Source organism: Cricetulus griseus (genome assembly GCF_003668045.3).
Source record: "Cricetulus griseus strain 17A/GY chromosome 1 unlocalized genomic scaffold, alternate assembly CriGri-PICRH-1.0 chr1_1, whole genome shotgun sequence".
In the NCBI taxonomy this organism is placed as follows: Eukaryota; Metazoa; Chordata; class Mammalia; order Rodentia; family Cricetidae; genus Cricetulus; species Cricetulus griseus.
In genome coordinates this window covers 3,382,387-3,454,475 of record NW_023276807.1, presented here as the reverse complement: position 1 = coordinate 3,454,475, position 72,089 = coordinate 3,382,387, and the positions used below count along the sequence as shown (strand labels likewise).

The following is a 72,089-nucleotide window of genomic DNA, read 5'->3' as shown; positions in this document are numbered from 1 at the left end:
TTGCTATGTTGCCGAGTATGTGGTCGATTTTAGAAAAGGTTCCATGTGGTGCTAAAAAGAAGGTATCTTATTTTTTATTTGGATAGAATGTTCTATAGATGTCTGTTAATTCCAATTGGGTCATAATTTCTGTTAGCTCCTTTGTCTCTCTGATAATTTTCTGTCTGGTGGTCCTGTCCAGCGGTGAGAGTGGGGTGCTGAAGTCTCCCACTATGTGAGGTCTTATTTGTGATTTGATTTTGAATTTCTTTTACAAATGTTGGTGTCTTTATTTGGGGCATAGATGTTTCAATTTGAGTACTTTTTCCTGATAGATTTTTCCCATGATAAATATGAAATGACCTCATTCATCTCTTTTGACTGATTATAGCTTGAAGTATAATATGTTAGATACTAGGATAGCAACCCCAGCTTGTTTCTTGGGTCCATTTGATTGGACTAACTTATCCCAACCCTTTACTCTGAGGTAATGTCTGTCTTTGAAGTTGAAATGTGTTTCTTGTATGTAACCCCATCCAAAAAACATCTAAGTAACAAAGAAAAAAAAAGAGAGAGATGGAATTATTGAAGTTCTTGCAAAAAAATTCATCGCTAGTGCATGTACTGGCTCTTTGGAGCCCATTCCCTATGGAGGGATAATATGCTCAGTCTAGATACAAGGGTGTGGCTCCTCTGTCCTGCATCAAATATTGTGACAGACTTTGATGATCCCCCATGAAACACACAGGTCACCCTGTCTGAGGAGTGAATGGGGGTGGTATTTGGAAATAGTGGGAGGGTGAGAGGACTGGCAGGAGAGGGAACTGGGATTCATATGTAAAATAAGATTTCTTTAATTAAAATAATTTAATGAAAAATTTTAAAGAGCTGTACCTCTGTAATACTTTTAGACTGCTTCACTCTTGCATAGCCCAGCATGGCCTTGGACTAACAGATATCCATCTGCCTCTGTGTCCTGAGTTCTGGGATTAAATGTGTGTACCATCACGGCCTGACCTCTATGGCAAGGAAGTGGGGCTCTCTCTACACTCTGATTCTCGGGCAACCTTTCTTAAATCATAAACCATATATCACCACAATTTATTAAGTTATAAACCATTTATACTTACATGCCTTTAGTGAGTTTCATTCCTGAGTTTGGCAAGCAAGGAAGTCTATATCAAGCTAGTCTTCAATTCCTGAGAAGGAATTAAAACTAAAATTCTGGGCTGTCAACTCTATTTAAAACTACTAGAACTCCAAAAAGTATCCCATTCAATGTCTGCTATCAACTCAATTCTCCTCATTCCCAAATTCAGAGTGTGCCTGATCTGAAATAATGCTGGCTCTGTTTTCCCTTTCTGGCCAGGAGTGATGTTAGTCATTGTCAGCAGAGGGCGCAGGAGAGACACCACAGAAGGAAGGTGCTTTGCTTTGCTCAGATGTTCTGCTGCATAGCTGATCTCCACTATGGACAGGTGCCCTGTGAACCTCTGGGGACACTCCTGGATCACCAGTGTCAGCAGCTGCTCTTTAGGAACCCAGCAATACCCAGCTTCTCCCATCTCAACTTCCAGGTTAGTGGCACCTCCTATATTTCTTTGGGGTTTTTCTCTGACCAGCCAAACCCTTGCTGCTCCAACTTGTTAATGATTTTTCCTGTTTAAATTTTGCTGCTCAAAAAATCTAGAATTTCCACCCCTAATATTATGTGAGCATTTCAAATATTATAATTATTAGAGTTTTGTTGTCAAATTTTAACATCAGTTTGGTGATATTTTCTTTGAGGTGAAATTGAAAATGAAACCAATGTATTTCCATAGTTTCTTATTAAAATTGTTCACTCTGCATATTGACTGTACTTTATAACGTGCTACATTGTCATTGCCACACATGTTCACCCCCATAATCCTTTACCCCCAATTGATTTTGTTCCCCTAGACAGGGTCATTTCTATTTTCTTGTGATATAGATGCATGACACATATGATTTATGTGTCTGCATTGTATTCAAGAGCTAAAAATTACAGAAAACATACAACATCTGTCTTTCTGAGCCTGGATTAATATATTTAATAATACTGCATCCCTGTGCTGGCTGATTTTATATCAACTTGACAGAGGCTAGAATCATCTGAGATGAGAAAAATCCTCAATTGAGAAACTGTCTGGATAAGACAGGGCTGGAGATCATTATCTTAATTAGTAATTGATGTGGGAGGTCCCAGTCCATTGTGGGTGGTGCCATCGCTGGGTTCATGGTCTTGGAGTCTAAGAATCAGGTTAGGCATGCAATGGGGATCAAGACAGTAAGCAGCAACCCTTCCACGGCCTCTGCATCAGCTCCTCCCTCCAGGTTCCTTTCCTGTTTGAGTTCTTGTCCTCACAGCTTTTGATGATGAACTGTAAGTGAAATAAAACCTATCTTTCCAAGATGCTTTTGGTCATGGTATTTCCTAACAGCAATAGTTATCCTAACTAAGACAACACCATTACATCTAGTTTCCTACAAATGACAAAGTGCATTTTTCTTTATGAATGGAAACTTCCATTGTGTATGTATATTATTTCTTTACATGGTCTCCTGCTGTTGGACACATGACTTGGTCCCATATGAATCCATGGTGAGCAGTACTGCAGTAAACATGTGCAATCATCTTGGAGTCCTTTGGATACATACTAAGGTGTGGTATGGTTGAGTCATATTGTACATCTCTTTTTTTTTATTTTTTGGTGAACCTCCATGTTAAGTTACATAATGGATGGACTAATTTACATCCCCAAGAGCAGTTTATAAGGAATGCCCTTTGCCCCCATCCTCGCCAGTGTTTGTCATTGTTTTCATAATGTCTACCATGTTGACTTGGGTGAGAGGGGACCATGATATAGCTTTAATTTGAATTTTCTTATACCTGTTGTGGTTAAACATTTTAATGTGTTTACTAACAAGTGATATTTCATCTTTTTCCAAATTTATTAGATTTTATTTATTTCTTTCTATAGTATTGGGAATAATGTGTTTGTCATGTTGTGAACTGTGAAGTTCAGAGAACAACTTGCAGAAATTGATTTTCTCCCTTCCACCATGTAGTTGTCAGCACGGCAGCAAGTGAGTTTACCTACTGAGGCGTCTTCTGAGCTCACAAACCAGGCTGTAGTGGGAAGTGTGCTGGGGCAGGGTGCAGAGTGTCACACATCCTCCAATTACAACAGACAAGTTATGTTATTACGTGTGTGTGTGTGTGTGTGTGTGTGTGTGTGTGTGTGTGTGTATGTGTGTATGCACTTTTTCATATGTGAGGCTTATGATTTAGGGAAGGTTTACCCAGCAGGGTCTGAAACATAGCTGAGTGTGATCCCTTGTGGTTGTGGATGAAGGAATGTCCAGTAGAACCTGAATGCTAGCATTTCATTTGATATTATGTCCTTAGCTGTAGCTAGGACTACTGTGCAGGACCTGACACCTATCTATGCATGTGTATATGTAGCTTTGGCTGTGATTGGAGAGAGAAATAGCAGAAATTGACACTTGCCTTCTGTGAATACTGGGTATAGCTTTAGGGGAGGAGACTTGTATGTATATGGTGGATTTTCACGATAAGATAAAGGGCACCTAGCAGGGTCTGAGAATTAAAGTGTGGTTGGCACTTTCTCCATAAAGCAGAGGAAGCCTCACTTGTCCTATAATCTCTCTCTCTCTCTCTCTCTCTCTCTCTCTCTCTCTCTCTCTCTCTCTCTCTCTCTCTCTGTGTGTGTGTGTGTGTGTGTGTGTGTGTGCATCTCTGGTACATCACTATAGGGATGAGGGTATGTTTCTTGACCTGACACATTACCAGTGGCATGCCTGTTTTTTCCTAAAAAGACTTTACACCTAACCATGGATAAGTATGTAGGCTTTGTCTATAGGTAAGGGGCTAATATGCAGTACCTGCCACCTAGTAGCACGTGTGTGTGTGTGTGTGTGTGTGTGTGTGTGTGTGTGTGTGTGTATTTTGGCCATTCAAAAATGTAAACTCAGCAGGCTCTAACACTTTACCCTTGGTGTTGGATTTGGCCATATGGGAGAGGATACCTCATGTAACCTGACCCCTAACTATGTATGTGTTTGGAAGTTTTGTCTGGAAGTAGGGAAAAGGCAGGACCACACATATAGTCCTGTGCATGTGCATGTCTGTGTGTTTCTGTCAGTTTGGGATGAAACGTACGGAACAGCTAGCATGACCTAATATGAACAGATAGCATGACTGTCCCCATGGCTAACTTTGTATTTCAGAACATTGAAAGTTGCTGTCACATTATTATTTGGTTGCTAGAGTCATAGGGATGACACAATGTCTTCACAGGTATAGCCAATGCTGCACATTGTCTCTAGGACCCTGGGAAGGATTTCTTTTTTTTTTTTTTTTAGTTTTACAAAATTATAATTTCACATGTCAATCCTTTCTCTGTCTTCCCCCTCCCACCAGTCACCCCAAGTCCCCTCCCTCCTTCGCCCTCTGCTCCTCATAGAGTGTAGGGCCCTCCATGGAGCTCCACAAATTCCACAACATCTTCCTGGGTTGGGCTTAGGCCTTCCACCATGTGTCCAGGCAAAGAGAGCATCATCCCTTCATGTTGGATGGGCTCCCAAAGTCCCTTCCTACACCAGGAAAAAATACTGATCCACCACCAGAGGCCCCTTATCACGCTGAGGCCTCCTGGTTGACATCCATTTTCTGGGGTCTAGATCATTCCCATACGTGATAGCCTCCCAGACAGCACACTGGAGGCCATGGGCTCCCCTTGTTCAGGCCAGCTGTTTCTGAGGGATTCACCAGCCGGGTCTCAACAACCTTGATTTTCAGTTTTCCCTCTCTGCAACTGGGCTCCAGAGTTCAGTTCAGTGTACAGCTGTGGGTGTCTGCCTCTGCTTCCATCAACCACTGAATGAGGCCTCTAGGATGGCATACAAAGTAGTCATCAGTCCCATTATAGGGGACGGGCATTTGGGATAGCCTCTCCACCATTGCCTAGATTGTAAGTTGTCATCCTTGTAGATCTCTGGAAATCTCCCTAGTACCAGACCTCTCCTCGGACCTATAATGGCTCCCTCTGTTATGATATCTCTCATCCTGCTTTCCTCCACTCCTCCCCAACTCAACCTTTCTGCTCCTCCATTTCCTCTTCTCCCCTCATCTTCTTCTCCTCACATTCTGCTAGCTCCCTCTCCCCTACCCTCATGCCCCAAATTAGTTTAGGAGATCCTGGTCTTTATCATTCTCTGGGGACCATGCATTTTTCTCTCAGAGTCCTTCTTATTTCCTAGTTCCTTTGGTGAAGAGGATTAAAGGCTGGCAATCTTTTGTTCTATTTCTAAAAATCATATATGAGTGAGTACATGCTATGTTTGTCTTTTTGTAATGGGGTTACCTCACTCAGGATGGTTTCCTCTATTCCATCCATTTGCCTGTGAATTTCAAGATTCCATTGCTTTTTTTCTTCTGAGCAGTACTCTATTGTATAAATGTACCTCGTTTTCTCTGTCCATTCTTCAGTTGAGGGACATATAGGTTCCTTCCAGTTTCTGGCTATTATGAACAAAGTTGCTATGAACATGGTTGAAACATATGTCCTTTTTGTATGAAGGGGCAGTATGGGTATATGCCCAAGAGAGGAATTGGTGGATCTGGAGGTAGAATGATTCCCAGTTTCCTGAGCAACCTCCATACTGATTTCCAGAATGGTCTTACTAGTTTGCACTCCCACCAGCAATAGAGGAGTGTTCCTTTTTCTCCATGTCCTCTCCAGCATAGATTGTCTTGATGTTTTTGATTTTAGCCATTCTGGCAGGTGTAAGATGGTATCTGAGTTGTTTTGAGTTGCATTTCTTTGATGGCTAAGGAATTTGAGCACTTTCTTAAATGTCTTTCAACCATTATAGATTCTTCTGTTGAGAATTCTCTATTTAGTTCTGTGCCCCACTTTTTAATTTCATTGATTGGTGTTTTGGTGGCTAGCTTCTTGAGTTCATTGTATACTTTTTAAATCAGCTCTCTGTCAGATATGGGGCTTGGTGAAGATCTTTTCCCATTCTGTAGGTTGGCATTTTGTCTTACTGACTGTGTCCTTTGCCTTACAGAAGCTTCTCAGTTTCAGGAGGTCCTATTTATTAATTGTAGATCTCAATGTCTATGCTACTGGTGTAATGTTCAGGAAATAGTCTCCTGAACCAATACGTACAAGGGTATCTCCCAATTTCTCTTCTAGAAGGTTCAGTGTGGCTGGATTTATGTTGAGATCTTTGATCCATTTGGACTAAAGTTTTGTGCATGGTGACAGATATGGATCTATCTGCAGTCCTCTGCATATCTGAATCCAGTTGTGCCAGCACCATTTGTTGAAGATGGTATCTTTTTTCCATTGTATAGATTTAGCATCTTTGTTGAAAATCAGGTGTTCATAGGTGTGTGGGTTAATATTAGGATTTTCAATTCGATTCAATTGGTGTGTCTGTCTATTTTTGTGTCAATACCAAGCTATTTTCTGGACTATGACTCTATAAAAGGACTTAAAGTCAGGGATGATGATGCTTCCTGAGGTTCCTTTATTGTACAGGGTTATTTTCGCTATCCTGGGTTTTTTGTTTTTCCATATAAAGTTGAGTATTGTTCTTTCAAGGTCTATGAAGAATTTTGTTGGGATTTTGATGGGGATTGGGTTGAATCTATAGATTGCTTTTGGCAAGATTGCCATTTTTACTAGGTTGATTCTACCTATCCAAGAAAATGGGAGCTCTTTCCATTTTCTAGTACCTTCTTTAATTTCTCTTTTAAAGGCTCAAAGTTCTTGCTAAAGAGGTCTTTCACTTTTTTGGTTAGTATTACCCCAAGATATTTTATGTTGTTTTTGGATATCGTGAAGGTGATATTTCTCTGATTTCTTTCTCATTCGGTTTATCATCTGTGTATAGTAGGTCTTCTGATTTTTTGAGTTAATTTTGTTTTAAATGACACAAAGCAGGTCCACAAACAGAAATCAGACATCTTTTGTGTTGTCTAGGTCATGAGGACACAGGAACCTGAGCTTTTGCCAAAGTCACAGTACCATTCAAAAAAGATATGCTGGAAGAATGAAATAGTGCAGGAGAATATCATCAAAGAACAGTAAGGCATGCATGGAAATGGTGTAATCAAATTGGGCATGTGTGATATATACTTAAATAGGCTATAATATAGGAAAAAGAAACCAAGAAGAAGTAAGAGACTTAATTTCCAAAACTGAATATTAGATAACAATTAATGAAGATAGAGAGTACACAGGAAAAAAATTAGCCCTAGAAGAAACCAAGCATTGTAAATATGAACAAGAAATACCAACCATAAATCCCAGGAAGTAAAAACAAAAAACTGGAAAATAAACTCTCGATGTTGAGGTTCAGTTGATTAGAGAACTCCAACTCTGTCAGGTTCATTGTTACCTCATTACTGCTGTGTAGGCTTCGAACAGTCACTCCAATATTGAAGCACAAGTCAGAGCTGTAGGCTGTGTACAAATGGACTAATATCTAGAATTATTCATAATGCCTCCTTAAAATTTCCCAAGCACCAAACAACCATTCAGGGATTTGTAAGTATTGACAGTGTCTTTTTGTGTTTTGGTTTTTTTGTTTTCTTTGATCTTGGTCATGGTGTTCTGTTTTGCTTTCTCAGCTTCAGTACCCTAATAGTGCCCTGACCATTTTGATTGTGACTGTGATCAAGTCCCAATTCAGAATCAATTCTAAGGAGGAAGGGTTTATATGCACTCAGATATCCAACACACTCACAATCCATGTGGGTGGGGACATCCTGTTCCTTTTAGAACTAGGTGATTAGGTGGCCATTGACATTGCATAGAAGTTCTCTGTCTGCCAATGACTTGCTTCCTAGAAAGCTTCACCTCCATGATTTCCTCAGCTTTCCAAGAAGCAGTAGCTAATGTAAATCAAGTGCTCACAATGCCTGAGATAATGAGAACTAAAACACTGTTCTAGTTTGAATGAGAAGTGTCCTTAGATTCTTGTGCATTGAGCATGACTTTTTGTCCAAAGTGGGGAAATTCATGTGGCAAAACCTTGAGGACTGTGTGAGTCAGAGTTCTCTAAGCAACAGAGTATCATATACAATAATTTAATCACCCCTCTTTGTGGAATGTATTGGAATGACTTACAGGCTGATGTCAAATATCCAGGAGTTTCTCTGTCCACAAGGCTGGATCTCTTGGCTGATCTTCACTATATGCTGGAACACCAACAAAATAGACTCTAATCCCAGTGAAGGAATAGACTTGCTAACCAGGCTAGGGCAAGCAGCAAATGAGCAAAAGCCGCCTTCATCCATGTCCTTATGTTGTCATTCATCAGAAGGCGTGACCAAAATAAACCTGTGTCTTCTTGCATCAAGATCTGGATTAAAGATGTGTCTTCACACAGCATCATCCTCAGAGAAGAGATGTTTCCCTCCTCATGATTCACAGCAAATCCATGAAAGATAATCTCCCTCAGGTCTATCCTTAATGTCCACTTGGAGTTCATTAGAGCTGTAGTCAAGGTTACAACAAAAGAATTGCCATTATTACAATGGCAGAAGTCCATCCCTGGACTTGACCTTAGAGCAAGTAGTCTAGCCTGTTTCATTCCCTCTCTCTGAATCCTAATTTAATTTGTAGATATGAGACTTTCATTTCCTCTCAGACCTTAATGACATTGAAAACTGCAGTGTGTCACAAAGTATATTATTCTGTCCAATGAGATGACTTACAAATATTCAATGGAATTAGTCTTCATTGGTCTGGTTCTTGGTTTCTTTTCTATTTACTTTCATGCAGTTTTTTTTTTTTTGGTTTTTTCGAGACAGGGTTTCTCTGTGGCTTTGGAGGCTGTCCTGGAACTTGCTCTTGTAGACCAGGCTGATCTCAAACTCACAGAGATCCTCCATCCTCTGACTCCGGTGTGTTGGGATTAAACACATGTGCCACAAACGCCCAGCTTGACAGCTATTCTTCTGTGTATCAGCTCTAGTAGCTTATCATGGAGTTCCATTTGTCAATTCATTTGTCTTGAACTCCCAGAGTTGTGGCTGCCTCTGCCTTGAGAATGCTGGGATTAAAGGCATGAGACACTACCAGTTAACAGTTTATTTTTTCCCTATTTTTTGTCTGTTCATTTGTTTTGTTTACTTTTGTTTCTCTGCTTGTATGTTTGCTTTGATTTTGCTTGTGTTTCTGTTTTTTTTTTTTTTCACACAGGGTGTCTCTGTATTGTTTTGGAGCCCATGCTAGAACTTGCTCTATAGACCAGGGGAGGCTCCAACTCAAAGAAATCTGCATGCCTCTACCTCCAGAGTATTGGGATTAAAAGTGTGAGCCAAGAAGGTGAGACTGAAAATCTGTTTTCTTTGGGAACATAAATACTAGATTCCCGTGGAATTTATTTGGGATATCTTGCTGTTGCCCAGGGTCAAGGTGATCACGTGGTTAGTCAGGTCTTGGAGGGCTTGTGGAATGAATACTAGTAAGAATGAGAACTACAGACCAATATCCCTCATGAACATTGATGCAAAAATACTCAAAAAAATACTGGTAAATCTAATCTAAGAACACATCAGAGAAATCATACACCATGATCAAATAGGCTTCACCCCAGGGATGAAGGGTGGTTCAACATACAAAAATCCATCAATGTAAATGACCATATAAATGATCTGAAAAAGAAAAACCACATGATCATCTCACTAGATGCTGAATAAGCCTTTGACAAAATTCAACATCCCTTCAGGATAAAGGTCTTGGAGACATCGGTGATAACAGAAACATACCTAAACATAATAACAGCAATAAACAGGAAACCAACCGGCAACATCAAACTAAATGGAGAGAAACTTAAGGTGACACCTCTAAAATCAGGAACAAGACAAGGTTGTCCACTCTCTCCATACCTCTTCAATATTGTACTTGATGTTCTTGCTAGAGCAATGAGACAACAAAAGGAGATCAAAGGGATAGAAATGGAAAAGAAAGAAGTCAAATTTTGCAGATGTGATCTACATCTACATAAGTGATCTGAAGAATTCTACCAGGTAACTCCAACACCTGATCAACACTTTCAGCAAAGTGGCTGGATACAAGATTAACTGAAAAAAATTATTAGCCCTACTATATAAAGACAATAAATAAGAAAGAAATCAGAGATACAACACAGTTTACAATAACCAGAAACAACACAAAATACCTTGGGGTAATGCTAACAAGACAGGTGAAAAACCTGTGTGACACGAACTTTGAGTCATTAAGAAAAGAAATTAAAGGATATCAGAAAATGGAAAGATCTCCCATGGCCTTCGATAGGTAGGTTCAACATAGTAAAAACCACAATCTTACCAAAAGCAATTTAGAGATCCAAAGGAATCCCTTTCTAAATCCCAGCACAAATCTTCACAGACCTTGAAAGGATAATTCTCAACTTTATATGGAAAAACAAAAGACCCAGAATAGGAAAAAAAAAAACCTGTACAATAAAGGAACCTCAGGAGTACCACCATCCCTGACTTAAATCTCTACTATAGAGCTATAGTAATGAAAACAGCTTGGTTTTGGCAGAAGAACAGACACATTGACCAATGGAATTGAATTGAAGACCCTGATATTAACCCACACACCTTTGAGGACCTGAACTTGGACAAAGATGCTAAAACTATACATTGGAAAAAAGAAAGCTGTGACTCCAAGCACAAGGACTAAGTCAAATGGAACCTCCACTTGGATGCATGCCTCGACTAAGTCTGAGTATCGGGCAAAAGACTTGACATTTAACTAAAAGCAGAGCTGCCTGTCTGCTTGTGCTATGTGCATCTGTGGTTTTTACAGGGAGAAAGCAGCCTTATATACAGAATTACAGCAGAGTGGAAAAATCACAGGTCTAAGAGCTCCTGTTCTTGATGCTATTGTAACAAGGCCCAGGCTGTAATCTAGAACTAGAAAGCAGGTTGCATCTGTGGTTATCAACTCATGGAGACTCCATGGGGGATGGGGCACAATACCTCTTCCAACAAGCACTCTCAATGAATGCTGCTGGCATAAATGGATCCTTACAAGTAGAGGACTGCAGATAGATTAGTATCTCTCACATGTACAAAAATTAACTCTAAATGGATCAAAAACCTCATCATAAATCTAGCCACACGAAACTTCTTAGATAAGAAAGTGCACAATAGCCTTCAAAGAATTGATACAGGAAAGTATTTCCTGAACATAACACCATTAGCACAGACTCAGAGATCCACAATTAATAAATTAGCCTCCTGAAACTGAGAGGCTTTTGTAAGGCAAAGGACATAGTCAACAAGAGAAAACAACAGTCCATAAAATGGGAAAAGGTATTCACCAACCACACATCTAACAAGGGCTGTTCTCCAAAATCTACGATGAACTAAAGAAGCTAGTCTCTAAAACACCAAATAATTCAATTAAAAAGTAATTAAAAAATAATTCAATTAACTAGACCATTCTCAATAGAGGAATCTAAAATGGCTGAAAGACACATAAGAAACTGTTCAACATCCTTAGACATCAGGGAAATGCAAATCAAAACAACTCTGGGATAGGATCTTACACCTGTCAGAATGGCTAAAGTAAAAAAAAAAAAATGAAAGTTTTTGCTGGACACGATGTGCAGAAAGGGCAACACTCCTCCACAGCTGGTGTGAATGCCAACTCATACAGCCACTTTGGAAATCAGTATGGCGACTCATCAAGAAAATGGGAATGAGTCTACCACAAGATCCAGCAAGTCCTTGAGATTAAGGAGTCTAGCCTGCTTCACTCCATCACTCTGCATCCTGAATAAATGTGAAGATGTGAGACTTTCACAGTACTTTTGACTCTGGAAAACTGCATTGTGTCACAGAGTATATTATTCTCTCCAATGAATTTTACATGCCATTTTTCAATGCAATTAATCATTAGACTGTTTCCTGTTTTCTGTTTGGTTTCTTTCCATTTTTTTTCTCTCTGTTTTTATGGTTTTGTTGTTGTTGTTTGTTTGTTTTTTGTTTTTTGAGAAATGTTTTCTGTTTATTAGCTTTGCTTATCCTGGAGCTCTATTTGAAATTCAAATAGACCTTGAACTCACAGAGATCTGGGTGCCTCTTCCTCAAGAATTCTGGGATTGAAGGCATGAGCCACCACTACTCCACAGTTTTGTTTTGAACAGAAATACTAGAGGATCACTGGAATTTATTTGGGATATCTTGCTGTTGCCCAGAGTCAGGGTGACCTTGTGGCTAGTCAGGTCTTGGAGGGGTTATGGAATGTTGCATGTGAGTTCCAGGCTGCCACCCACCTATCTTTCCATGCTGATGTCCTCTCCAAGACTTGCCCGCCTCTACCTCTATGCTTGTAGCATGAAGGAAGCACCACTGTCCCAATCCACCCCAACTCCACATACCACACCTAATGAGTCTCCAGCAGGGCAAGCAATGCTGATTGAAGCCACAACAAATCCAAGCCAGGGGCAAGCAGGTGGTCCTGGGAAATGCACTATTTACATTGGACATCTTGTTCCTTGGGACTAGCTCCTCCATGTGTTCCAGCAGCTTATAGATGGAGTAGTTGTGGGGCAGATGGATTCAAATCACTGCATCTGTACCCTGACTCCACCTGAGTTGCTCAGTATGATTGGGGCTTCCATTAATCATGCAGGGCTGCAGAACAATTCTTTAGGTGGTTACCACTCATTTATGCTTCCTCTTTTGAAAATTCTCAGCGGGGCAGTGGTGACACAAGCCTTTAATCCCAGCACTCCAGAGGAAGGCAGATCACTGTGAGTTGGAGACCAGGCTGCTCTTCAAGAGTTAGTTCCAGGACAGCCTCCAAAGCTACAGAGAAACCCTGTCTCAAAAAACAAAAAAACAAAAAACATAAAACAAAAAACAAACAAGCAAAAAAAGAATAGTGTGGTCGGGTATTAGTGGAGTATTTCTTTAATCCTAGCACTCCAGAGGCAGAGGCAAGGAGATCTCTGTGAGTTCGAGTCCAGCATGATCTCCAGAGGGAGTGCTAGGATAGGCTCCAAAGATACACAGAGAAACCCTGTCTCGAAATATCAAACACACACACACACACACACACACACACACACACACACACACACACATAAATAAATAAATAAATAGAAAATAAAACCACAGTTTAGGTTCTTCAACAGATTTTAGGAGGGATATAGGAATTTATTTGAAATCTAGTCATTGAATTCTTTATATATTGTGAATATTATCCTTCTGCTGGATGTGTAGTTAGTGAAAATCTTGTTCCAATCAGTAGACTTCCACTTTGTGGAAATGACAGTATCCTTTGCAGTATAGAAGCTATTCAGTTTCATGAGGTCCAATTTATTAATTGTTGATCTAGGTATGAGTGCTAACAGTATTGTGTTCAGAAAACTTTCCTGTGTCAGTGAGTTCTAGGTTACCATGGACCAGGCAGGGTATTGTTGTGAGAGGTCAGATCATGGTTTTGTCTGAAGGAATAAGGACCTTGGGACTATGGATTAGAAAAGCAGGTGAAAACTTTTAAGTGCTGCTTAATGGGCCATACTAGTAAATTAAAGGAAGACAGTGGTGCTGAGTTTGTTTGAACTGTGTGGTGACTATATCAAAAGGGATCAGAGGACAAGAATATTAATATGTGGCTTATATATAATTGTGGTGATATTTGGTGAAAAATGTGGCTTCCCTTGTCTGAATAGTATGCCTGAGGCTACAATGAGGAGATTTGGGTTAATCCCTTTGGCAGAAGAAATCACAAAACAGCCTAGTATAGACTATATCGTGCCAATATTAGTGGTAACCCTAATGAGGATTTATAATAAAAAGGAGCAAACTGAGCAAGAAAAATACACACTGTAGAAGAATTTTAGTAGATCAGGAGAACAATTAAGTGGGTTGGAGTTACACTCTGTGTTTAAGGAGATAAACAGTTTAAGACATGGATCAAGGGAGTGGTGGCCTTACTACAAGATCCCACCCAGTTAAATTTCCCTTGAAGTCTAGGTGGGTAAGGATAGGGCGATGACAAACAGAAACAAACATTTAGGCAGTTTGAATTGGAGTGTATTTTGCAGCTCTCCAGCAAGGTTTTTTAATACAGTTTTTATTTCCTCAGGGGATGTTTTTGTGAAGCAAAAACTAACAGCTGACATTATTGTTACTTGGTACAGTAATGCAAAAACCCAAACCATAAAATCATCGTGTGTTAACCAAAACACAGAAGCATCATTGGTTAATAAAAACATAGGATCAATCAAGGCTGAGTATTTCTTAAATCAAATTAATAAATTTTTTCGGGTTAGGTATTGTTTAACATCTATTACCCAGTTCTTGCGAGTTTTTGAAATATTGAGCTATTTTAACTTTCTTATAAAAGCTATTTTAACTTTCTTTACCAAACACTAAAGCCCACTCTTGGTGACACAAACACAGACATGTTAAAATTTATTGTTGGGAAAGTTTTTACTATTGTGCTTATGTGAATGACATGAATGATTTGGAAAGCACCCCTTTTTTGCAGAGATGGGGTCATGGCTAGTAAGCCCATCTCAGGGCATGCTTTTTTATCTATAGCTCTTGCTTGACATGTCAACGTAGGAACATTTCGCTAATTCAAAAAAGGAATAGAAGAACAAACTGAAATTACCATAAGAATGAAAGTCTAATATTTTTCTCTGGCCAAAGAGTTTCACCACCAGTTCCAGAAGATTGCCTTCTTTTGAAGTCATCCCCTCAGTCTGTGGAACTTGTCACACGGAATCTACTGGATTTGGTGTTGATAGACTGCAATGTCCACAGTGGCATTGGTGATGACATTAGCCATCGGGACGCCTCCTTCTGGGATGAATTCGCCTGATCTGGATATCAGTTCCATGCAGTCCGATTTGTTGATCATGATATAGCTTCGGCTTCTTTCTTCTTCCTTCCATATCCACCTCCTGAAAGTCACCGTTTCCAGCTTCTCTAAAAGTTGGAAAGGCTGGTTCACTGGCTCTTCTCTTCAAGGGGAGAAGAACACGAACAGTGCTGCTGATTAACCAGGGCTTCTCATTTTGATGATGACTGTCCTCACAGGTCAACTTGTGTTTTAGAATATTGTATGTTGCTCTTACTTTATTATTTGGTTGCCTGTGTCTTAAGGACGACACAATCTCTTCACAGCTATAGCCTATGGTGCACATAGTCTCTACAACCCTGAGATGGATTTCTTTACTTGCAGGTTCTCCATGCTCTTCAATGTGACCCAGCCATCTTCTTTCCAGGAGCTGACAGATTGTTACCCTGTGTTGGCTGGGGACCGTGAGTAACTGTTCAATGGTGATGAGACAGGGTTGTGATAGGTGGTAGGGAGTGGGATAATTTGTAGTAGTGATGAGACTGGACAAAGCAGGACATGTGGTTTCTTCATATGGAAATTTTCCAGTGACTAGTACATATAGGACAACTCCCAAGCTCCACATGTCAACTGCCAGCCCATCATAGGGTTCCCCTGCCAACATCTCTGGAGCCATATAGAGCAAGGTGCCACAGACCTTCGTCAACATCTCCCCCTCTGTGAGCCGAGTGGCCATTCCAAAGTCACAAAGCTTGATGTTTCCAGCTCCATCAATAAGGATATTCTCCAGTTTTATATCACGATGAGCAATGAGTCTTTCATGGAGAAAGTGTACTGCTGTCACAACCTGTTGGAATATTAGTCTAGCTTCCTCCTCCTGTAGATAGTCAATGTCCCTAATGAACATCTCCAAATTCTGTCCTTCTACATACTCCATGACCACATAAGTTATTTGCAGTGTGTCAATGGAGTGAAAAAATCGAACTATATTTCTGTGTTCCAAAGACTGAAGGATCTCTACTTCAGGGACATTGTGAGCCAGACCATTTTGCTTTTTTGCAATCAACTTGACAGCAACCTGTGTATGTGTAGGAGGATGGCAGGCAAGCCTCACTTCTCCAAATGAACCACAGCCGAGAGATTTTAAGATTCTGAAATCATTTTCCAGTATGTAGTCTTCCAAGGGGCTGGCCATGATGTTTGCCTCAATTTCAACCACTTTTCTCTTGTTGGCAATTTCATGGGACATAATGCTAGAAACAAAAATTAAAGCAATTTTAGGATGGAGGTTTAGGACTATCTCTGTCATGAAATCTCAGACAACTCAAACAACCTAATGAAGCACTTCAATGGCATCCAATTACTGGAATACCTGATTTCCCAGGACTTGATTAAAAATCACTCAAAAGATCAAAGATAGCATACTTGAAGTGTACATGGAATGAAATACCAGGATATCAAAAACAATGATGAGGTTATTTTTAAGGTGATATTTATTTATTATGTATGCAGTGTTTTGCCTTCGTGTATGCCTGCAGGGCAAAGGAGGGCACCACATCTTGCTATAGATGGCTGTGAAACACCCTGTGATTGCTGGGAATTGAACTCAGGTCCTCTGGAGCAGCAACCAGTGCTCTTAAACTCTGTGCCATTTCTCCAGAACAGATGAGGTTATTTTCAAGAATGTATCAGAATGAAAAACCCTGCCCAAAACTGATCAGGAAACATAAGATACAAATTAAATAATAGGTAAAGAAAGGTGAAGTCCTAACTAAATTATAAACCAGGGAATCTTTCCAGGATGGTTCAACTTTTATACCGTAGGAAATTTGAAAATATGAAAGGAATTCCTAGACTTGTGTGAGTATTGAAATCAGATAAAAGAAAAAAAAAAACACTGAAACATGAGAGTTACAAGCATGGCTGATGGGGAATGTCCTACTGTGTAGTTTTTCTTATTGATTGTTAAATAAAATACTGTACGGGTAATGAGAGAGCAAGTTAGACGGGACTAGAAGTCAAAGAGGATTCTGGGAAATGTTGTAGAGAAGTGCTGATCTAGGCAGGAAGTGACATAGCAAGGAGACTCATATTTAAGCGAAGGAGAAACAGGAAGAGCCCCTTTTCCCCTCTGCCCTGCTCCAGTGGCACAATGTGATCCACCAGCAAGGAGGGACGCCAATAAGGCATCGGATAAGATAAGTCTTATAAAATATATAGATTTATGATAATTAAGACTGAGCTAACAGATGAGGAATCCTAGTCATTGGCCAAGCAGCTTTTAACCTAATACAAGTTTCTGTGTGTTCATTTGGGCCTAACACGAGCGGGCTGCTTGGGTAAAGCTCACACGATGGGTGGGGCTCAGGCGGTTTTGGCAGACAGATTTATCGTAACATGTGGCTGGTAACAAAAATGGCTGCAAAGCAGGTAGAGCCCAAGCCTCTTGGATTCCCTGAATCTATTAATACTTTGGAGAAGGATGAACACTGTAATGGAGGCATTTGTTTGCCATCCTAACACAAGCTAGTGTCAGAGAGGAATGGACTTCAGTTGAGGAAATGCCTCCATGAGATACAGATGTTAGGCATTTTACCAATTAGTCATCAATGTGGGAAGGCCCATTCCATTGTGATTGGCTCTGTCCTTGGATTTGGGGGCTGGGATTCTGTATCAAAACAGACTGATCAAGCCAGTAAGCATCACCCTTCCATGAATTCTGCATCATCTCCTGCCTCAAGGAACCTGCTTTGTTTGAGTTCCCATTCTGACTGTCTTTAGAGGAGAACAGTGACTGTGGAAGTGTAAGCTGAATAAACCCGTTCCTTATGAACTTTCTTTTTGTTTCGTTGCAACATAGAAACCCTAAGACAAACATGAAGGTTATAAAAAATACTTCTTGAAAGAGAAAGGAATGTCTCCAAACTCATCCCTCTGCCAATATTACCCTGAGCCCCCAAGGAAATTATCACATAAATAAAGTATAAACTCCTTTCTGCAATCAATAGAGATGAGAAAATCATTCATACTTCAGAACCAACCTAGCAACACACTACATATCCCTTCATTCACAATCAAATAGCCCTGCCCTAGGACAAGAGTATACTTCAGAGTAAAAAATAAAATTGAACATTAAGATCATATATAAGGAGTCTCTGGAAGAGACCACATTAAGCACAGTGACTATTGAACCTCTTTGTTATTATGAAATTAACTAGAGCCAGATATAGTTTTCATGACACAAAGCAGGTCCACAAGCAGAAACCAGACATATTTTGTATTCTCTAGGTCATGAGGAAGGAGGAAACTGAGCTTTTCTAAACTCATCCCATCAATCACAAAGCTATGCTGGAAGGAGTGAAATAGTGCAGGAGAACATGATCAAATAGTGTGATCACATTGGGCATGGGTGATGTCTAGTTCAATCTGTTTAATACAGCAAGAAGAAATGATGTAGAAACATTTGATTAGAAAAGGAGCTCCAGTAAGGGGACTAGAGTTAAATAGTGTGTCTAAGGCAATAAACAGGTTAAGATATGGAATAAAGGGATTGGTGACCTCCCTGCAAGATACCACACAGTTAAGCTTCCAACTTGAAAAAAGAATTAAACAAAAGCTTAGAGCCACCTGTAGTGTGAATGCCACTAATTGCAACTTCTAGTAAGACAATGGCAGGTGGATCTCTGAGTTTTAGGCAAGTCCTGTCTACATAGCCAATTCCAGAACAGCGAAGTACAGCCTTTGAAGGAAACCATGAGGAAGAGAAAGCGGCCAACCAGAGAACTTGCATGGGACTGACATAGGCCCTTATGCACATATGTTACTATTGTGTAGCTTGATCTTCTTGTGGGACTCCTAACAGTGGGAGGTCTGACTCTGTTGCTTGCTTTTTGGACCCATTTCTCCTACTGCATTGCCTTGCCAAGCCTAATAAGAGAGGAGGTGCCTAAACATACTGTTACTAGGTATGCTGTGGCTGGCTGATATTCCTGGGAGGCTGACACTTTTCTCAAGAGAAAGGAGAAAGAATGGAAGTGAATGGTAGAGAGGGAAAATTAGGGTGAGTTACTGGGATGAGAGAATGGGAGAGGAGAAACTGTCATCTGTGATGGGGTTGAGAAAATTTTTAATTAATTAATAGAAAATAAATTTGATCGAGCAAACCGAAAAAAAAGAAAGCTGGTTAAGATGCAATTAAACAAGAGGGCTATGTTCCAGCCTCAGCAAACAGCTGAACATGGAATCTTGAGCTACATGGTTCTGACTTCAGAGTAAATGGTAGAAGAAAGGCATTATGGAATCTGCCTCCCCAACTGAGGAGGGTATGTCAGGGGTGTCCCTGGATGGAGGCATATACAGGACATTGCATGAAACTGTGTATGTGAAGCCTGGATGCCCTAGTATACCCTGAGGTGTTGGAAATGTCATGGGGTACCTGTCAAGGACAGTTGCTTGAGGGGCTAGAAACAGCCCAAGAGAAAGAAGTATGTTATAGCCAACAAACTCTTATAGAATGATTCAATTAGCCCACCCCACCCTCTTTCTTTTTGGACTTTATTGGAATAACTTACAGGCTGCAGTCCAAATAATCCAAAAATGGCTTGCCGTGAACTTAAAGACCAAAAATCTAGGAGTTGCTCAATCCACAAGGCTGGATCTCTTCGCTGATTTTCTGTATATATATGCTGTAACATGAAAGAAATAGTCTGTAATTCCAGTGAAGGAATGGACTTGCTAACTAGGCAAGGGCAAGGGGAAAATGAACAAAAGCCAGCTTCCAAGTCCTTATATAGTCATCCAGCAGAAGGCGTGGCCATAAACAAGGTGTGTCTTCTTGCCTCAAGGTCCTGATTAAAGGCTTGTGTCTTCCCACCTTTAGATCCTCATAGTAGCACTATTTCCCTCCTCTTGATCCAGAACAAACCAATTAAAAATAATCTCTCACAGGAATTTCCTCCATGTCTTGGTTGTAGTTCATTAGGGATGTCAAGTTGACAACCAAAAATTGCCATTACAAAGGCAGAATTCCATCACTGGGCTTTTCCTTGAGATTAAGGAGTGTAACCTTCATTCCTTCTCTGTAATGACATTGGAAAAATGCAGTGTGATACACAGTATATTATTCTGCCCAATGAGATTTACATGAAAATATTCAATGCAATTAGTCATTGGACTGGTTTTGTTTTTGTTTGGTTTTGTCCTTTGGTTTTTCTGAAAAGGATTTCCCTGTGTTTCATATCTGGTTATCCTGGAACGCCATTTGTCATCCAGGTTGGACTTCAACTCACATGGATCTATGTGCCCCTGCTTACAGAATGTTGGGGTTAAAGGTGTGAGCTACCACCTCATATTTTTCTCATTTATTTTGACTGTAAATACTTGACCTTCCCTGGGATTTATCTTGGCTATCTTGATGTTGTCTAGAGTCAGGGTCATCTATTGGCTATGCAGGGTTGGGGAGAGTGTGGAATATTCCCTGTGAGTTCCAGGCAGCCTGCCACCTCTGTTCCCTTGTTGTAGACCAAGACTTGCCAGGCTGTAACTTTATTCTTCTTGTATCCTACAGATAGCAGCACTGTCCCTCTCCTACTCCCAACGGGATTCCATGGGTCTCTCATCAGGGCAAGCAGTGCTGACAGAAGCCATAACAGTCCCAAAGTTGTGATTGGCAGATGGACATAGGACTTTCACTATTTAGGGAGGACCTTTGGTTCTACAGGACCATCACTGGATCTAGGTCCTAATGGCACCAGAGTTGGTCAGCCAACTTGGGGCTTCCACCAGACTTGCAGGGCTTCATAACTATTTTTAATTGGTTAATTTAATTTCATTTTCAATTCATATGAGTTTCCTTTTTTGAAAATTCTGTTTAGCTTGTGCCACATTTTTAGGTAGGTTATTGTTTTGTTCATATCTAGTTATTGACCTCTGTATATATGGTGAAAATCATCCCTCTATTTTAAATGTAGTTAGTGAAAACCTTATCCCATTTTGTATGCTGACACTTTGATTGACAGTGTCCTTTGCTATGCTGGCACTTCTCAGTTTCATGAGGCCCAGTTCATTCATTGTTGATCTTAGTCTGTGTGCTAAGGGTGTTGTGTTCAGAAAGTTTTCCTGCGCCCATGATTCCAGGCTAGGATCCATTTTCTCTTCTATCAGTTTCTGTGGACCTGGTTTTATGTTTTGTTTTTGTTTTATCTATTTCAAGTTGTGTTTTGTGCAGGTTGATAAATATGGATTTAGTTGTATTTTTCTACATTCAGCCATCCAGTTGTTTTTTTTTTTTTTAAGAAGTGTTTCTCTGTGTAGCTTTGGAGGCTGTCCTGGAACTTGCTTTGTAGATCAGGTTGACCTCTATGTCACACAGACCTGCTCTGCCCTCTTGAATGCTGGGATTAAAGGCGTGTGCCACCACTGCCCAAAGCCATCCAGTTTGATGAGTATGGTTTCCTAAAGTTGCTGTCTAATTTCTAGAGTGTATTTCTGCTTTCTTTCTTTCATTTTTTTTTGTTTGTTTGCTTTTTGAGACAGGGTTTCTCTGTGTAGCTTTGTAGCCACTCCTTGCACTTGCCCTAAAGACCAGGCTGATCTCAAACTCACAGAGATCCGCCTGCCTCTGCCTCCCGAGTGCTGGGATTAAAGGCATGTGCCCAAAGCCATCCAGTTTGACCAGTACCGTTTGCTAAAGCTGCTGTCTAATTTCTAGAGTGTGTTTCTGGTTTCTTTACCAATAATTGGGTGTCTATAGGTGTGTGGTTCTATGTCTTTGTCTTCAATTTGTGTACGTTGATTAGCATGTTTTGGGGGCCATAACATGCTGCTTTTATGAATAACTCTGTAATAGAACATAAAATAAAAAAATAGTGATATCTCTCACATTTATTTTGTTATTCAGGATTCTTTCAGCAATGCTAGATATTTTCTGCTTCCATATAAAGCTGAAAATTATCCTTTTAAGATCTGTGAAAAAATGTTTTGGACTTTTGGTGGGAGTTGTTTTGAATTTGCATATTGCTTTTGGTAGGATGACCAGTTTTTCCTACTGATCCATGAGCTTGGAAGAGTGTCCCATCTTCTGATATCTTCTATATCTTTAAGGTTTGTTTTGTTTATCATACATGCCTTTCACTGGCTTGATTAGTTTTCCCCCAAGTTACTTTAAATTATTTGAGGCTGTTGTAAATGGTACTATTTCCCTCACTTTATTTTCTCAGTTGGCCTTTCAATTTTATATAGGAGGGCTATTGAAGTTTTAAAGTTAATTTATATACAGATTATTTGTTGAAAGTGTTTATTACCTGTAGTTATTCCTAGTGGAATTTGTAGGGTCAGTTTTGTATACTGATATAATCTACAAATGAACATACTTTGTATCCTACTATATTGAACAGGTATAGCCAGAGTGGAAAACCTTGTTACTGATTTTAATAGACTTGTTTTGAATGTCTCTCCATTTATGTTGTTGTTGTTGGTTTGGGGTTTGCTGTAACCTGTCTTTAATCTGTTTATGTATGTCCCCTGTATCTCTCAGAACTTTTACCATGAAGAGGGTTGGATTTTGTCAAAGGTCTTCTCTGCACCTAATGAAATGATCATGTGATTGTGTCTTTCAAAGGTCACATCTATTGATTTATGTGTCTTGAAACATTCATCCACCTTTGGGATGAAGCCTACTTGATCGTGGTGGATGATCTTTTTAAGTGTTTTGGATTTGATTTGCAAGTATTTTATTGAGAATTTTAACATCGATGTTCATAAGGGAAATTATTCTATAATTCTGTTACATTGTTGAGTCCAGACTGATCTATGAGTTTTAGGATTGTGGTAGAGTGATTTGATGTTTTAAAACTATGGTGTGATTAAACCTTGTTCTTAGTAAGATGTTATTATTAATATTAGCTACAAGTCTTTACCCTCTAGATAGATATGCCTAGTATAGGCACTACACCCAAATGTGAGAATTATTAATAAAAATAGGAAGGTCATGGTGAAATATGCATTTCTCGTGATGCTGTATCAGGTCCAAGGGCAAGTCCAGAGAGGATCCTCATGTATCCTCATACAATGGTAGAGTTTAGCAGTTTATTCAGGAGTTAGCCTCATGCCTAATTCAAAGACAGTATGAGGCAGAGACAGCACAATGGAACCTGGGGCATCTCCTGGCTGATATTGCAATGAAGATACCATCTTTGCTCTATTATCTCTATTAGCATGGAAGTTCCATGCACAGAGAGAATGATGTACCAGCATGCCCCATTGCACTGTGTTCATTCCCTGGCACATTGCAGAGGAAAAGGACAACTGAGCCTTCTGTCTGCACATACACACATGCAAGTCTCACAAACCTATAAGTAAACATATTCTCACTCATACATAGAAACACATGCATGTGTCCTCACTCTCACACACTCAGACATGCTCCTGTATGTACAAACACACACACACACACACACACACACACACACACACACACACACACACACACACTGGCATGCAGTCTTGCATGTATGGATGTACAAAACATTTTAAATAGAAAATCAGAAGAGAACAATCTGTGGGCAGTGACCTATCATTTCCATGTGCAAAGGAACATTTTGACTGTCTGAGCTTTCAACAATTCCACATGTCTCCACATACTTCAGTAACCATGACAGACTGAGACAAGCCAGGACTGAAGTAAACAGGCTGTTCATTTCCCATTTAGTTTCTAAAAGAGGCTCCCATAGTTACATCTGAGTATCCAAATGTTTATACAAAACATTAATAACAGACGGAAATGTCATATATATACTACTTTCACTATTTTTGATGAAGATACTTGAGTATTTCTCAAGTATAAAAATTAAAACATAGTTCTAGAGATATATAAAGACAAATAAAAACTAAGAGAAAACACACACAAAATAAAAACAAATGAGTACTAGTAGAGCCTTATGAGGCCAGACTGCAGCATAAACTCCAATTCTGCATCTATTGTTCCCTCTCAATCAGAGTCAAGGACAGGAAACTGCTATCCAGAGGCTCTGAAGGAATTTCCAAATTCTGGGTGAGGACAGGTGGCCTATGGGCACTGTTCTTAGTGGTTCAGAAACTTCTCTTTCGCAGACACGTCTAAAGGGATGATAAAGGTAATCCCAGTTCTTCCAGAGTTTTCACTAGAATGGGATTGGTAAAACCCCATTATTGAAGCTTGCTAACTAGGTCCCCACACATTGTGAGAAGGATCATATCTGAAAGATGAAAATTTTTGTCCCATGTTCATACTCCCTTCCTGTGTATGTGTATTTGTGTGGCATTTTGTGTGAGTGGAGGTGTGTTGTTCTTTTGTGTGTTCTTTTTCTAGACACAGACATTTGAGTTCATTTGTAATCAAAAGCCCTTTCAAGTAATTTTTAAATGGTAGTAGAGCCAAGATCAGTATCAAGTGTATTCCTCGGTCACTGTTTTTTATATTTCTTCTGGAACCTAGGTCTTGTCCATTAGGATTATCTTCACAGAGAACATGAAGAGTTTGTGTTTATCTCCACAGAGCTGGGATTATAGGCACACCAAACTTCAATGCCAGGATTTAATATGGTCTCTGGGGATCTGAAAACTCAGGTCCTCATGCTTGTTTGATAAGCATTTGGCTAGGGTGACCCTCCTTTGCCATGTGATGGGGGATGAAGGTGGAAGCAGGTTCAAGGCTACATGTCAACATACTTTCTATAAGCCTATTCTAGTTCACAGAACAGATGGCTTATAGTTCCTTGGTGATCAATCCCCTGTTGCAGTTGTGTACAATAAACAGGAAGAAATGTCATTAGAGTGGGATTCTTTTTTTTTTTTTTTGTGCTGTGAAGTCGTGAGAACTTGCAAGGTAAGGAAAAATGTACAAACACACACACACACACACACACACACACACACACACACACACACACACACACACACACTTTTTAAAACCCTAGTGCTACTTGTATCAATTAGATAAATATTTTGAAAGACTTTAGAGAAATCCTAGACAAGTTGATTGGAGTGTAAGGGGGAAATTTGTATCAATTATCAAATTACTACCAGTGCACAGGGAATTTTGATGGTCTTAACTTAGCTGTGTTGAAGATAAAGAGTGGGGTATTGAAGTCTCCCACTATTAGTGTGTGCAGTTTTATGTGGGATTTGAGTTTTATTAATGTTTCTTTTACAAACGAGCATGACTTGTGTTTGGGGCATAAATGTTCAGAATTGAGATTTCATCCTGATGGATTTCTCTTGTGTTAAGTAGGAAGTGACCTTCTTCTTCTCTTTTGAATGATTTTAGTTTAAAGTCCAATTTGCTGGATATTAGGATTGTTACCCTGCTTTTTTCGTGGGTCCATTTGATTGAAAAATCTTTCCCCAACTTTTCATTCTTAGGTACCGTCTGTCTTTGAAGTTGTGGTGAGCATCCTGAGTTAATTTAAAGAGGTGAGATTTTCAGCTTCCACTCAGTTCTTTTTCTTTCTTTCTTTTTTTCTTTCTTTCTTACTTACTTACTTTCTTTAATTCTTTTTGTTGTTTTTTGTTGTTGTTGTTGTTGTTTTTGAGACAGGGTTTCTCTGTGTAGCTTTGGAGCCTATCCAGGAACTCCCTCTGGAGACCATGCTGGCCTGGAACTCACAGAAGATCTGCCTGCCTCTGCCTTCTGAGCTGGGATTAAAGGCATTCTCCACCATTGCCTGGCCACTCACTTCTTTTTAAAAAGATTTTATTTATTTATTATGTATACAACACTCTGCTTCAATGTATATCTGCACACCACAAGAGGGCACCTGATCTCATAACATATGGTTGTGAGCCACCATGTGGTTGCTGGGAATTGAACTGGGTAACAGTGGAAGAACAGTGAGTGCTATTAACCTCTGAGCCATCTTTCCAGCCCCTACCCTAATCGCACAGTATATTATTCTGCCCATTGAGTTTTGCATGCCAGTTTTCAATGTAATTAATCATGAGACTGTTTCCTATTTTCCTTTGGCTTTATTTCCAATTTTTTATTTCTGTCTTCCTGGTTTTTTGTTTGTTTATTTTTCTGCTTTTGGTTTTTTTTTTTTTTTTGAGAGTTGTTTTCTGTTTATTAGCTTTGCTTATACTGGTGCTATATTTGAAATTAAAATTGACGGTGACATTACAGAATTCTGAGTGCCTATACCTCAAGAATGCTTGGAATAAAGGCGTGAGAAACCATCACTCCACAATTTTTGTTTTATTTTAAACAGAAATACTAGAGCATCACTGGAATATATTTGGGATATCTTTCTGTTGCCCAAGGTCAGGGAAATCCTGTGGCCAGTCAAGTCTTGGAGGGGTTGTTGAATGTTCCATGTGAGTTCCAGGCTGCCACTCACCTAACTTAACCCTGGTGATGGCCTCTCCAAGACTTGTCAGTCCCTATCTGTATTTATGGAGCCTGCAGGAAGCACCAAAGTACCACTTCACCCCACCTCTACCCCACTCTACTTAATGAGTCTCCCAGCAGGGCAAGGAGTGCTGATTAAAGCTACAACATCTGCAAGTCAGGGACTTGCAGGAAATGCACTATTTAGGGGATCCTATGGTTCCCCAGAAGCATCTTCTCCATATGCTCCAGCAGCTTGTAGATATGGGGAAGTTGTGGGGCAGATGGACTCAAAGCACTGTATCTGGACCCTGATTCCACCCACGTGAGTTTCTCAGCCTGATTGGGGCTTCCACTAATCATGCAGGACTGCAGAACATTTCCTTTAGTATTTCACATTCATTTGTGTTTCCTCTTGAAAATTCTCAATTGAGGGTGTTCCTCATTTTTGTAGTATACTGTGTTTCTGATATCTAGTTATTGAATTCTTTGTACACTGTGAAAATTATCCTTCTGTTGTATCTGTAGTTAGCGAAAAGTTTGTACCAATCTATAGTATGGAAATTGTCTGAATAACCATGTCCTTTGCTGGGATAAGACTTCTCAGTTGCATGAGGTTCAATTTGTTAATGCTTGATGTATGTATGTTTGCTAATTGTGTTGTGTTTAGAAAAATTTCTTATGCCGATGAATTCCGGGCTACTATTGACCTTGATATGAGAGTCAGATCCTGCATTTGCTTAAAGAATATAGATCCAGCACTTGAAAACTTTAAGTGCTGCTTATGGGCCATACTAGGAGAAGCAAGAAAGACAGTGGTGCTGAGTTTGATTCAATCTGTGTGGTGCCTGGATCAAGAGGTTTCAGAGAAGAAGAATATGAATATGTGGCCTAGAGATAATTCTGATGATATTTTGGTGAGGACCATGCATGCTGTTTGCCCTTGACTGAAGAGTCCACCTGAAACTAAACTGTGGGGATGAGGAGTAATCCCTTTGGCAAAAGAAATCTCAAAACAGTGTAGTATTGACTCAGCCATGCCAATATTAGTGAAAAGTCTAATGAAAATTTGTGATGAAAAGGAGCAATCTGAGCAAGAAAAATACTTGATGGAGAAGAATTTATGTAGATCAAGAGCACCAGTAAGTGGACTGGAGTTAAAACCTCTATTTAAGGAGATAAAAACATGAAGGCATGGGATAAAGGGATTGGTCACCTCAGGGCAAGACCCACGCAGTTAAGGTTCAAGTTGTGAATAGGAGTTAAAATCTGAGAACTTGCTGTAATATTGTACACATTCAATCCCAATTCTAGTAAAGCAGAGGCTGGTTTAACTGTGAGTTTTAAGCAAGCCTTGTCTACTGAGTAAATTACAGAACTGCCAAGGTCAGACAGTGAACTAAATTATGGAAAACAGGAAGCTGGTTAAGAAGTAATTCAAAAAGAGGATCATGTTCCAGCCTCAGCAAGTAGTAGAAATTGTTGGCTTCTGCTACAGGGTAGTGGCTTTAGTGTCCACAGTTGGAAAAAAAACCGGCATTATGGATGCTTCCTTCTCAACTAAGAAAATCAACTTAGGACAGTTATGTCAGGGGTTTCCATGAATGATGGCATATAGAAGCCATTGCATGAATCTCTGTATGTGAAGCTAGCATTGGGTACAATACCCCAATTAGTAGCAGATGCATGGCTTTGTTGGAGTAGGTGTGCTCATGTTGGAGGAAGTGTGTCATTATGGATGTGGCCTTTTATGTCACATATGTGCTTATGGCATGCTCAGTGTCTACACTACTTCCAGTGGATGCAGGATCCAGAAGTGACACTTACCCACTCTCAGCTCCTTCTTCAGCACCTTGTCTGTCCTCATGCCACCATGTCTTGGCATGATGATACTAGACTAAACATCTGGTTCTGTAAACCATCCGATTAAATGGTTTCCTTTCAAGCAGTAATGGTGTATCTTCTTGGCAGTAGAATTTATAATTAAGGTACCATGTATGTTAATTAGCATCTCTTCATATGTGTTTTTGTTATAGAAAAGTTGGTACCTAGTAGGAGCTGGAACATATCTGGTTATGGGGTTTGCAGCTCTTGAGAAGTAGATACACAGTAGGACCTGACATCTACCTTATTGTGCCATAGTAGTTTTTTGGATGTAGTTGAGGGACTCCTGTGCTCGCCGTAACACCTAGTCATCCATGTGTTTGTGGAGCTTAACCAGAGTAAAATAGAAGATGGACTTGACACTTGCCCTATATGAATTCAGAAACTATAAAGAAAACAGATGTTATGTGGAAGGTTGTAACAGCTAATTTAATATACGTAAGTTGGCTTTAAGTTGATGGAGAAGGGTCATGTACCAGAGCCTTAAATGTAGATTTGATTGAAAAAGAGGCTACCTAGCTGGCACAGTAACCAAAGTATATATGGTACTCTCTCTGTAAGTTAGGGCATGACTAATGCGTCTTCTCACCTATCATTTTGTGTGAGGTTTTTAGTGAGTTTATGAGTGTGTGTGTGTGTGTGTGTGTGTGTGTGTGTGTGTGTGTGTGTGTGTGTGTGTGTTTTATAGAGAATGAGAGAGCAGTCAGGAGAGGCTAGAATAGATGCAGTGTGTTGCTTTGGATGTAGGGAAGGGAATACCTAGCAAGACATGACAAATACGTATATGTATAAGTGGTGCTTCATGGTAAAAGAATGTGATACTAAACAGGTCCTGAAGCATATACATGTGGAAGGCTGGGACTTTATGGTGTTACAGCTGGCAAACTCTGAAAATAAAATGTATGTGTCCATGTATTCAAGTGTTTGTTTGTGTGTGGCTTTGACTATAGGGGAGAGAAACCAAGCAGGTGCCCTCTGAGTGGTACCTTTTACATTAAGTATGGGATATTTATTAATATATTATAGACAAGATACATTTGAAGCGAATATCTGTCTGGGCAAAGCAAATGGGTGTCTTATTAACTGCACAGTCCTCTCTTTTCTTTGTAGCTTACAAGAGTATCCAGCACTCACCATGAAGTTGTGGAGGAGCATATCACAGTGACCTCAGTGCATAGGACATTTTATGTTTCAGGTTCTAGGCCCTGAATGGGATGTATCCAGAGGTTGTGTGTTCAAACTGGTACTGGTCTTTGGACATGTTGGCCCCATGGATGTTTGCTTTGTGGAGAAGTCCTTGTTCAGACACTCGGTGGGTATTACATCCATGGTTGACTCCCATGAGGAGAGATCACCTGGCAGGTTGTCCACAGAAATCATGTTGACAGCAATGTCCCCAGAGGCACAGTTTGTGACATTAGCCATAAGGACACCACCTCTGGGAATATTTCATCAGATCTGGGCTTCAGTTCAAGGCAGTAGCATTTATTGACCATGATACAAATTCAGCATCTCCTTCCTTTTTCTCTCATAGCATCCTACTGAAGGCGACACTTCCCTGTTTCTATAATTGGTGGAAAGGCTGGTTCACTGGCTCTCCTCTTCAAGGGGAGAAGTGGTTGTAGAGCACCAACATGTCTGCTGATCAACCAGGGCTTCTCATTTTGATGATGACTGTCCTCACAGGTCAACTTGTGTTTCAGAATATTGAAAGTTGCTTTTATTTTATTATATGGTTGCCCGTGTCTTAGTGATGACATAATCTCTTCACAGGTATAGCCAATTGTTTTCATAGTCACTATAACCCTGTCAAGGATTTCTTTACTTGCAGGTTCTGCATGCTCTTCATTATGGCTCAGCCATTTTCTTTCCAGGAGCTGACATATTATTATCCTGTGCAGGGGGGTTGACCTTTAGTAATTGGGCAATGATGATATGACAGGGTTTTGACAAGTGGTAGAAAATGGCAAACTTTGTGCTGGTGAGGAGCCTGTACAAAGCATGAGCTTTGGTTTCAAAATATGGATATTGTCTTGTCACCAGTACATATAGGACCACTCCCAAGCTCCACATATCAACTGCTAGCCTCTCATTGGTTTTCCTTGCCATGATTTCTGGAGCCAAATAATACAAGGAGCCACAGAAACTTTTCAACATGTGGCCCTCTTTGACCTGAATTGCTGTTCCAAATTCACAAATCATGAACTTTCCTGCTCTGTCAAAAAGGATATTTTCCAATTTAATGTCTCGATGTTCAATGTGTCTTTGTGGAGAAACTGTACTGCTGTCATGACCTGTTGGAATATTGGTCTAGATTTCTCCTCCTTTAGGTATCCAATGTCTCTAAGGAACCTCTCCAAGTCCTTTCATGCAATATACTCCATGACCACATAAGTCATTTTCAGTGTGTCAATGACATGAAAAACTTGAACTATGTTTCTGTGTTCCAAAGACTGAAGGAACTCTACTTCACAGTTGATGGCAACCACAGCATTGTGATTTTTCTCCAGTATCTTGACAGTGACACATGTAATTGAAGGGAGCTGGTAGGCAAGCATCACCTCCCCAAATGTACCAAATCCTAGAAATTTTAAGATTATGAAATCTGTTTTAATGATGTCCTCTTCAAATGGACTGAACATGATGCTCACATGCATTACAAGCAATTTATCTTGTTGGCAATTCCTGGGGAAAACAATGCTAGAAACAAAAGTGAAAGCAATTTCTGGATGGAGGATTTCTGCTGTGAATTGTCTACTAGGAAATTGCACAAAGCCCAAAGCAACAAATGATGTAGTTCAATGACATCCAAACACTAGTAGTCCCAAAGTCAAAGCACTACAGGAGAAATCATCGCAATATTCAAAACTGGAATCACTGATGTGTACATGGAAAGGACAATCCTGGGTTAAAAGAAGCCATGAGGAGGTCATTGTCATGAATGTAACAAGATGAAAAACCCTGGCCAAAAGATCAAGAGACCAGGATATAAATTAAATACATAGAAAGAAAAGGTTAAATCCTACACCACTTATAATCCAGAGGGTCTTTCTCGGAGGTGGTTTCAACTATTGAACCATAGGACATTTCAAAGTATGAAAGGACTTCCTAAATATGTGTGAAAATTGAAATCAGATAAAAGTAAAACACTTCAATACCTGAGGCATAAGCAACAAACATGCCTGCTACCAAAATGACTCCAAACGAGGTTGTGCCCTGTTGTCTTGGATCCCGTGAATCTATCAAATCTTTGGAGAAGAAAGAACACCATACTGGAGGGATTTGTGTCACAACCCGACACAAGCTAGAGTCTTTAGACAGGAACAGACCTCAGTTGAGACAATGGAGTCATGATATACAGCTGTTAGGCATTTTCAAATAGGTCATCAATGTAGCAGGACACAGCCCATTGCGACTGGTTCTCTACCTACTTGGACTTCTATCCTGGGTTCTACACTAAAATAGGCTGATGAAGCCAGTAATCAGCACCCTTCCTTGGGTTCTAAATCAGCTCCTGCCTCAAGGAACCAGCTCTATTTGAGTTCCTGTCATGACTTCCTTTAGAGACAAACAGCAATCTTGGAAGAGTAAGCTGAAAAACCCTTTCCTTCTGAACTTTCTTGTTGGTCAGGGTGTTTTGTTGCAACAATAGAAACCTAAGAGAAACACCAGGTTACAGTAAATACTTCCTGAAAGAGAGAGGAAAGGAATGTCTCCAAACTGATCCCTGTGCCAGTATTACCCTGAGACTGCAAGCAAATAAGCACATAAATAAAGTATAAACTGCTTTCCTCCATAAATATAGATGAGAATGTCATTAATGAGAGTCTTTGATACATCCATTTCAGCAACACACCACAGATCACTTCATTCAAAATAAAAATGACCTCACCCTGAGACAGCAAATACTTCAAAGTAAACAAATTGAACTTTAGCATATAAAGAGAGTCTAAAGAAGAGACAATAAGAAGCACAGTGACTAGTGAATCCTGGTGTTATAAGAAAATTAGCAAGAACTGGATATAGTTTTAAATGACACAAAGCAGGTCCACAAACAGAAATAAGACATCATTTGTGCTGTCTAGGTCATGAGGAAGCAGGAAACTGAGCTTTTGCTGAAGCCATAGTACCATTCACAAAGATATGCTGGAAGGATGAAATTGTGCAGGAGAATATCATCAAAGCACTGTAAGGCATGCATGGAAATGGTGTAATCCAATTGGCCATTCAAAATTGGAATATCAGCAGGCCCTAACATTTAACCCTTGGTGTTGATTTGAACATAGGGAAGAGGATACCTAGTTGAACCTGACACCTACCTATTTATGTGTTTGGAGAGTTTGCCTGGAAGTAGGGGGGAAAGGCAGGACCTGGCAAGTATTCCTCTGCATGTGCGTGTCTGTGTGTTTCTGTGGATTTGGGTTGTAAGGTACAGAACATCCAGCATGAGCTAACATTATCCCTACATGCATATATTATGTGTGGCATGGGCAATAACGGAGGGTATACCTAACATACTGTTACACCTAGACATGTGTGTATATGGAGCTTTGCTTTAGGGGAGTTGTTACTGAGGGTGGCCTGACACACAGGTATGGATGGGGCCTTTTTAAAATAGGATGTACTACATGGTATTTACTTAGAAGGTTTTTTTTTTCTCTAAGTGAAAGAAAACATAGGGCATCCCATATGGTCATATGTGTGTCAGTGTATAGGCAGTGCTTGCCAATAAGTGAGGGGTGCCTAACAGGACCTGAAACCAAGTCATGTTTGTGTGCTTTTATGTGTGTGTGACGCATGAGTATACGTGTGTTTATTTACTTATTTTTACATCCATATCACAGATTCCCATCTCCTTTCAGTCCCCTCCATGCTCCCCAATACACTAATGCATTTCTCTTCAGAAAATGTCAGGCATCCCACGGATATCAGCCAGATCTGGAATACGAAGTTTCATTGAGACAAGGCACCTCTTCTCCTATTAAGGCTGGCCAAGGCAACCTGGTAGGAGGAAATGGTCCCAAAACAGTCAACAGAATCAGAAACAGCCCCTGTTCCCAGGGACAGGTGTCCAAAGTGAAGACCAGGATACACAAGTGTAACATATATGCAGAGAGCCTAGGCCAATCACATGCAGGCTCTCTGGTTTTGAGTTCATTCTCTGTGAGCCCCTTTGGGACCTGGATATTTCATTTTGTGGATTTTCTTCCATTGTCCTAGACCCCTAAGGCTGCTATGATTCTTCTTCCCTGTGTTCTGCAGGACTCCATAGTTCTAATTTGTGACTGTGGGTCTCTCCATCAGTTTCCATCAGTTGTTGGTTGAAGACCCTATGATGACAATTTTGCTAGGCTCCAGTCTATGAAATTAGCAGAATATCATTTGGAATCATTTCATTTACATTTCCCAGTTGTGTTTGTCTCTATTGAAGGTCTATGACCTATTTATTCAGCATCTCATTCTTGGCCCTCCAGGCAGTGTCAGGGGTGGGTTCACTCTCATGATATGGTTCTCAAGCAGGAACAGTCATTGGTAGCCAGTCCCACTATTTCGTTGTCACCTTTCCCACAGCACGTCTTGTAAGCAGGAAAAATTGTAGGTTGAAGGCTTCCTGGCTGGTTTGATGTCTGAATCTGCCCAGTAGAAGTCTTGCCAAGTAGCAGAAGATTACCAGTTCAGGCTCTATATCCCCATTGTTCAGTGTCTTAGATAGGGTCACCCTCGAAGATTCCTGAGAGTTTCTATTGCACTAGGTTTCTATCTTGCCATAGAGATGCAGCAGGTTCCAGCGGTCTCTCGCACGATTAGATTGGATTTGCCAGTATTTTATTGAATATTTTGCATCAATGTTCATGAAGGATATTGGTCTGTCGTTCCCTTCCTTAGTTGTGTCTTTGTGTGGCTTGGGTACCAAGGATATTGAATCTTAGTAAGAAGACTTTGGCAATGGCCCTTCTGCTTCTATTGTGAGGAATACTTAGAGGAAAATTGGTATTGGCGGTTCTTTGAATGTATGGTAGAATTCTGCATTGAAGACATCTGGGCCTCGGCTTTATTTTGGGAAAGAGAATTTTGATGAATGCTTCTATTTCACTAGGAGTTATAGGTCTATTTAAATTGCTTATCTGTTCTTGATTTAATTTTGGTAAGTGAAATCTATCCAAAAAAATTGTCTATTTCCATTAGATTTAAAAGTTTTGAGGAATACAGGTTTTTGAAGTATGACCTGAGGATTCTCAGGATTTCTTCTGTGTCTCTTGTCATGTCCCCAGTTTCCTTCCTGATATTATTAATATGCATGCTCACTCTCTGCGGTTTGGTAAGTTTGAATAAAGGTTTGTTTATATTCTAGATTTTCTCAAAGAACCAACTCTTCATTATATTTATTCTTTGTATTGTTCTCCTAGTTTCCACTTTATTGATTTCAGCCCTCAATTTATTTCCTGGCATCTACACCTCCGGGGTGTGTTGACTTCTTTGTTTAAGGGAGCTTTCAGTTATGCTGTTAATTCTCTAACGTGACTATTCTCCAGTTTCGTCATGTGGGCACTTCGTGCTATGAACTTTCCTCTTAGCACTGCTTGCAAAGTTTCCCATATGTTTGGGTATGTTTGTCCACATTCTCATTGTATTCTAGGAAATATTTAATTTCTTTTATTTCTTCCTCAACCCAAGAATGGGACAATTGTGTGTTATTCAATTTCCATCAGTTTGTAAGTTTTCTGCAATTTGTGATGTTGTTGAATTCTAACTTTAAAGCATGGTGGTCTGATAAGATACAGGGGTTATTTTAAGTTTTTTTACCTACTGATGTTTGCTGTGTTTCCCAGTATGTGGTCGATTTTAGAGAAGGCTCCATGTGGTGCTTAGAAGAATTTATATTATTTCATATTTAAATGGAATGTGCTATGGATGTATGTTAAACCAAATTGGGCCATGACTTCTCTTAGTTCCTTTTTTTCTTTGTTGAGTTTCTGTCTGGTGTTCCTGTCTACTGGTGAGAGTAGTAGGTTGAAGTCTCCCACTATAACTGTGTGAGGTTTTATGTGTGACTTGAGTTTTAGTGAAGTTTCTTTTATGAACATGGATGCCTCTGTATTTGGGGCATTTATGTTTAGAATTGAGATTTCGTCCTGATGCATTTCTCCTGTGATGTGTAGGAATTGACCTCCTCCAACTCTTTTCATTGATCTTAGTTAGCCTCAAGTCTAAATTGTTGGATATTAGGATTGCTACCCCAGCTTCTTTCTTAGGTTCATATGATTGAAAAATCTTTTCCTAAACCTTAACTCTTAGGTACTGTGAAGTTGAGGTGTATTTGTTGTATGCAGCAGAAGGATGGATTGTGTCTTCTTATCTCTTCTGCTACCCTGTGTCTTATTATGGGCAATTTAAGACCATTAATATTGAGGGATATTAATGACCATTGATCGTTCAGTTTTGTTTGTTTAGGATTTGTGGGGTGGTATGTGCATGTCCACCCCATTTTTCTTTTGGCTGTTGGTAGACTGGGATTATCTAGTGCCTATATTTTTCTGTTTGTTGTGAACTTCCTTGGCTTGTAGTTTTCATTCCAGAACTTTCTGTAGGGCTTTATTGTTGGATATTTGTTGTTTTAATCTGATTGTTTCATGGAATATCTTTTATTCTCCCTCTGTATTTATTGAAAGCTTTGCTGGCTACAGGAGTCTGGGCTGGCATCCATGGTCTCTTAGTGTATGTAGAATATCTGTCCAAGATGTTTTGGCTTTCAGAGTTTCCATGGAAAAGTCAGGTGTAATTCTGATAGGTTTGCCTTTATATGTTATTTGACCTTTTTCCTTTGCAGCTCTTCATATTCTTTCTTTATTCTGTATGGTTGGGGTTTTGATTATTATATGGGAGGAGACCTTTTTGGCAGTCTACTCTATTGGGGTTCTGTAGATGTCTTGTATTTTCATTGCCATGTCTTTGTTTAAATTGGGAAACTTTCCTTCCATGCTTTTGTTGAATATGTTTTCTGCACCTTTGAGTTGTGTTTTTCACCTTCTTCTATACCTATCATTCTTAGGTTTTCTCTTTTCACAGTGTCCCATATTTTCTGGATATTTTGGATTAGTGATATGTTGGACGTAAGATTTTCTTTGGTCGATGAGTCTATTTCTCCTAGAGTGTCTTCAACTCTTGAGCTTCTCTCTTCTATCTCTTGTATTCTGTTGGTTATGCTTGTATCTTTAGTTCCTGATCATTTACCCAGCTTTTCTATTACAGAATTCCCTCAGATTGTGCTTTCTTTATTGTCTCTATATCAATTTTTAGTTCTTGAACTATTTCCTTACAAGATTTATTGATTTCTTGTATTTTTGGTTTGTTTTCTTCTTCCATTTCTTAAGGGATTATTTCATATCCTCTTTGATGACCTCTATCATGTTCATGAAGATGTTTTAAAGGGCATTCTATTCTGCTTCATCTGTATTGTTCAGGTCTTGCTGGTGTAGTTTCCCTAGATTCTGGTGTTGTAATGTTTTTTTGTCTGTTATTGAATGTATTTTTATATTGTCTACTTCCCATCCTTTCTTCCTGTTGGTGTAGAAGGAGTCTCCTCCTTTCTGGTTGGTATGGAACCAAGGTTCCCTTCTGGTAGATGCAAACAGATCCAGTTCTCTGATGTCTCTCCTCTTCTTGTGGATGGAGGCAGGACTGGGACTGGGGCCTTGAGTATCTGTGTGTGTTTAATCCCAGGGAATTCAGGTCTGTGAGCAGTCCCACAGACTCAGTTGTCCCTGAGCAGCTCTGGCTTGGCATTTCTTGGCTCAGGTATGTGCTGCATAAAGCTCAGCTGTGGAGACTCATAGTGCTTGTTTATCAGTAGGATGGCAGAGATGATGCCAGATGAAAGGTAGATATAGGAACTCATGCTGAAGATCGTTATTAAGGCATTGTCAGACAATGCTACATTTTTATAACTTGTTAATTGTTTTAATTTTTATTTTACATTCCAAATCAGTTTTCCCTCCTGCCCCCACATTACCTCACCCACTTGACTCCCTGAGTCCACTGCTCCTCAAAGGTAAGGACTGCCATGAGGAGTCAAGAAAGTCTAGCACATTAAGATGGGGTGGTACCAAGCCCACATCCCCTGCATTAAGGCTGAGCATGCCATTCCACCATAGGGAATGGGCTCCAACAAGCTAGTTCATCTATCAAGCTTAGATCCTGGTCCTACTGCCAGGGATCCTCAGGTAGTCCACCTTTCACAACAGTTTTCCACATACCGATGGCCTAGTTTGGACCTGTGGCATGTGAAAACCTCTTGGTCTAGTGTTCATGAGTTTCCACTAGCTTAGTTCAGCTGTGTGTGTAGATTTCTCCTTCATGATGTTGAACTACCTGGCTCATACATGCCCTACCCTCTCTTAGACTGGATTCCTGGAGCTTGGCATGGAGCTTAGTATGGATCTCTGCATCTGTTTCTATCAATTACAGGATGATGGATCTATGATGATTGTTGGGGTATTCATCAATCTGACTACAAGGGTAGGCCAGTTCAGGTTTCATCTCCACTATTACTAGGAATCATAGATGGGGGTCTTCTTGTAGATTCTTGTCATTATCAAAGGGTTATTTTTTAAAATAACATAGTCAAAATACAGTAGAGGAGAACATCTTGGTCGTCAAATCCAATCTGTCTCTTATGGACTATATTGTACTCTCTCTCTTTTTTTTTATGCTTACAGGAGGGTGGAGGACTCATCATGAATTGCTTCAGAAACTAAGCACAGTGCTCTGAGGGCATGGGAAATTAATTTCCTTATCATCTTCCAGGCCCTGAATGGCCTGAATCCACAGGTTGAGGGTCCAAACCAGAGCTGGGCATTGTGCATGGTGGGTCGCAAGGATGGTTGCTCTGTTGAGAAGTCCATGTTGAGAATACTGGTAGGTGTTCCATCCAGGACTGATTCACATGAGAGATCACCAGGCAGTCTGTCCACAGAATTCATGTTTATTGCAGTGTCCCCAGTCACACGGTGAATAACATTAGCCTTCAGGACACTTCCTTCAGGAACTTCTTCATCTGAACTGGACATCAGACCCAAGCAGGAGTATTTGATAAACATGTTACAGCTTTGGCATCTCTTGCCTCTTCCTTCCTCACCATCCTCCCTAATGTCACCCTTCCCAGCTTGTCTAAAGGTTGGAAATGCTGGTTCATTGGTGGCCCTCTTCAAGGGGATAAGGGTGTAAAGAGCACCTACATGGATGCTGTTTAACCACAGCTTCCCATTTGGCTGATGACTATCCCCATGGCTAAATTTGTGTTTCAAAATATTGAATGTTGCTGTTATTTTATTATTTGGTTGCCAGTGTCTAAGGGATGACACAATCTCTTCACAGGTATAGCCAATGCTGCACATAGTCTCTATGACACTGGGGAGGATTTCTTTACTCATAGGTTCTCCATGATCTTTAATTTCACCGAGACATCTTCTTTCCAGGAGCTGACAAATTGTTATCCTTTGTTGCCTGGGTTTCATGAGTAACTGTACAATGATTTCGTGACAGGCCTTTGACAGGTGTGGTAGGGAATGGGATACTGTGTGTTGGTAATGAGTCTGTGCATATGTTGCATTGTGGATGCTACATAAGGAAATTGTCCTGTGACAAGTACATATAGGACCACTCCCACGCTCTACATGTCAACAGCCAACCTATCATAGGGTTTTCCTTGCCAAGATCTCTGGAGCCATATAGAGCAAAGTGCCACAGACTTTCATCAACATCTTCCTCTCTTTGAGCTGAATTGCCATTCCAAAGTCACAAAGCTTGATGTCTCCAGCTCTATCGACAAGAATGTTCTCCAGTTTAATACCACAATATGCAATGTGTCTTTTGTGTAGAAAGTGCACTGCTGACACAACCTGTAGGAATATTGGTCCACCTTCATCCTCCTTTAGATAGGCTTTGCCATTGAGGATCATTGCCAGATCTTTTCCTGCAACATACTCCATGACCACATAAGTCAATTTTAGTGTGTCCATGACATGGAAAAATCGAACTGTGTTTCTGTGTTCCAAAGACTGAAGGATCTCTGCTTCAGAGATGTGGTCAGCCGAAGGTTTGTGATTTTTCTCAACCACCTTGATAGCAACTTCTGTATTTGTAGGAAGGTGGCAGGCAAGCTTCACCTCCCCAAATGAACCACAATCTAGAGATTTCAAGATTCTAAAATCATTTTCAAGAATGTCTTCTTCCAAGGGGCTGGCTATGATGTTTGCCTCAATTTCAAACTCTTTATCTTGTTGGCAATTCCTGGGGAAAACAAAGCTGGAAACAAAAATTAAAGTAATTTTAGGATGGGCATTTAGTGCTATGAACGCTCTAACATGTAATCTGAGATAGCCCAAAAAACCTATGGAAAGCCTTCAATGACATCCAAATACCAGAAGAAAATAAGCTCAAAACACTAGATGAGATATCATTTCAACGATCAAAGTTGTAATCACTGTTATGTACATGAAAAGTCAAGGAAACATTGATGAGGTCAATGTCAAGAATGTATCAAAAAATAAAACCCTGGCCAGTACTGATCAATAGACACAGTATACAAAATAAATAATAGGAAAAGAAAGGAGAATTCTTAACCCAATTGGAACCTAGAGGCTCCTTCAGGGATGTTTCAACCATCCAAACCATAGTAAATTTGAAAATATGAAAGGAATTCCTAGTCCTGTGTGAATATTAAAACAGATAAAAAAAAAACGCACTTAAACACATGAGTCATAATCAACAATTGTGGCTGGCAAGAACATGGCTGTAACCAAGGTAGAGCCCAGGCCCAGTAGATTACCTGAATCTATCAAAACTTTGGAGGCATTTGTGTGCCAACCTAACACAAGCTAGCATCATCAGAGTGGAATGGACCACAGTTGAGGAAATGCCTCCATGAGATAGAGCTCTCAGGCACTTTTTCAAGTAGTAATCAATGAAGAAGTGGCCAGGAAAGGTGAGTTTTGTTCTGTCTATTTGGAATTTTGGTCCTGTGCTCTACACTAAAATGATCATGCCATTAATTAGCCCCTTTCCATGGCCTCTGCATCAGCTCCTGCCTCAGAACCAGCTCTGTATGAGTTCCTGTCCTGATTTTCTATAGAAGTAAACAACAGTCTTGGAAGTGTATGCTGAATAAACATTTCCTTCTGAACATTATGTTTGGTCATGGTGTTTTCTTGCAGCAAAAGAAACGCTAAGACGAACACCAAGGTTATAGAAAATAAATCTTGAAAGGGAAAGGAAAGGAATGTCTCTAAACTGCTCCCTGTGACAGAAATACCCTGAGACTCCAAGCAAATAAGTACAACAATAAACTATAATCACCTTCCCTGAATTAACACAGGTGAGAAAGTCTTTAATGAGAGTCTGGATACTTCACATCCATCTTAGCAACACACTACAGATCCATTCATTCATAATAATAATAGCCTCACCCAGGCACATGACTAGACTTCAGAGTAAACAAATTGAACATTAGCATGGCATAAGAGGAGAGTCTGGGGAACAGACCATACTGAGCACAGTGACTGGTGAGCCACTAGATATAGATTCCCATATAAAAACAGATCCACAAACTGAAATTAGACATATTTTGTATTGTCTGTGTCATCAGGTAGCAGGAAACTGACCTTTTGTTAAAGTCATTGTTTCATACACAGAGATAGGCTGGAAGGAGTGAAATGGGGCTGGAGAATATGATCAAAGTAGAGCATAGGAATGCATGGAAATGGTATGATCAAATTGGGCATGTGTGACACATAATTAAATAGGTTTTAATAGAGGGAAAAAGAATCCTGAGATATATGAGACTTAATTTCCAAAATTACATATTAGATGATTATTATTAAGAAACAGACAATAAGGCATGTATTAACCCTAAAACAAAAACTTACATTGTAAATATAAATAGGAAAAATCAAACATAAATCCCAGGATGGAAAACCAAGAAAGTGGGAAACAACCTTCCTACACTGAATCTACTTGATTGGAAAGCTTCACTCCTAGCAGATGTTGACTTCATTTGTATGAATGGCTGCTATAGGTAGAACTTCTCCCCTCCCCTTCCAAAAAGATACACTAAAATAGTACTCCGGTCAATACTTCCAAACATGGCCTTACTGACGCATATTAATGTTAGGTCTCAAACAAAGAACACACACCATGTGCCTATTTAATATATCAGAGCAGACCTGGCTACCTGGCTGCTGGGTTCTCCCAGCAACTCTCTGTCCCTACCTATTACAGGGTTTGGCTGGCAAGTCCGGCTCCCTACCCTAAACAGTGGTGATTGTATTTGAATGAGCATGTTGGGTGGGTGGGTCTTGGTCTATTAAGACATTCCTTTAGGAGGGGAATTAAGAAAAACAACAGCAACAAACAGATGTTTCAGGATGTCCAAGCTGTACCACAGACTACTGGAATGCAAGAGATCCCTCTACTGAAGTCTCCTGAGTTGCTGGCATCACAGTCATGCACTACCATGACTGGGAGAGTCAGTTACTGGTGTGGTCACACAAAGAGGGGACTCTGCCTGGTAATGACCATAAATGAAAATTCCTGGAAGGAAGACTGACCGCCTTGCCCATATACTGATTAGAACTATAATGATTGTGGAGAGGTTGGAGTATTGCAAGTCCATAGTCAGTCTTTAGCTGCTTTATAGCCATTTATTGAATACTCTGTGTTTGACCTAATATCTTTGTGGCTGGTAAGTAAACACTCTGAAGTATACAAACAGATCCAAAACAAACAATAAGCATCAGGGACCTACAGCAGAGACACCCCAATTTGCTGTAACCAAACTATCTGATGTTTCCACAAATGTGTTTGGAATGTGTCTTTACTTATGACTTCCTTTTTTATGTTACTATAAAAACTTCATGAAACCAGAAAAAAAAAAAAAGCTTCACTCCTATGCTTTCCACAGCTTTCTTTGAAGCAGTAGCTAATGGAAGACAAGTGCTCAACAGCCTGTGATACTGTGAACAAAACCACTAAGGAAGTTTGAATGAGAAATGTCCTACAGTGTTAGGCATTTGAGCGTGAGTTTTTCTCTTATGTTACAGAGACTTGGTGTCTGTGTTAGTCAGGGTTCTCAATAGTAACAGGGTGTTTTATCCAATAATTCAATCGTCCCCCCCTTCTGGAAATAATTGGAGTGACTTACCATCTGTAGTCAAAAATCCAGTGGTTTTTCCATCCTAAATTTCAATCTGTTGCCTTATCTTCACTATGTGCAGGAACACCAAAGAAAGAGACTGTAATTCCAATGAAGGAATGCACTTGCAATCAAGGCACGGGCAAGCAGCAAATGAACAAACAGCCATCGTCTTCCCAGTTATTATAAACTAATCCAGAAAAAGGTGTGGCCATAATCTGGCCTCAAGATCTGGATTAAAGGTGTTTGTCTTCACACCTCTTTTTCCTCATAGAAGGGAAATTTGCCTCATGTTGCTCCACCACAAATGAATCAAAACTAATCTTTACATGTGTGCCCTTCATGTTAGGGTTTTATTTTATTAGAGATGTAGTCAAGTTGACAAGAAAAAAATGCTGTATGCAACTCAAATATATAGTTCTCTTTATAAGCAGAGTTGGTGTATATTCTCAGCAGTAGAAACCATAATTAAGTATGCATGCTGCGTGCTAATTAGCATCTATTTGTTTATAGTTTCATTATAGGGAAATTGGTACCTAGCAGGAGCTGGAACATATCTGTGTATGAGGGCCGTAGCACTTGAGGAGGGGATACACAGTAGAACATGACACACACCTTATTCTGCCATAGTAGTTCTTTGAAGGTAGGAGAGTGTATTCTGTGCATGACCTGACACCTAGCTCACCATGTGGAGCTTAATTGGAGAAAAATATAGCAGAACATGACACTTACCCTGTATGAATACAGGGACTACCATGGTCATGCAGGCGTTATGTAGAAGTTGTAAAAACTAATTGGATATATGTAAGTGGTCTTTAAGTTCATGGAGAAAGTTTATGTACCAGGGCCTGATATGTAGATTTGTATACATATGTGCATTTTTTCTGGAGAAGAGTGGCTACCTAGCAGAGACAGAGTATGGAAGTATATATGGTCCTCTCTGTATGAGGCAGGGCATGCCAAATGGATCCTGTAACCTAACATTGGTTCTGTGTATGTGCATGTGCATAGAGAATGAGAGAGAAGTTAGGAAAGGCTAGAATAGATGCAGTGTGTTGTTTTGGAAGTAAGGAAGGGAATACCCAGCAAGACATGACAAATATATATATGTATAACTGGGGCTACATTGTAAAATAATGTGATACTAAACAGGTCCTGAAGCATATACATGTGGAAGGCTGGGACTTTATGGTTTTATAGCTGGCAAGCTCTGAAAATTTGATGTATGTGTCCATGCATTCAAGTGTGTGATTGTGTATGGCTTTGACTATAGGGGAGAGAAACCAAGCAGGTGCCCTCTGAGACAGTAATTTTACATTAACTACAAGATATTTATTAATATATTATAGTATAGAGAAAATAAAATGGAAGAGAACATCTAGGTGGGCAAAGCATATGTGTCTTTATTAACTGCACAGTCCTCTCTTTTCTTTGTGCTTATAAGTGTATCCAGCACTCACCATGGGTTGTGGAGTAGCAAATCACAGTGCCCTCAGTGCAAAGGACATTTGCTTGATGATCAGGTTCTAGGCCCTGAATGGGATGTATCCAGAGGTTGTGTGTCCAAACTTGTCCTGTTCTTTGGGCATGTTGACCTCATGGCTGGATGCTCTGTGGAGAAGTCCATGTTTAGAAATCTGGTGGGTGTTCGATTGAGGGTTGACTCCCATGAGGAGAGATCACCTGGAAGGCTGTCTACAGAATTTTTGTTGACAGCTGTCCCCAAAGCTGTCACTGTTTGTGACATTAGCCATAATGACTACTTCTGGGAATATTACATCTGATCTGGGTTTCAGTTCAAGGCAGTGGCATTTATTGACCACGATATAGATTCACGAAATCTTTACTCTCTCTTTCATACCATCCTTCTGAAAGTGACTTTTCCCTATAATTGATGGAAAGGCTGGTTCACTGGCCTTCCTCTTCAAGGGGAGAAGTGGTGGTAGAGCACGAACAGGTCTGCTGATCAAGCAGGGCTTCTCATTTTGATGATGACTGTCCTCACAGCTCAACTTGTGTTTTAGAATATTGAAAGTCATTGATTTTTTTTTTATTTGGTTGCTTGTGTCTTAGCGATGACATAATCTCTTTGCAGGTATAGCCAATTGTTTTAGTAGTTGCTATGACCCTGGATAGGATATTTTTACATCTCCAAAGGAACCAGAGCGTAGAGATTTTAAGATAATGAAATCATTTTCAATGATGTCCTCTTCAACCTGGCGACCATGTTGCTTTCTTCAAATTCAAAAACTTTATTATGTTGGCAATACCTGGGGAAAACAATGCTAGAAGCAAAAACAAAAAGAATTTCAGGATGAAGGTTTACTGCTGTGAATTGTCTACTATGAAATGACACATAGCCCAAAGAAACATATGATGTAATTCAATGACACCCAAACACTAGAAGACCCAACCTCAAAGCACTACATGAGAAATCACTGCAAATATCAAAACTGGAATCACTGATGTGTATATTCGAAGGACAATCCTGGAGCCAAAGTAGACATGAGGAGGTCATTGTCAAGAATGTATCAAGATAAAAAACCCTGGCCAAAAGTGATCAAGAGACACAGGATACAAATTAAATTCGTAGAAATAAAAGTTAAGTCCTAAACAACTTAAAATCCAGAGGGTCTTTCAGGGAAGTTTCAACTATTAAACCATAGGACATTTCAATGTATGAAAGGACTTCCTAGATATGTGTGAAAATTGAAATCTGATAAAAGAAAAACACTTCAACACCTGAGGCATAAGCAACAAGCGTGGCTGCTAAAAAAATGACTCCAAACAAGGATGAGCCCTGCTGTCTTGGATCCCCTGAATCTATCAAATCTTTGGAGAAAAAAGAACACCATACTGGAGGGATTTGTGTCACAACCCGACACAAGCTAGAGTCTTTAGACAGGAACAGACCTCAGTTGAGACAATGGCTTGATGAGATACAGCTGTTAGGCATTTTCAAATAGGTCATCAATGTAGCAGGACACAGCCCATTGGGACTGGTTCTCTACCTACTTGGAATTTTATCCTGGGTTCTACACTAAAATAGACTGATGAAGCCAGTGATCACACCCTTCTATGGGTTCTAAATCAGCTCCTGCCTCAAGGAACCTGCTCTGTTTGAGTTCCTGTCATGACTTCCTTTAGAGACAAACAGCAATCTTGGAAGAGTAAGCTGAAAAACCCTTTCCTTCTGTACTTTTTGTTGGTCAGAGTGTTTTGTTGCAACAATAGAAACCCCAAGACAAACACCAAGGTTACAGAAAATCTTCTTGAAAGTGAGAGGAAAGGAATGTCTCCAAACTGATCCCTGTGCCAGTATTACCCTGAGACTGCAAGCAAATAAGCACATAAACAAAGTATAAACAGGTTTCCTCCATAAAGGTAGATAAGAAAGTCATTAATGAGAATCCCTGATACTTCACCTCCATCTCAGCAACACACTGCAGATCCCTACGTTCACAATAAAAAGTGGCCTCAACCAGGAGCAGACATATTTTATGTTGTCTGGGTTATGAGGTTTTTTTTTTGAGGCCTATTAATGTTTATTTACATGCAGGAAGTTCATTTATACACATCAACTTGGTGATCAGTATGACAAAAATATTCAACTGAAATTTTTCCTGTTTGGGATTTAAAAGTTGTACACAAGGAAAGTGAAGAGATAGAAGATATACCTGGTACCAAACAGAGAAGAAAACCTCAGGCTAGCCCAAACCAAAAAAGAAAACATTTCTAAAACCAAATTTATTCCAGAGAGAAAATAGGAAACAGCTCACCTTCTTGAATACCTGCTCAGGAAATCCCCCAATCAATACTGCCAGGCTATTAGGTGCTAAATCATCTGTCATCATGCAGTGAGCTACACATGCATACTGCTAGTACTGGAAGGCTGCAATTTTAAGTTTCGGGACTTTACAATTCAGATACTAACACACTTCTACCTGGATGGTATTTTTCAGATCCCGAGTAGATCAAGATAGTAGGGTGGACTAATTCAATATAGAAATCACATAGATGTTTCTTAGTCAATAACAAAAAGCAGCAATTATCTCAAAAAATGACTTTACCAAAGTCCACATGGTTAGAAAACTGGCACAGACACAATCAGTTAAATAGAAGCAACTCACCCCTGCTGTAAGTAGCCATCTGAAAGGAACCCAAACTGCAAGAGCCAGCCAACATTCTACTAGCTAGGCTGAGAAGGACAGGGAAGACAGTAGGTACCTGTACTGAACCCCCATGGCAGTCAGCGGGCCAAGTGAGACATCAGGAATGAGGTATTGGTCTGCCGGCTGGGGTGGATTTCCCACTCTCCTCGGCGCTCTGATGATGCAGGATGATTTCGAAGAGGCTGTTTGTTGTTGTGATGGCAGATCCCTGTGTGTGTGGCTTTCTCGAGTTATTACAGATGCACCAGAATCTACATGAACTGATCCTACTGGAGTAGGAAAAGGCCTTCCAACCCAATCATAGGCATAGTCAAAGGTGTAGCCTTTCCGTTCAAGCATATCCGTGAAAAGGGTCCGTAAATACTCATAATCAGGTTTTTCAAAGAAGTCTAATCGCCTGACATATCGAAGGTAGGTTGCCGTCTCCTCTGGGAAGTTCTCACAGAGAACTTCGATGGGAGTATTCCTTTTGGAATCACCAATTTTTTGACGTCTCTCTTTTAATGTATCAGCCTTGAGTTCTTGCCAGGGCAGGCTGCCGCGGAGGAAGTACATGAACATATGGCCTAGGGCTTCCAAATCATCTCGCCGGCTTTGCTCTTTGCCCAGATGCGTGTTGATAGACACGTATCGTGCAGTTCCAGTTAAGCTTTTGTGCTCTCCGTAAGGTATGTGTTTTTTGGTTTCAGGATCAATGTATTCCTTGGCCAGTCCAAAATCTATTATATGAATTACATGTTCTTTCTTATTGCCTTGTCGGCCAATCAAGAAGTTTTCTGGTTTGACATCTCTGTAAATGAGATTCTTTGAGTGTACATACTCCATTCGAGAAAGCAACTGGATGGCTATCATTAACACTGTCTTCAAAGTAAATGTTCGGTCACAGAGGTCAAATAAGTCCTGTAAGCTAGGGCCAAGGAGCTCCAGCACCATGGCGTTGTACTTCCCACATGTTCCAAAGTAATATACCTGTGGGATGCCTTCACCTGCACTGCCAAGCTGTTCATAAAACCTGTACTCTAAATGAAGTGGTGGACCACGGGATTTTATTTGTTCCACTTTAATGGCTACATATTCATTGGTGTAGAGGTTTTTACCTAATCTGAGCTCTCCAAATTTCCCACATCCTATCTTCTTGCCAACGCTGAAGTTGGGTCCCACCATGAGACCCCCAGAGGATGCTGAGGTGCCAGATGGTCTGGAACAGTGTGTATTCCTTTGTGCCATGGTTTGAGTTGTCTGTTGTCTGTCATCTTTCTCCCTGTTAGAATGGTCCATGGTCCTACACCACAGTCTCTGAACAATGAGTGACCTCAGTTGTCTTCAACACAGAAGTATGTCCAAATTATCTGCAATCAGAGAATGAGAATGATGAGTTTTGGCACCATATTTATGCTTCTAGTGTACTTCCAGGAGATGTACACTAGATTAGCTCTTGAAGAACATATAGTCTGTAGGTCTCAAGCATAGGAGGACATTTTGTAACCAGTATTGGCCACCCTCCTTGGTTCCAAGGGGGCAGGCGCGGTCCCCTCTCCGAGAGAGGCTGAGCGCTTCTCTCAGTCACCTTTAAGCGATGGATCCCCTTTCCCAGGAGCAGGAGGGAGAGGAGGAGGCAGACTTTTTTTTTTTTTTTTGAGACAGGGTTTTTCTGTGTCGCTTTGGAGCCTATCCTGGAATTAGCTCTTGTAGACCAGGCTGGTCTCAAACTCACAGAGGTCTGCCTGCCTCTGTCTCCTGAGTGCTGGGATTAAAGGCATGTGCCACCAATGCCCAGCGTCTGGGTCTTGAGGAAGCAGGAATATGAGATTTTGCCAAAGTCATAGTATCAGTCACAAAGATATCCTGGAAAAAGGGAAGTAGTGTTTCCTAAATCAGCGGGATCCACCCAGCCAGAGACTGCCAATGTCCCAATACCAGTCCTGCCAACACCTGAGGGTCTACCTAAGCTTGGGCTTGTTTGCAGCCCTTCCTCTGCCTAGCTAGGGGTAACCTGATTCCCAGGAACTGCTCATGGGGGTTCCCAATTCAGTGGGATCCAGCCCACCCAGAAACTTCCAAGTCTCCAATATCATTTCAGCCTCCATCCATGGGAAGAGATGAGACATCAGAGTATTGGACCCGTTTACACCTACCAGAAGGGAACCTTGACCCATACCCACCAGGAGAGGAAGAGAGTCCTTCTACACCCACCGGAAGAAGGGATGGAAAGAAGACAATATAAAAATACATTCAATAACAGAAAAACCCAGATGAAACTACTAGAGTCTAGGGACCCTACACCAGCACAACCTGAACATCACAACACAGATGAAGCAGAAGAGAATGAACTTAAAAACATATTTATGAAAATGATAGAGGGCCTCAGACAGGATATGAGAAAACCTATTAAAGATATGAAGGAAAAAACCTTGAAATATTCTAGAAATCAACAAATCTCTTAAGAAACGCCAAGATAATACAATCAAACCGATGAAGGAAACAATTTAAGACCTGAAAACTGAAATAGAGCCAATAGAGAAAACACAAATCGAAGGAATGCTGGAAATAGAAAAGCTGGGTAAACGATCAGGAACTACAGATGCGATCATAACCAAGAAAATACAAGAGATGAAAGGGAAAATCTCAGGTGTTGAAGATACTTTAGGACAAATAGACTCATCGACCAAAGAAAATCTTAAGTCCAACAAATCCCTAACACAAATTATCCAGGAAATATGGGACACTGTGAAAATACCAAAACTAAGAATGATAGGTATAGAAGGAGGTGAAGAAAACCAAGTCAAATATGTAGAAAACATATTCAACAAATCAAAGAAGAAAACTTTCCCAATCTAAAGAAAGAGAGGCCAATGAGCATACAAGATGCCCACAGAACACCAAATAGAGTGGACCACAAAAAATGGTCTCCTCCACACATAGTAACCAAAACTCCACACACACTGAATAAAGAAAGAATATTAAGATAAGCATAGGAAAAAGGTCAAGTAACATATAAAGATAAATCAATCAGAATTACACCTGGCTTTTCCATGGAAACACTGAAAGCTAGAAGGTCCTGGACAGCTGTTCTACACAAACTAAGAGACCATGGATGCCAGCCCAGACTACTATATCCAGCAAAGCTTACAATCAGTATAGAGGAAGAAAACAAGATATTCCATGACAAAACCAGATTTAAACAATAAATATCCACCAATCCAGCCCTACAGAATGTTCTGGAAGGAAAACTCCATCCCAAGGAAGTTGCAAATAAAAAGAACTCTGAGATACAATCTTGGGCCTGTCAGAATTGCTAAAATCAAAAACACCAATGACAGTTTATGCTGGAGAGGACGTGAATAAATGGGAACACTCCTCCACTTCTGGTGGGAGTGCCAACTCAAACAGCTGCTTTGGAAATCAGTATGAGGATTCTCAGTAAAATTGGAATCAGCCTACCACAAGATCAGCAATTCCAGTCTTAGGCATATACCCAAAAGAAGAAGTATATCCAGAAAACAAGGACATCTGTTCAAATATGTACATAGCAGCATTATTTGTAATATCCAGATCTGGAAGCAAACTATATGCCCATCAACTGAAGAAGGGATAGAGAAAAGGTAATGCATTTACACAATGGAGTACTACTCAGCCGAGAAAAAAAAAAAAACAAGGGAGTCTTAAAATTCGTATGCAAATGGATTCACCATTCTGAGTGAGGTTACACACTCACAAGAAGAGAAACATGGTATGTACTCACTTATATATGTATTTTAGACATAGAGCAAAGGATTACCAGCCTACATACAGTCCCGGTCGCCAGAAAAGCTTGGAAACAAGGATGACTCTAAGAGATACATGTTCACCCAGAGAAGAGGAAAGGGAGAAGATCTCCTGAGCAAATTTGGAATATGGGGGGATGGTTGAGGGACCTAGAAGAATGAGAAGGTTCCAAGAGGAGAGGTTAGGAGGACATGAGGGAGCAGGAAGTTTGAGATGAGGAAAGAATAGCAAGATAAGAGATAACCTAACGGAGGGAACCATTACAGTTTTAAAGAGAAATCAGGCACTACGGAAATGTTCAGAGATCTAGAAAAATGCCACCAAGTAGCAATCTAACCAAGAGAGGAGAGGCTACCTAAATTCCCTCCACTGATCATGAGATTGATGACTAAGTTATATGCTATCCTATAGCCTTCATCCAGCATCTGGTGGAAGTAGAAGCAGACACCCACAGCTAAACACTGAACTGAACTGGAACCCAGTTGAAGAAGAGTCATGAGCAAAGGGTTCAAGACAAGGCTGGTGAAACCCACAGAAATAACTCAGTTGGACAACGGGGAGCTCTTGGTCCCCAGACTGATAGCTGGGATACCAGCAAGGGAATGACCTGAACGTGGGTGTTAGTGTGGAGACCTTGGAAATCTATGGTTCCTCTTGTAGTAGATCACTACATATCTCTAGCATAGGAACGGACTTTGGGAGCCAATTCCACATAGAGGGATGCTGCCTGAGACTATCCCAAAATATATGACAGACTCTGAAGACCCCCTATAGAAGGTCTCACCCCCCTGGGTAGCAGAAAGTGTAGGGGATAGGTAGGGTGTTAGTTGGTGTGGTGACTGGGGAGGAAGTAGGGGAGAGGGAACTGGGATTGACATGTAAAACAAGATTTTTTCTAATTTAAATAAAAAATAGTGGAAAAAAGTGAAGTAGTGCAGGAGAATATTATCAAAGCACAGTAAGGCGTGCATGGAAATGGTATAATCAGATAGGGCTTTGTGATATATACTTAAATAAGTTTTAATACAGGAACAAAGAATCCAAATGAAAATAAAAGACATAATAATCAAAACCCAATATGAAATAATAATTAATGAAGAAAGGCAATACACAGGCAAAAATTAACACTAGAACAAACCTATCGTTGTAACTATGAGATTGAAATATCAAAAATAAACCCCAGCAAGGAAAACCAACCAAATGAGAAATAAACTCACTGTGTTGAGGTTCAGTTAATTAGAGAAGTCCAACACTATCAGGTTCATCGGTACCTCATTACTGCTTTGTAGGCATCAAACAGTGACTCCAATGTTGAAGGACAAGGCCTAGCTGCAGGCTGTGTACACATGGACTAGTATCTTGAATTAGCTATAATTTCTCTTTGAAATTCCAGGTACCAACCATTCAGGGATTTCTAAGATTTGATAGTGTTGTTGTTTTGCTTTGCTTTCTCAGCTCCTGTAACTTAACAGTGTCCTGGCCATTTTTATTGTGGATATGATCAAGTCCCAGTTGAAGATCTGGGAAGGAAAGAATTCTAGGAAGGAAGGGTTAATGTGGACTCAGATATCAAACAGATTGACAATCCATGTGGCTGTGGACATCGTGTTCCTTTTAGATCTGTGTTATCAGGTGGCTGGTGCCATTGCACAGAAGTCCTCTGTCCACCATTGACTTGCTTCCTAGAAAATTCACCTCCATGTTTTCCACAGCTTTCCAAGAGGCAGTAGCTAATGTAAACCAAATTCCCACAATGCCTGAGATGATGTGAACTAAATCACTGTGCTAGTTTGAATGAGAAGTGTCCTTAGATTCTCGGGCATTTAAGCATGAGTGTTTGTCTGTGTTGTGAAATTCATGGGGCAGAGCCTTGGTGACTGTATGAGTCAAGGTTCTCTAAGCAAAAGAGCATCTTACACGGTGTCCAACCCCCACCCCCCTTTCTGCAATGTATTGGAATTACAGGCTGAAGTCAGAAATTCCTAATTTTCTCTGTCCACAAGGCTGGATCTCTTGGCAGATCTTCACTGTATGCTGGAACACCCAAGAAATAGACACTAATCCCAGTGAAGGAATGGACTTGTTAACCAGGCCAGGGCAAGTAGGAAATGAACAAAAGCCTCATTCTTCCAAGTTGTTAAATAGTCATCCATCAGGAGCCGTGGCGATATTAAAGGTGTGTCTTCTGTCCTCATGATCCGGATTAAAGGTGTGTTTTCACTCCTCTATATCCTCATAGAAGGAGTATTTCCCTCCTCTTGAACCACAGCAAATCCATCAAAAATCATGTCTAACGGTGGTGCCTTTAATGTCTGGCTTGTAGTTCATTAGAGGGGTAGTCAAGTTTACAACAAAAAATTGCAATCACAATGGCAGGAGTCCATCACTGGTTCTTTCCCTCTCTCTGTGTCTGGATTTAATATGAAGATGTGACAGTTAATCTTCCACTAAGGTCTTAGTGACATTGGAAAACTTCAGTGTGTCTCCCAGTACATTATTCTACCCAAGGAGGTATAGGCAGAAATATTCAGTGCAATTAGTCTTTATATTCACACACAGAAGGGATGCTATTTAGCCCTCAAAAAAGTTTACTCAAAAGATTTACAGAAAAATTGATGGACATCAAATGTATATAAGTTGAGGTCACCCAATTGTTGATTGTTTCACTTTTTGTAGAGGGTGCCCCCCAGGTCCTAAATAAATATATGGAGTATTATTACTTACTTAATTATAAATGCTTGGCATTAACTTGTCTTGTTTCTTGCTAGCTTTCCTTAACTTCAATTATCCCCATCTATGTTTTGTCTCTGGTCCTTTTCTTACTTCTATAATCTTACTTTCACTCTTACTCCATGGCTGAGTAGCTGGGTAGCTAGCCCCTGATGTCCTCCTCAGTTGGGCCCCAGCAACCACAGGTCTCTGTGAGTTGCTTATCAACCAATAACCGCAGGTGCATCCTGTTTTCTAGTCCTGGCTCACAGTCCCGACCTTGCCCCACTGGCATCGACATCTAGTTGTGAAGACACCAACTCTTGCAACTGGAGTTTTTCCAATGTGCTACATGTAAGTCTACATATAAAAGTGCTCCTTCCCTGCAATAAAGACTGACACATACATTCTCTTAGCACAAATGATCGTCAGGCTTTCACCTGATACATTAGACTTGTTCGTGCACTCTTCCTTCTCTGTCTTTTTTTTTTTAATCCCAGATTTCTCCTTCTATTTATTCTTTCCATCTCTCAGCCCCACCTATTCTTGTTTCTGCCTCTCTATTGGCCATTCAGCTCTTTATTAGACCATCAGGTGTTTTAGACAGGCACAGTAACACAGCTTCACAGAGTTAAACAAATGAAACATAAACAAAAGTAATACACTTTAAAACAATATTCTACACTTCCCCTTTTTGGTCAAAAAAGGTTTTAACTCTAACAAAGTATAACTACATACAGCAAAAACAGTTATCAGGTAAAGTTACATTATAATATTCAGTTCCTTTATGTTTAGGAAATTTAGAGAAAATAATCCATTTTCTATCCTATCTTAGTGAATCCAAAGTTTTATACAAAATTTCTTTCTATCATAACAAAGAAAAACAACGACTATAACTATCTAGTCTTCACCTCCATCAAAGACCCAGAAGGATGTTATATTATCTAACAACAGAGACATTAGGCTACCTGGACAGTCACCCAGAGTTCCCCTGCAATGTTGGGGCATCCACCTTCAGCCTACAGGCCTAAAGTATCTGGCAGATGTTATGAAGCAGGAATTTTGGACGGTCCTGTCTTATTTTGGCAAAGTTCGTTAGTCACTTTCCCTCGTGTCTGGAAGACTCTTCTGTGAAGTAGGTATTTGAAGGACTCTCCTGCTTTGTTTTGACAGAGATCAACAGTTTTTCCTGTGTGTCCTGCATGTCTATAAGCAGTTTCTTCAACAATCATCATCTCTGAAGTAAATTGGTACTACCAGTAGTAGATGTGTGTCATTGTCATGAAAAACCCTGTGTTAACAAAACATTTTAAATACCATATTCTGTGGATATTTGGAATGTTTGAAGACCATCTAGTGATTCAAAAAATATCTCTATATGATCTTGAAAACATGCCTAACATATCTACAAATCGGATTATTAGATGACTAACTACTAACTTATGTTTCCTGATTATCCTAAATAGTTTATAATAATAGCTTTCAAAAATTAGAATTTTACCTAATATATTTAAATGATCTACATAGGTACAATATCTTAAAAGTAGAAACTATATAGTGTGTTGTAAAAACAGTTATATACAAAAGTATTTTAAACAAGAGTAGAAACATATATACAGTGTAACAAATATAACTTTAAATTTGTATCAATACACTATATGCCCCTAAATGATAACAAACATCCATGACACACCAAATAACCAAAGACAATCCCCAAACCACAATGAAATCATGGGAATGTAGACCTTGTTTTCTCTTCAATACTTCCTCCTGTCTGTGGATGAAGTGTCTTTAGGGTCCCAGAGAGAAAATTTGAGATAATGGCCAACTCCTGGGAAGACCCACTATAGTCTTTGTTCACAGATATCACTTATCAAGATTCAGGAGGTCCTGACTAAACAAACCTTATCCATATTATCCCTGAAAGAATCCACATCCTCTCATTGCCTGTGGGAACAACTCCAAAGCATTTTTTATTTCTATTTGAAAAATACATTTTTTAGGCCGGGCAGTGGCTCCCACCTTTAATCCCAGCACTCGGTAGGGCAGAGGCAGGCGGATCTCTGTTAGTTCCAGACCAGCCTGGTCACTAAAGAGGTGTAAATTAATAGGGTTGAGAGACAATAAAAATAGTTTTGGCCAGGCAGTGGTAGTTTAGGCCTATAATCCCAGCACTCGGGAGGCACAGGCAGGAGGATCTCTGAGTTGAGACCAATCTGGTCCACAAGAGCTTGTTCCAGGACAGCTTCCAAAGCCACAGAGAAACCCTGTCTCAAAAAACAAAACAAAACAAACAAACAAAAACCACATTTTTTAACTTCCATTTTAAAGTTAAGATAACTCTAAAGTATCAAGGTTGGTTCAGTTTTGCAGTCAAGTTCACAGCTGTTGACTGCCCCTCAACAATCAAAAAATTCAAAATCAACACAATAACATACAGGATCCAGATTCCCTGTGTATTTCCCTTCTTACATGTCTCTTTTCTTTTGTATTATTTTACTTCTCTTAGAGATAGAAAGACTTCATTTTTAAAAAAAATTCTTTCTGTGACTGTCTATACTTATTTTCTTTCCTTTCTTAAGCCTACACCATTGTTAAACAAACTGGAACCTATTGAGGGTTTTTCCATCTGTACCTTTTATTATTGCTTATCTTTTAGCCTTTTCAATTGCAAGTACAAACTTTAAACTGCTAAGTGGTGTGTCTGCAGCTATGGTGGCTGGCTCCATCCACTTCCTCAGCTGTGAAAGCAAGAACTAAAGCACACAGTCAGGTTGGAAGTCTGGGACCAAGAACTGTATTCAACCTCCCTCGAGTTCTAGAATGATACTGCTTGCAGTGTGGCAGGCATTTTTACTTAGATTTTTGTTCCTACTTCACATACTGGCTGCTTAAGGGCTCCCCACCAGGCAGAATCACTTAAAGGAGATGTATCCTTTTGTTCAAGATTTCTCAGGCCCTATGTAAATTTGAGGCCCACGGTGGTATGCCAAAATATTCTTGGTTGTTTTATTCTTTGGGGGGCCGGCCACCAAGCTCCCAAATAAATACATAGAGTCTTATTATTTTCTTAAGTATAAATGCTAGGCCTATCTTGGCTTGTTTCTTGCCAGCTTTCCTTTTATTGCCACCTACCTTTGTCTTCTGGGCTTTTACTTTTCTTACTTCTATACTCTTACTTTCACTCTTACTCTGTGGCAAGGTGTGTAGCAGGGTGATTGCCCCCTGCCTTGTCCCTCTTCGGCTCCTTCTTTTTTTCTCCCAGATTTCTCCTGCTATTTATTCTCTCTACCTGCCAGCCCCACCTGTCCTTTCTCCTGCCTCTCTATTGGCTGTTCATTTCTTTATTAGACCATCAGGCGTTTTAGACAGGCACAGTAACAAAGCTTCACAGAGTTAAACAAATACAATATAAACAAAAGTAACACACTTTAAAATAATATTCTACAACATTTTCCCTTTTCTGTCAAAACAGAGAGGCAGACTGGATAATGTAAATTAAGAAAAGCAAGTCAAAATGAGGCCAGGTATAGATAGATAATAATAGGACTCTATGTGTGATTGATTTGAGTGCTGAGTGGTAGACCTCCCAAAGAGCAAAAATATCATACAACACAAATGTGTATCCATTAAGGTTACTTCCATTCATAAGGAAATCTCCCTCTTGTGTCCTGAGGAAATTACTAAATAGGTCTGCAAGACTCAAACAGGACAAAAACATAGACTCACATACACACAGCAAACTGATCTTTGTTCAAGATGCTTGAACAAAGTTTCTGTTTTTAAAAAACAGAAACTTCAGTCGGGCGTTGGTGGCACACACCTTTAATCCCAGCACTTGGGAGGCAGAGGCAGGCAGATCTCTGTTTGTTCGAGGCCAGCCTGGTCTCCAGAGCGAGTGCCAGGAATAGGCTCCAAAGCTACACAGAGAAACCCTGTCTCGAAAATCAAAAGAAAATTAAACAAACAACAAAAAAATCTCCACTTCTTCACAGCAGACTTTCTCTGTTATTATCTATGACGGAAATTAAGCCTGAAAGCATATTCTGTTTGCCATGTAATCAGAGGTTTATTCATGTCTCTGCTTTCTCTGATGTGCATATGACATTTTCATGTTAATAAACTATTTTTAAGAAAACTCAATGATGGAAGGTATGTGATGTATGGTCTTCTAACTTTCTAAACAGCAAAATCAGTTGCCTGCTACACTTCCTTCCTAACTCTAAAATGATGGATGACCAGGAACAAAACCAGCTGTGATCACTATGGATGCAGGAGGGAGGGAAGGAAAGCTGGGGGGAGGTGGCATGGCTTATGGTTCCATTATTATTGTATGGCAGGGATTAGCCTGTGTAAGTGTTGTCTAGGTAGTAACAGCCACAGTATGTTCAAGCATGAAATGGTACTGACATGTCTAGCAACGTTTCAGTGTTCTAGAAATGTTTCAAAATTTCTAAGGTCACACTGCAGGTATCTACTTTATCTGGCCCTGAAAGTCATTCTCCCACTTTTACTTCAGGAATCCCTGACTTTGGGCTTTAGATGTGTGTAGGGAACTTCTTTTACAATGTGTGACACAGGTGTCACTTTTAGATTGGGGCTCTCCACAGGCTAATATTCTTTATATTTTGACTTACTGGCATCTGTGTTTATTCTTCAACTACAACACAATTAAAATTTTCTGGTGGGTATTGAAGGGTTGCTGACACTGTCGGTATAATGATGAGAACTTGGGTTCCATTAGATTGTATCCACTTATTAGAATTTGTTCTAATTAGCATTATATTCTCTCTAGGGCTTATCACCTAGCTAGGCACAAGTATATCACCAAATTAACATCACTTCAGTTACCATCAGTGGAATACACTTTAAATCCAATCAAAAAACGACTGAGAACTCTAGAACTCTCCTGCGGTTATTGCTCTGTGAGCAGCTGTACCTGATACTCTCACTGCCTCACCTGATGACTGGGCCTCTACAGCTGCTGTAGCCACCTTGCTCCTGAGGCCTTAGACTGGAAGTGCAATCTCTTCCTTTTAACTGAGTTTCTATTTCTTTATTCTACCAATAAGAGTTAAGATGCTGGTTGAAAACCTACTACCTCAGAGAGAAAGAGCTTCCTATACACCAGGGGAAATATGACAGGAGCTTAGAGGACTCCACTGGGAAAAACACTCAGTAGCTATGCCACAGCGCAGATCTTAGATTTCAGGAAACCAATGGACAAATTTATGACATTGGAAAGGTTTCCTGGAACATTTATAGTTACAAAAGAGACTCACTAATCAAGGCAAGTTTCAGACACGCTGCTTGAACAAACTGTTGGGGTTACTGCAAAGAGAAATTTCTACCATTCTGTGATGACATTCTTAGCATTTGTGAGATGTTCATGTTGACATTCCAAAATAATTAACTTAATATTTTCCATTAGGCATTCATTAAAGTTGGATAGGATCTGAATTCTTAACAAAAAATTTTGCCACACTTCACACTCTCATGGAGTTTGTACTCAGAATGAATCATTTCACATGTTTTAAGGATTGAAGAAGTAATATTTTAAATTAAGACATTTGTAGGATTTCTCTCTTGTAGGAAGTGTATTGTGTTGAGTAAGGATATAAAGATTAGCTACGTCTTTGCCACATTCATCATACTTTTAGAGACTGTCTTCAGAATGAATTTTGTTTTTTGTTTTCTTTCTTTTTTTTATGTCGTCTAAGAGATGAAGATGAGGAAAACCATGTGCCACACTCTTCACATTTGTAGAATTTCTCTCAAGTATGAACACTCTTGTGTTTCCTAAGGGATGATTGATAATGAAAGGATTTGTGACATTCCTCACACTTGTATGGTTTCTCTCCAGTATGAACTGTCAGATGTTCCTGAAGACACCTAGAAGAGGAAAACTGTTTGCCACATTGTATACACTTATAGGGACTGTCTTCAGAATGGATTGTTTGATGTATTCTAAAGGAAAATGATGAGTAAAAACACCTGCCACACTCTTCACACTTGAAAGGATTCTCTTCACAGTGATTTGTTTGATGTCGTGTAAGGGATGAAAAGAAGAAAAAAGATTTTCCACACTCCTCACACTTGTATGGTTTCTCCCCAGTATGTACTCTCTGATGTTCTTGGAGGTATGTAAAGGAGGAAAACCTTTTGTCACACTCTGCACACTTGTAGGACTTGTCTTCAGAATGGATTGTTTGATGTCGTCTAAAGGATAAAAATAGGAAAAAAGATTTTCCACACTCCTCACACTTGTATGGTTTCTCCCCAGTATGGACTCTCTGGTGATCTTGAAGGTATGTAAAGGAGGAAAACCTTTTGCCACACTCTGCACACTTGTGGGACTTGTCTTCTGTGGGAAGCCACAGCCCCAAGATGGCACCTGGCTGGAAGCCAGGGAGACCAAGCTTAGCTGTAAAAAAGCCTTATTTGGAAGTGCTTAGTGGATCTGGTGTGCCTCCTCCAGCTGTGACCTATCCAGGATCGCCAGGTGGCGTGAGCTAATTGGGTAATGAGCTTGCTATTTGGGATTGCCAGGTGGCGTGAGTTAATGAGCTTGCTTTTAAGGGCTTGCCAGGGGGCTAGTAGATATAGAAGCAGAGATAGAAGTAGAGATAGAAGCTGAGGTAGAAGCTGAGGTAGAAGCTGAGGTAGAAGCTGAGGTAGAAGTAGAAGAATATTGTTCAAGGTTTCTGAATAAACTGCTTAAAGAAGAGTTTGTGTGTTACATTTCCCTTGCTGGTCGAGGCAGACGCAACAGTTTTCAGAATGGATTGTTTGATGTTGTCTAAGGTATGAAGAAGTGCAAAAACACTTGCCACACTCTTCACACTTGTAGGCTTTCTCTGAAGGATAAGCTGTCTTGTTCTCACTGAGGAGAGCAGCCTTAGTAAATCCTTTTCCACTCAGTTTACACTGGTAAAGTTTCTCTCCTGTGTGCACTGTCTTGTGGTTCTTAAGGCTTGAGTGACAATGAAAAGCTATGTGACATTCTTCACACTTGTAGGGTTTCTCTCCACAATGAATCTTTTGATGTTTCTTCAGAAATGCAGGATCATAAAAAGCTCGGCCACATTCTTGACACTTGTAGGGTTTCTCTCTAGAATGAATTCTTTGATGTTGCTTTAGCATTGAAGGATAGTAAAATGATCTGCCACATTCTTCACACATGTATGTTTTTTCATCAGTATGGTTTTTCTGGTGAATAAAAAATGATGAGCATGTATTAATCGCCTTATGACATTCTATACACGTGTAGGATTATTCTCCAGTGTGAAGTCTCTGATGTATAGAAAGTGTTTTAGAAGAACTAAGGGCCTTAGCACATTCTTCACACTTGTAGAGTTTCTTCCCTGCGTTTATTCTCTTGCATGGAATACATAGTGACTTACAATCAATAGTCTCATTATAAATGTTATAATCATTGGGTATTCTTCCTGGGTGCATGGTGGCTGCTGCTTGTCTCTTCACTCCTGAAGACTGTTGTCTTTGCTCCAGAAATGTCACCAGGTGTGGCTTAGGGACAGCAAGACCCAGGAATAGAAGGTTGCTGTAATTCTCCAACATCACATCCCTGTACAGGCTCCACTGAGCAGGATCTAGGCATTCCCTCTCTTCTGGAGAGAACTCAATGGCCACATCCCAGAAGGACAGCATATCCTCCATGTCAGAGACACAGCAGGACTCACACCCAACTTTGGGGAAAACATGCAGGAGTGGATATTTTAAGGTTTTTGAAGATGTTTTACTGTGTATTATTTCTGGCTTTCTGGGAGTTCCATTTGAAAATCCATTTGTCATGAGCTCAAAGAGATGTGTTTGCCTATGCATCAAGAATGCTGGCATTAAGCCAGGCATTGGTGGCACACGCCTTTAATCCCAGCACTTAGGAGACAGAGGCAGGCAGATCTCTGAGAGTTCGAGGCCAGCCTGGTCTCCTGAGGGAGTGCCAGGAGAGGCTCCAAAGCTACACAGGGAAACCCTGTCTTGTAAAACAAAACAAAACAAAAAAAAAAACAAAACACAATAATAATAATAATAATAATAATAATAATAATAATGCTGGGATTAAAGGCATGAACCACTACGACTAGACTAATTGTTTTCTTTTTGTCTGTTGGTTTTTTGTTTGTTTGGTGCATTTTGTTTGTTTGTTTCTGTTTTTCGAGACAGGATTTCTCTGTATTGATTTGGAGCCTGTCCTAGAACTCACTCTGTAGATCAGACTAGCATCCTCCTCACAGAGATCCGCCTGCCTCTAGCACCCGAGTACTGGGATTAAAGGCATGAGCCAACAAGGGAAGACTAAAAGTCTGTTTTTTTCTCCCCCCTCAACAGAAATACTAGAACACCTTGGAATTTATTTGGGCTATCTTGCTGTTGCCCAGAGTAGGGTGATCTTCTGACTAGGCAGGTCCTGAAGGGGTTGTGGAATGACCCAGCTGAGTTCCACCATGCCATCCACCTATTTTCCCTTAATCAGGGCCTCCCCAAAACTTGCTGGCTCTACCTGTAAACTTGTATCCCACAGGAAGCACTACATTGCCACTCCAATACACCCAACCCCACCAAATGAGTCTCCCAGCAGGGCAAGCAGTGCTGACTGAAGCTACAAAATATCTCCATGTCAGGTGCTGGCAGGTGGACCTCAGAAGCTCACAATGTTGGGGAGACATAGGGTTCCCAAGACCCAGCTCCTCCATGGGACCCAGCAGCTTATAGATGGAGTAGCTGTGGGGCAGATGGACTCAAAGCAATGCACCTGGAGCCTGATTCTGCCCTAGTTGGTCAGCCTGACTGGTGCTTCCACCAGTTATGCAGGGATGCAGAATATTTGTTTAAGTGGTTGCCATTCATTGTGTTTCCTCTGAAAATTCTCAGTTTAGTTTGTCCCACAATTTTTCATGGAATATTGAGGGTTTTTTTTTTTTTTTGGTATCTCCTTACTGAATTCTTTGTATATTGTGCATATTATCCTTCCATTGAATGTGTTGTTCATGGAAATCTTGTTCCAATCTGTAATAAGAAAGATGCAAATTTCAAAGATCAGGAATTCTCCTTTGTGATTTCAGGTCAGCATCACTGCAGTCATCTCTGCATGGCAGTCAGAGCACTAGTGAGGAGAGTTCATTGCACTAAGTATGAGCATGAAGACTGGGTTGCATTCTTAGGCTAAAAGCTGTTGAGATCCTTAAGTTATAAGCCATTTGCTATGGAGAGCTGCATATAGGGAGTAAAATTGTGCAAGAGGCAAGTATACAACCATCCAATCTAAGCCTTAAAACTGTGACCTGTGTTGTTTGTAATAAAGCCGAGGGATTTGGTGTATTCTGGGTTTCAGTTTTGCTTTCCTCCAAACTTTCCTCAGTGTGGCCCTGTCCTCTCCCGTAACTAAGGAACATATATATTCTGTTCCATTGAGTTTTGGAATTATAATTTCCTTTTAGAATACACAAGATGTCACGGTCAAGGGAGTACCAAGCTAACCTGACAAAACATGGTATTCAGCTGGACGGTGGTGGTGCACGCCTTTAATCCCAGTACTTGGGAGGCAGAGGCAGGTGGATCTCTATGAGTTCCAGACCAGCCTGGTCTACAAGAACTAGTTCCAGGACAGCCTCCAATGCCACTGGGAAACCCTGTCTCAAAAAACCAAACAAAAAAACAAACAAAACAAAAAAAACATGGTATTCATAATAAAGTAACAAAAGTGTGTTTTTAAAAAATTTTGAAAGTCTGCATATTTAACAAAAGAGACATCTGTGTGTTGAGTTTGTTGTGTGATTTAAGCTTTAGTAATATGTCCTTTGTAGATGTGCTTGCCCTTGTATTTGAGGCACAGATGTTGAGAATTGTGAGTTCATCTTGATGAATTTTTCATCTGATGAATATGAAGTGTCCTTCCTCATCTCTTTGGATTTAGTTTGAAGTCTATTTTGTTATATATTAGGATAACTGTATCATCTTCTTTCATAGGTCCATTGGATTATAAATTCACTTCACAACCTTTAGTTCCGGGGTAATTAGACATTGAGTTGTGTGTTTCTTGAATTTAGTAGAAGGTCAGCTCTGTTTTTCTTCATCCATTCTATTAGCATGTGTCTTTTTTATAGGCATTAAGAGTCCATTGATATTAAGGGACATTAGTGACCAGTTATTCTTAAATCCTGTTATGTTTTGGTTTGCTCTCCCACCAGCAGTGGAGGAGTGCTCTCCTTTCTCCACATCCTCTCCAGCAAAGTGATCATTGGTGATTTTGATTTTAGCCATTCTGACTGGAGCAAGATGGTATCTCAGAGTTGTTTGGTTTTGCATTTCCCTGATGGCTAAGGATGTTGAGCCCTTTCTTATGTGTCTTTCAGCCATTTTAGATTCCTCTATTGTGAATTGTCTATTTAGTTTGGTACCCCACTTTTTAATTGGATTATTTGGTGTTTTGGAAACAAGCTTCTTGTGTTCTTTGGAAATTTTGGAGATCAGCCCTCTGTCAGACATTGGGGTTGGTGAATATCTTTTCCCATTCTGTGAGCTGTCATTTTGTTTTGCTGACTGTGCCTTACAGAAGCTTCTCAGTTTCAGGAGGTCCCTTTTATCATCGATTTCAGTGTCTGTTCTACAGGTGTAAAGTTCAGGAAGTTGTGTCCTATACCAATTCCTTCAAGGGTACTTCCCACTTTTTTTCTGAGAGGTTCAGTGTGGCTGGATTTATGTTGAGTTCTTTATCCATTTGGGCTTACGTTTTATGTGTGATGATAGACATGGATCTATCCAAAGTCAGCATGACAGCATCCAGTCACGCCAGCACCATTTGTTGAAGATGCTCTCCTTATTGCATTGTATATCTTTAACTTCTTTGTCAAAAGTCAGGTGTTTGTAGGTATGTGGGTTAATATCAGGATTTTCAATTGGATTCCATTGGTCTATGTGAGTATTTTTGTGCCAATACCTAGCTGCTTTCAGGACTATAGCTCTATAATAGAGCTTGAAGTCAGGAATGGTAATACCTCAGAATGTTCCCCTACTGGACAGGGTTGCTTTGGCTATCTTGGGTCTTTTGTTTCTCCATATCATGTTGAGTATTGTTCTTCCAAGGTCTGTGAAGAATTATGCTGGGATTTGGATGGGGATTGCATTGATCTGTAGATTGCTTGGCAAGGTTGCCATTTTTACTATGTTGATCCTACCTATCCCAGAGCATCTAAGATTTTTTCATTTTCTTGTATCTTCTTTAACTTTATTCTTTGTTAATTTAATTTTTATTATTAAAAAATTTTTAATGAGAAAAAAGATTATTTTACATGTCAATCCCAGGTCCCTTGTACTCCCCCTTCACCTGACACCCTTTCTATCACACACTCTTTCTCTTCCCCAGGGAGGGTGACGCCTTCCATAGGGGGATCTTCAGAGTCTATCATATCCTTTGGTTTAGGGCATAGGCCCACCCAAACCATACTGAGCAGGTAACCCAGTCACAAAAAGACAAACACGGTATGTACTCACTCATATGTGGATTTTAGAGTAAAGGATTACCAGCCTACAATCCACACTGCCAGAGAAGGTAATAACAAGGAGGACCCAAAGAGAGACCTACATGGTCCCCTGGGGATAGAGAAAGGGACAAGGTCACCTGAGCAATTGCTGCATGGAGGGAGGGGAGAGGGATCTAGGAGAACAAGAAGGGTACAAGAGGAGGGGTGAGAAGGACATGATGGGTCAGGGAGGTTGAGTTGGGAAACCAACAGAACAAACTTCTTTCTTTAAAGACTTAAAGCTCCAACCAAGTGTTGGTGGTACACACCTTTAATCCCAGGACTCGGGAGGCTGAGGCAGGTGGCTCTCTGTGAGTTCCAGGTCAGTCTGGTCTCCAGAGCACATGCCAAGACAGGCTCCAAAGCGACACAGAGAAACCCTGTCTTGAAAAAACAAACAAACAAAAAAAGACTCAAAGTTCTTCGTATACATGTCTTTCACTTGTTTGGTTAGTGATACTCCAAGATGTTTTATGTTGTTTGTGGCTATTGTAAAGGGTGCTGTTTCTCTAATATCTTTCTCAGCCCTCTTATCATCTCTGTATAGTAGGGCTACTGTTTTTTTTTTTTTTTTTTTGAGTTAATCTTGCACCTTGTCACTTTGGTGAAGGTGTTTATCAGGATTTTCTTTTTCATTCTGTTTATATGGTGGATTACATTGATGGATTTTTGTATGTTGAAACAAACCTGCATCCCAGGGATGAAGCCTACTTGATCATGGTGGGTTGTTTTTCTGATATGTTTGTGGATTTGGTTTGCCAGTATTTTATTGATTATTTTCACATTAATGTTCATGAGGGACATTGGTCTGTGTTTCTTTTTCTTAGTTGTGTCTATGTGTGGCTTGGGTACCAAGGTAATTGTGGCTTTGTAAAAAGAGTTTGTCAATGTCCCTTCAGCTTCTCTTGTGTGGAACAATTTTAGCACTACTGGTATTAGCTCTTGTTTGAATTTCCGGTAGACTTCTGGACTGAAGCCATCTGGTCCTGGGATTTTTTTGCTTGGGAGACATTTGATGACTGCTTCTATTTCCTTAGGGTTTATAAGTCAGTTTAAGTTTCTTATCTGCTCTTGATTCAATTTTGATAAGTGATATCTGTCCAGAAAATGGTCCATTTCCTTAAATTTTCCAATTTTGTGGAGTGCCTGTTTTCAAAGTATGCCATGAAAATTCTCTGGAATTCCTCAGGTTCTGTTGTTATGTCCCCATTTAAATTTCTGATGTTAATTTGCATGTTCTCTCTCTGCATTTTGGTAGCTTGGATAAAGCTTTGTCTATCTTGTTGATTTTCTCAAAGAACCAACTCCTTGTTACATTTATTTTTGAATTGTTTTCTTTGTTTGGACTTCATTGATTTCTGGCCTCAGTTTGATTATTTCCTGGTGCCTACTCCTCTGGGGTAATTTTGCTTCCATTTGTTCTAGAACTTTCAATTTTGATGTCAACTCTCTTGTGTGACTATTCTCTAGTTATTGTGTGTGTGTGTGTGTGTGTATGTGTGTGTGTGTGTGTATTTGTGTGTGAGCACTTAGAGCTATGAACTTTCCTCTTAGTACTGCTTTCAAAGTGTCCCATAAGTTTGGGTATGTTGTGTCTTCATTTTCATTGAATTCTAGGAAGTCTTTAATTTCTTTCTTTATTTTTCTTGTTGACCCAGGAATGGTGCAATTGCGCATTGTTCAATTTCCATGATTTGGTAGGTTTTCTGCAATTTGTATTGTTTTTGAATTCAAACTTAAAGAATGATGGTCTGATAAGACACAGGGGGTTATTCCAACTTTTTGGTACCTGTTGAGTTTTGCTATGTTGCCGAGTATGTGGTCGATTTTAGAAAAGGTTCCATGTGGTGCTAAAAAGAAGGCATCTTATTTTTTATTTGGATAGAATGTTCTATAGATGTCTTTTAATCCCAATTGGGTCATAACTTCTGTTAACTCCTTTGTCTCTTTCTTAAGTTTCTGTCTGGTGGTCCTGTCCAGCGGTGAGATTGTGGTGTTGAAGTCTCCCACTGTAACAGTGTGAGTTCTTATTTGTGATTTGAGTTTGAATAATGTTTCTTTTACAAATGTTGGTGTCTTTATTTGGGGCATAGATGTTTCAATTTGAGTACTTTTTCCTGATAGATTTTTCCCATGATAAATATGAAATGACCTCATTCATCTCTTTTGACTGATTATAGCTTGAAGTATAATATGTTAGATACTAGGATAGCAACCCCAGCTTGTTTCTTGGGTCCATTTGATTGGACTAACTTATCCCAACCCTTTACTCTGAGGTAATGTCTGTCTTTGAAGTTGAAATGTGTTTCTTGTATGTAACCCCATCCAAAAAACATCTAAGTAACAAAGAAAAAAAAAGAGAGAGATGGAATTATTGAAGTTCTTGCAAAAAAATTCATCGCTAGTGCATGTACTGGCTTTTTAGAGCCCATTCTCTAAGGAGGGATAATATGCTCAGTCTAGACACAAGGGTGTGGGTCCTCTGTCCTACATCAAATATTGTTACAGACTTTGATGATTCCCCCATGAAACACACAGGTCACCCTGTCTGAGGAGTGGATGGGGGGTGGGATTGGGAAATAGTGAGAGAGTGAGAGGACAGGCAGGAGAGGGAACTGGGATTCATATGTAAAATAAGATTTCTTTAATTAAAATAATTTAATGAAAAATTTTAAAGAGCTGTATCTCTGTAATACTTTTAGACTGCTTCACTCTTGCATAGCCCAGCATGGCCTTGGAGTAACAGATATCCATCTGCCTCTGTGTCCTGAGTTCTGGGATTAAATGTGTGTACCACCACTGCCTGGCCTCTATAGCTAGGAAGTGTGGCTCTCTCTGCACTCTGATTCTCAGGCAACCTTTCTTAAATCATAAACCATATATCACCACAATTTATTAAGTTATAAACCATATATCACCACAATTCCCCCTTATTCTAGTACAAAATGGAAGTCTACATACAACATAACATAAAACTACACACAATAAGCACAATAACTCTATCTGATATATACAGGCATAAGTACATCAATAATGACTAGTCCGTTTGGACTTGACATATTTAGTGAAAAATACTTCATATTCCTCCTATCTTGCCAAGTCCAAGGCCTTGTACATAATTTACTTTCTACTCTAATTTGCATTGTCAACTTATCTTTTAATGTCTCTCAAACATTTATACTTTACATGCCTTTAGTGAGTTTCATTCCTGAGTTTAGTAAGCAAGGAAATCTATATCAAGCTAGTCTTCAATTCCTGAGAAGGAATTAAAACTAAAATTCTGGGCTGTCAACTCTATTTAAAACTACTAGAACTCCAAAAAGTATCCCATTCAATGTCTGCTATCAACTCAATTCTCCTCATTCCCAAATTCAGAGTGTGCCTGATCTGAAATAATGCTGGCTCTGTTTTCCCTTTCTGGCCAGGAGTGATGTTAGTCATTGTCAGCAGAGGGCGCAGGAGAGACACCACAGAAGGAAGGTGCTTTGCTTTGCTCAGGATGTTCTGCTGCCATAGCTGATCTCCACTAAGAGGACAGGTGCCCTGTGAACCTCTGGGGACACTCCTGGATCTCCAGTGTCAGCAGCTGCTCTTTAGGAACCCAGCAATACCCAGCTTCTCCCATCTCAACTTCCAGGTTAGTGGCACCTCCTATTTCTTTGGGGTTTTTCTCTGACCAGCCAAACTCTTGCTGCTCCAACTTGCTACAGTTAATGATTTTTCCTGTTTAAATTTTGCTGCTCAAAAAATCTAGAATTTCCACCCCTAATATTATGTGAGCATTTCAAATATTATAATTATTAGAGTTTTGTTGTCAGATTTTAACATCAGTTTGGTGATATTTTCTTTGAGGTGAAATTGAAAATGAAACCAATGTATTTCCATAGTTTCTTATTAAAATTGTTCACTCTGCATATTGACTGTACTTTATAATGTGGTACATTGTCATTGCCACACATGTTCACCCCCATAATCTTTAACCCCAATTGATTTTGTTCCCCTAGACAGGGTCATTTCTATTTTCTTGTGATATAGATGCATGACATACATGATTTATGTGTCTGCATTGTATTCAAGAGCTAAAAATTACAGAAAACATACAGCATCTGTCTTTCTGAGTCTGGATTAATATATTTAATAATACTGCATCCCTGTGCTGGCTGATTTTATATCAACATGACAGAGGCTAGAATCATCTGATGAGAAAAATCCTCAATTGAGAAACTGTCCGGATAAGACAGGGCTGGAGATCATTATCTTAATTAGTAATTGATGTGGGAGGTCCCAGTCCATTTTGGGTGGTGCCATCCCTGGGTTCATGGTCTTGGAGTCTATAAGAATCAGGTTAGGCATGCCATGGGGAGCAAGACAGTAAGCAGCAACCCTTCCACGGCCTCTGCATCAGCTCCTCCCTTCAGGTTCCTTTCCTGTTTGAGTTCTTGTCCTCACAGCTTTTGATAATGAACTGTGAGTGAAATAAACCCTAACTTTCCAAGATGCTTTTGGTCATGGTATTTCCTAACAGCAATAGTTATCCTAACTAAGACAACACCATTACAACTAGTTTCCTACAAATGACAAAGTGCATTTTTCTTTATGAATGGAAACTTCCATTGTGTATGTATATAATTTCTTTACATGGTCTTCTGATGTTGGACACATGTCTTGGTTCCATATGAATCCATGGTGAGCAGTACTGCAGTAAACATGTGCAAGTATCTTTGGAGTCCTTTGGATACATACTCAGGTGTGGTATGGTTGAGTCATATTGTACATCTCTTTTTTTATTTTTTGAGGAACCTTCATGTTAAGTTACATAATGGCTGGACTAATTTACATCCCCAAGAGCAGTTTATAAGGAATGCCCTTTGCCCCCATCCTCGCCAATGTTTGTCATGGTTTTCTAGATGTCTACCATGTTAACTTGGGTCAGAGGGGACCATGTTATAGATTTAATTTGAATTTTCTTATACCTGTTGTGGTTAAACATTTTAATGTGTTTACTAACAAGTGATATTTCATCTTTTTTCAAATTTACTAGATTTTATTTATTTCTTTATATAGTATTGGGAATAATGTGTTTGTCATGTTGTGAACTGTGAAGTTCAGAGAACAACTTGCAGAAATTGATTTTCTCCCTTCCACCATGTAGTTGTCAGCACGGCAGCAAGTGAGTTTACCTACTGAGGCATCTTCTGAGCTCACAAACCAGGCTGTAGTGGGAAGTGTGCTGGGGCAGGGCGCAGAGTGTCACACATCCTCCAATTACAACAGACAACTTATGTTATTACGTGTGTGGGGGGGTATGTGTGTATGCACTTTTTCATATGTGAGGCTTATGATTTAGGGAAGGTTTACCCAGAAGGGCCTGAAACATAGCTGTGTGTGATCCCTTGTGGTTGTGGATGAAGGAATATCCAGTAGAACCTGAATGCTAGCATTTCATTTGATATTATGTCCTTACCTGTAGCTAGGACTACTGTGCAGGACCTGACACCTATCTATGCATGTGTATATGTAGCTTTGGCTGTGACTGGAGAGAGAAATAGCAGAAATTGACACTTGCCTTCTGTGAATACTGGGTATAGCTTTAGGGGAGGAGACTTGTATGTATATTGTGGGTTTTCACTATAAGATAAAGAGCACCTAGCAGGGTCTGAGAATTAAAGTGTGGATGGCACTTTCTCCGTAAAGCAGAGGAAGCCTCACTGGTCCTATAATCTCTCTCTCTCTCTCTCTCTCTCTCTCTCTCTCTCTCTCTCTCTCTCTCTCTCTCTCTCTCTGTGTGTGTGTGTGTGTGTGTGTGTGTGTGTGTGTGCATCTCTGGTACATCACTATAGGGATGAGGGTATGTTTCAGGACCTGACACATTACCAGGTTTGCATGCCTGGTTTTTCCTAAAAAGACTTTACACCTAACCATGGATGAGTATGTATGCTTTGTCTATAGGTAAGGGGCTAATATGCAGTACCTGCCACCTAGTAGCACTTTTGTTTGTGTGTGAGTGTGTGTGTGTGTGTGTGTGTGTGTGTGTGTGTGTGTGTGTGTGTGTGTGTGTGTGTGTGTGTATTTTGGCCATTCAAAAATGTAAACTCAGCAGGCTCTAACACTTTACCCTTGGTGTTGGATTTGGCCATATGGGAGAGGATACCTCGTGTAACCTGACCCCTAAGTATGTATGTGTTTGGAAGTTTTGTCTGGAAGTAGGGAAAAGGCAGGACCTCACATAAAGTCCTGTGCATGTGCATGTCTGTGTGTTTCTGTCAGTTTGGGATGAAACCTATGGAACAGCTAGCATGACCTAACGTGAACAGATAGCATGACTGTCCCCATGGCTTTGTGTTTCAGAATATTGAAAGTTGCTGTTACATTATTATTTGGTTGTTAGAGTCATAGGGATGACACAATGTCTTCACAGGTATAGCCAATGCTTTACATAGTCTCTAGGACCCTGGGAAGGATTTCTTTTTTTTTATTAGTTTTACAAAATTATAATTTCACATGTCAATCCTTTCTTTGTTTCCCCCTCCCGCCAGTCACCCCAAGTCCCCTCCCTCCTTCGCCCTCTGCTCCTCATAGAGTGTAGGACCCTCCATGGAGCTCCCCAAATTCCACAACATCATCCTGGGTTGGTTTTAGGCCCTCCACCATGGGTCCAGGCCAAGAGAGCATCATCCCTTCATGTTGGATGGGCTCCCAAAGTCCCTTCCTACACCAGGGAAAAATACTGATCCACCACCAGAGGCCCCTTATTGTGCTGAGTCCTCCTCGTTGAAATCCATTTTCTGGGGACTAGACCATTCCCGTACGTGAAAGTCTCCCAAATCCAACACCAAGGGTAAAGTGTTAGAGCCTGCTGAGTTTACATTTTTGAATGGCCAAAATACACACACACACACACACACACACACACACACACACACACACACACACTTACACACTCACACACACACAAAAGTGCTACTAGGTGGCAGGTACTGCATACTGGAGACAGCAGACTGGAGGCCATGGGCTCCCCTTGTTCAGGCCAGCTGTTTCTGTGGGATTCACCAGCCGGGTCTCGACCCCCTTGATTTTCAGTTTTCACTCTCTGCAACTGGGCTCCAGAGTTCAATTCAGTGTACAGCTGTGGGTGTCTGCCTCTGCTTCCATCAACCACTGAATGAGGGCTATAGGATGGCATACAAAGTAGTCATCAGTCCCATTATAGGGGAAGGGCATTTGGGGTAGCCTCTCCACCATTGCCTAGATTGTAAATTGTAGTCATCCTTGTAGATCTCTGGAAATCTCCCTAGTACCAGACCTCTCCTCGGACCTACAATGGCTTCCTCTGTTATGATATCTCTCATCCTGCTTTCCTCCACTCCCCCCCAACTCAACCTTTCTGCTCCTCCATTTCCTCTTCTCCCCTCGTCTTCTTCGCCTCACATTCTGCTAGCTCCCTCTCCCCTACCCTCATGCCCCGAATTAGCTTAGGAGATCTTGGTTGTTACCATTCTCTTGGGACCACGCCTTTTTCTCTTAGAGTCCTTCTTATTTCCTAGTTCCTTTGGTGAAGAGGAATAAAGGCTGGCAATCTTTTGTTCTATTTCTAAAAAT

The 72,089-nt window shown here is 40.2% G+C and overlaps 2 protein-coding genes and 1 pseudogene across 2 annotated transcripts; all 3 read right to left on the bottom strand.

The window, feature by feature from the left end:
• Positions 1-14,853: 14,853 nt before the first annotated feature.
• Positions 14,854-16,122, bottom strand: LOC113832238 (sperm motility kinase-like). Its single transcript, XM_027386705.1, has one exon. It carries the CDS (start codon positions 16,120-16,122, stop codon positions 14,854-14,856), a length of 1,269 nt encoding a protein of 422 aa, XP_027242506.1.
• Positions 16,123-38,807: 22,685 nt separating this feature from the next.
• Positions 38,808-47,754, bottom strand: LOC113832237 (casein kinase I-like). The gene is given in 5 exon segments (XM_035452417.1): positions 38,808-39,405; positions 40,471-40,475; positions 46,532-46,558; positions 46,560-46,664; positions 46,666-47,754. Coding segments are annotated over 5 exon segments (1,824 nt in total).
• Positions 47,755-58,469: 10,715 nt separating this feature from the next.
• On the bottom strand, positions 58,470-60,627 carry LOC113832220 (annotated as a pseudogene).
• Between the last annotated feature and the right edge of the window lie 11,462 nt (positions 60,628-72,089).

What these genes read in the sequence shown, in the direction of transcription:
- LOC113832238 (XM_027386705.1), bottom strand. Translation starts at nt 16,122, where the DNA reads ATGTCCCATGAAATTGCCAACAAGAGAAAAGTGGTTGAAATTGAGGCA.